General features: G+C 35.0%; 1 protein-coding gene and 1 long non-coding RNA gene across 2 annotated transcripts in view; both read right to left on the bottom strand.

Moving 5' to 3' along the window:
* Positions 1-5,684, bottom strand: part of LOC121749444 (protein FAR1-RELATED SEQUENCE 5-like) — an 8,237-nt gene extending 2,553 nt beyond the window's left edge. Inside the window, exons 1-2 of the mRNA XM_042144014.1 lie at positions 5,477-5,684; positions 4,178-4,909 (exon numbers count right to left, since the gene is read on the bottom strand). Coding sequence (XP_041999948.1) covers positions 4,178-4,909; positions 5,477-5,684 — 940 coding nt within the window. The remainder of the gene's footprint in view (positions 1-4,177; positions 4,910-5,476) is intronic.
* Positions 5,685-16,919: 11,235 nt separating this feature from the next.
* LOC121747548 lies at positions 16,920-28,761 on the bottom strand. The gene is made up of 3 exons (XR_006039220.1): positions 28,618-28,761; positions 20,857-20,995; positions 16,920-17,189 (listed from the first exon to the last, which is right to left on the bottom strand). It is a non-coding gene; the product is annotated as an uncharacterized LOC121747548 (long non-coding RNA).
* Positions 28,762-72,089: the final 43,328 nt, after the last annotated feature.

Here is a 72,089-nt window from a genome sequence, read left to right on the forward strand (position 1 = left end):
AGACCAAATTAGGGCCCTTAGATCTAGTTTTTAGTGGATGAGATGAGATGATGTAGTGAAAATTTCCGTAGTTCATTACATACACAAATTACTTCAACACGGGGGTATTTAAGTCATTTTATAAATAGGGTAAAATTTAGAATTCGTAGATCACAAAAAATTCACTAATTTCATACCCCGCCTCTTCTTCTCTCAAAACCTCTCTGAAAACCTCTCTGAAAAATCAAGGATTCTTCATCTTCATCGATCATCTCCGACCGATTCAACTGAAATCGGTGACAATCATCCCCGATTCAGCATCTCCATCGGTCGATTCAGCATATCCATCGATCATCTCCGTCGATTTCAACTGAAATCGACAACAATCATCCCCGATTCAACATCTCCATCAGCCGATTCAGAAATCTCCATCCGCCCGAGATCGACATCTCTTCAGCCTAACCTGAAATCGGCGTCAATTAGAAATGGTTGACACACGCAAATCGTCGACCGAAGATGAAGGACGCCTATTACATTCTGGTCGTACGTCTGGTTCAGGTAATACACATTTGATTTTTGGCTTTGATTTTTCTTTAGGAGAGATTACTTCAACATTTGATTGTTGCATAAATCGATTACTTTAGGATAGATTACTTCACATTACTTCTCTGATATTTAAGAGAAATATATCAAAAAGTGTGGCTACAGAAATCATCGATTTAGTTCATTTAATGAGGATATTACTTTATTTCATGAGGTTATTACATCATTTCATGAGGCTATTAATTTAATGTTTGATTTTTCATTTTTTTCTAATTTATGTGGTTAATGTGTGCTTCTAGCTCATTTCTGGACTCATTTGAATTATGTGGCATAAAATGATATGCATCTTCTAAATGTGATTTATTACTTTATAATTTGGAAACATTGCTTCATAATTCAGATTTCAAAGCACAATACTATAGCCGCTGATTTTAATGGTTGACACAAGAAAATCGTCGATGGAAGGTGAACGACGGTGATTGCGTTCTGGAAGAACGTCTGCCTCAAATAATACACTCTTTTGAAGCTTTATAGTTTTTGAAATTCTAATTTACTTCATCTGTTTGTAATTTGGTTTCTGATTTTCGTCCAATTATTTCATGAAGCAGAGCGGAGGAAGGTCAACGTAGGTGTCAAATATACTCGTAGGTCAGTAGCTAAATCACAACCGGTGGATAAATCAAAACACAAGAAAAGTTTGTTTGGTGTTCAGTATTGCAAGCCAAATAAATCCATATGCCAGAAGGTAAAAATAAATTTATGACCTAGTCATAATTCATGAGATGAAGTTAATTGTGTTGTATGAATTTTATTAACTGTGTTATATGCATATTTTGTGAAGAAATAACAGTTGAATGAACTAACTAACCTATTTGATGAAGTAATAACCTCATGAAATGAAGTAATATAAACTAACGTGTTTTGTATGCATATTTTGCTAGGAAATAAGATTGAATGAACTAACTAACTAATTTGATGAAGTAATAACCTAATGAAATAAAGTAATATAAACTGACTTGTTTTGTATGCATATTTTGCTTTATAATTACATTGAATGAACTAAATAACTTATTTGATGAAGTAATAACCACATGAAATGAAGTAATATAAACTGACATGTTTTGTATGTATATTTAGCTGGGAAGTATACTTGTAATGAATTAAAGAACCTAATGATAATGTTACAAACTATTTTAATGATGATATAAACTATGTTTCGAATGTTGAATTGTTGTTATGTGTTTCTTATATATAGGTGAAGATAACACAGGGGAAAATCCTCTAACTCACAACGGGGTGAAAAATCAAATCGGAGGAAAGGGATGAAGAGTTTCGGAAGATGTAGTTGAGGCATGGTGACATGGTGATAAGGACATTTGTGCAATCACTGGATGGGTCGTCCCCACGCCCTAACAAATGGGCGGTGCCCAGAATCACGGCTCAGCCCATTGAGATGAGTTGGTGTGTCAAATTTGGATGATTTCTTGTATTGGACAAGTTTGTATTTTTTTTTTCTTTTTTCAAATGGAGAGTTTGTATTTGGTTATGGGGTTTATACAGTGAGGATGGTGTGGTTTACCAACTTTCTCCTACAGTGGAAATAGTTGACTATTTTGGAGAAAATTCAAACGATTTTATTCACCATAGTAGTTTAATGAATAATAAACTACTACAATGATATAATGAACCTCCTGGGATGAACAATAAATACTAATAAATATTTGATTACTAAAACACTTTACACAATCTATTCAATTTAAAGTTTGCCAAAAATTTAAACAAATTCAAATTCAGAGTGTGATGAAGTAATAAAACACATGGAATGAAGTAAATAAATACAATAATGAAGTACGAAACCTTTTTACAAAATTTGAATTACTTCATTTCAATAGTTAATTACTTCATTCCAATAGATTATTACTTCATTCCATTTTGAATTTGAATTTGTTTAACCTTTTTACAAAATTTAAAGCGAATAGACTGTTTGAAGTGTTTTCAGTTTATTACTTCATCCAGTAGATTAATTACTTCATTCCAATAGATTATTACTTCATTCCACTTTGAATTTGAATTTGTTTAACTTTTTTACAAAATTTAAAGCAAATAGACTGTGTGAAGTGTTTTCAGTTTATTACTTCATCCAGTAGTTTAATTACTTCATTCTAATAGTTAATTACTTCAATTTAATAGTTAATTACTTCATTTTAATAGTTAATTACTTCATTTTAATAGTTAATTATGATAGTTAATTACTTCATTTCAATAGATTATTACTTCATTCCACTTTGAATTTGAATTTGTTTAACCTTTTTCAAAATTTAAAGCGAATAGACTGCGTGAAGTGTTTTCAGTTTATTATTTCATCCAGTAGATTAATTACTTCATTCCTATAGTTAATTACTTCATTCCAATAGATTATTACTTCATTCCACTTTGAATTTGAATTTGTTTAACTTTTTTACAAAATTTAAAGCGAATAGACTGTGTGAAGTGTTTTCAGTTTATTACTTCATCCAGTAGATTAATTACTTCATTCTAATAGTTAATTACTTCATTTTAATAGTTAATTACTTCATTTCAATAGTTAATTACTATAGTTAATTACTTCATTTCAATAGATTATTACTTCATTCCACTTTGAATTTGAATTTGTTTAACCTTTTTCAAAATTTAAAGCGAATAGACTGTGTGAAGTGTTTTCAGTTTATTATTTCATCCAATAGATTAATTACTTCATTCCTATAGTTGATTACTTCATTCCAATAGATTATTACTTCATTCCACTTTGAATTTGAATTTGTTTAACCTTTTTACAAAATTTAAAGCGAATAGACTGTGTGAAGTGTTTCAGTTTATTACTTCATCCAGTAGATTAATTACTTCATTCCAATAGATTATTACTTCATTCCACTTTGAATTTGAATTTGTTTAACCTTTTTAAAAAATTTAAAGCGAATAGACTGTGTGAAATGTTTTCAGTTTATTACTTCATTTAGTAGATTAATTACTTCATTCCAATAGTTAATTACTTCATTCAATAGATTATTACTTCATTCCACTTTGAATTTGAATTTGTTTAACCTTTTTACAAAATTTAAAGCGAATAGACTGTGTGAAGTGTTTTCAAAATGAAGTATTTATTCTTTATTATGATGTATGTCAATGTTGATGAAGTTATAACCTCATTTAATAAGGTTAATGGACTAAAGTAATAACTCAATTGAAGTTCAATGAAGTAAAATCCTATTGGGATGAATTGGCATAGTTGTTGAATGAAATAAATCAATATCATCACTTTTCACTTACTTTCAAGCAGTCGCTCAAATATTCTAAGTCAACAAATAAAATGATTGTCACTTTCGCTAATTTCTGAAAATAGAAAATCCATGGCCACTACCGGAACTGCAGCATTCGCCGTCGGTATCTGTCCGTTGACCACCCGCCGCGATGACCCTGAGAATCAGTCAAATCCTCAAATCCCAATAAGAATTCTGAATACTTCTGCACTCACATCATCCAAATGAACTATTAATTCATTATTGACTATTACTAGTACATTCTGTTGAGTTATTGCATTAATTCAGTAAATGTTTCATGCATATGCAAGTTGATAACATCAATAATCATTTCATTATAAACAACATACTGTTCATACCTATTAGTTGAATAGGTTGTGCCAACGATACTATATCACCGTAGAGATGGAAATTCTTCTTAGCAATGGGATCACACCAGAAAAGATGAGCGAGCCTATTCTTAGAGTTCACCTCAAAATCATAGGTGAATGCTGGACAATTCTCTTTCTTTCGGCTCATCCCATTAAGTACCATTTGTGCATCTGCCCCACTAGTATATGCTCTCAAGTCGCGCCTATAGTTTCTAACTTTTACAACCGTGCAACCAACATAATCCAGCCCAGCAAGAACTTCATTCAGCAACTTAAAAGTCAATGTAGGGCCTATGTTTGCACTTGCACAATCTAGTATAAATTTCTGATGCAATAGGTCAATGTTGCGATTCAGCCTCATGAATCGCTTATGGCGTAACTCCACCATATCATGATTATGTATTTCATCAAATTGATTGACAACATAACCAATTCCTTTACAAAACTTTAAAGCAATTTTAGCCTTGCAAAAATACTTCCTAGAAGAACGTCTACGCTTTGACTCATGCCCTTGCATTTTCATTTTCCTCTGACCTTCTCTACTGCACACAACATACAACCATGTGACATGATCCCCCTTCTTTTTTGATCCATGTTTACGAGTGACAAACCCAACATATCGTGCACACTTATTATAGAACTCAATAGCATCATCAAGTCTAAGAAAAATCTGTCCAATGTAAGGCTTCAGCTCGGATGGCCAATCAGCTAAGTGTGACACTATTATAAAACATTCAAACTTCTGTTAGTGGAAAATTTAAACAAAACAAAACAAAACATATTCATTCAACAAGCATATAAGTTCATTCGGTTGTATTACAACTTCATTATAACCTGAAATTAGTTCCTTATGTGTCGTATTGATCGCATATAAACTACTGCTAGTGGAAAATGAAAACTGAACAAAACATATTCATTCAACAAGCATATAACTTCATTCGGATGTATTACTACTTCATTAAAATCCCATATTAGTTCATTATGGTTCATATTGATAGCATACAAAACTAATGTCGCATACAACCTACTGTTAGTGGAAAATAAAAACAAAACAAAATATATTCATTCAATAAGAATATAAGTTCATTCATCTGTATTACTACTTCATTATATTTAAATATTAGTTCATTATGAGTTGTATTTATCTCATACAATATAAAGCATGTCAGCATATCATATTACGATAAAAATACTTCATTAGTGTATTTTTTACCGCATTAATTCGACCTTTTTACTTCATTATGAATCTGTTTACACTATAGAATGAAAAAATTAAAAATTACAAACCTTCAACTGAGTTACTTTCTTCTTCTAACTCTAAATCTGAATCTGTATCGAATAGAGTGCCTCCTTGATATTGTAGATCATCCAGAATTGATCCAATACTAGCTTCTTCATTATTGGTCGATGAAGATCCATCTTCAACCGCAGAATTTGTCGGTGTTTTCCCTACTCCATCGAGATGCTGGTGAATTTCACGTGTGGAATTCTCCATGGATGACAATTGAGGCAAATTGTGAATTGAAGGAATTGCGAAAACTGAGGCAGATCAATCTGGAATTTGATGCAGATCGCGATTGATCGACGATGCAGCAATTGCAAAATGATCGTGAATTGAGGAAGCAAAACCCGATGGAGTTGAAGCATTCGTATGCTGCATCGATCAGCAAGGTAGTGAATCAGCAAACGATCGTGAATTGAAGGATTGAGACAGATCGCGATTGACAACAATTGCAGCAATTGCAAAACGATCGTGAATTACGGATTGAGACAGGTCGCGGTTGAGGTAGATCGTGGAGATCGATGCAGATTGAAGAAGAATATACATCTAACGTAAATTGGGAGAAAATTGATGAAGATTGCGTAAAAATTGATGAAGATTGCGAGAAGATTGCGTGAAGATTGTATGAATTGAGAGAAGGAAAGAGATTCACGTTTTTTATGAAGATTAATAAACTGATTTCCGAAAATACCCCTCAGTATGTTTTAATTGAATAAATAATTAAATTAATTGTAAATTAATCATAACCACAAGATTAAAAAAATGGAGGGCCCTAATTTGGTCTCTAGTTCGGCCGTTAAGAATGGTTCGACATTGATCACATCCCTATATATATATATATATATATATATATATATATATATATATATATATATATATATAGGGTTGTGATCAATGTCGAACCCTTCTTAAAGATCGAACTAGAGACCAAATCTCATCCACTCATTAATCACATCTAATGGTTATTAATAATTACACATTATCTTTTATTTTTATTCAGTCAAATTGACAAAAGGGTAGATTTGGAATACCCAAAAATCCAAAAATGATGCAGTTACGGTAGAAACACACGGTTTTGCGGCTGATGATTTAAACCTAAGCCTGAAATCGTTGGCCCCATTGCAGAGCTCCTACAGATACTACAGCGTGAGGGCGGTGGTGCTGATGGTGCTACTCACGGTTTCACTACTTCTCCTGCCGCTGGTCCTACCGCCGCCACCACTGACGCTTCTCATCATCCCCGTCGCTATCATGACGGTGTTCGTCTTTAGCTGCTCAATGTCGCTTTTGAAAGATCGATACTATAGTTATTAGTTACCGTCCATACGTATGGGCGATTAGATTGGTTATATGAATATGTATATTTATATTAATGCTAATCATTTGATTAATAATCTTCACCAATTGGAGATTAATTATGTTTCCCAGATTAGGGAAGATTTTGGATTAATGTTTCTTTATTGATTTTGGATTAATTTTCTTGTTTGTCGTCCGCTTTGGAACAAGGTATGTTTTCCAGGTGCGTTGTTTATGTGTTTATGCGAGAGAGATAAAATTAAATGCCAGATTAATTGCATTCCTCTAGTGTCTAGATTTAGACACGTTTGGTGCTTTATGATGAAGTCTTTGTATGGTTATTCTGAACTTATTTATATATATAATGAACTATATTCACTAAATAATGAATCTAATGAACATATGTGATGAAGTAATTTCGATATTTTATTGAAATATAGTAACGATAAAAAAAATTAATTGTGTTAAACGTTAAGCGATAATAATGAACTATATTCATTAATAATGAACTAAATGAACATAGTAATGAAGTAATTTGATATTTTTATTGAAATGTGGTAATAATAATACGTTCACTGTGCTAAACACCAAGGGGTAATGATATGATCAACTGTATTTACTAAATAATGAACCAAATGAACGTTAGTAATGAAGTAAATATGGTCTTTTATTGAAACACAGTAATAATACAAGAAGTTAACTGCGTTAAACGTCAAGCGGTTGTAATGAACTTGTTACTTCATTCAAATAGGTTATTACTTCATTCATTCACTAGGTTATTACTTTAAGGGATTCTTGAGCATATGAGGAAGAGTGATCACTACTTCATTCATATGTGCATTTACTTCATTCGACAAGTATACCACTTCATCACAATAAAATTTTACTTTATTGAACTTCAATTGGGTTATTACTTTAGTCCATTACCTTATTAAATGAGGTTATAACTTCATCAACATTGACATGCATCATAAGAATTGAACCGTGTTGTATGCATAGTTTGCGAAAAATTATATTTGTAATGAACTAAATAACGTACTTGATGAAGTTATAACCACATTTAATGAAGTAATTAATCACTTAAATGAAGTATCAAATTATTCATTCTAGTATCGTACTTCATTCATGTTGTTATGTACTTCATTCCAGTTGTTTATTACTTCACTACACTTTGAATTTGAATCTATTTAAATTTTTGGTACACATTAAATCAAATAGACTATATGAAGTGTTTTATTAATGAAGTGTTTTATTAATGAAGTATTTATTCTTTATTATGATGTATTCGTATGCTAAGACTGAACCTGCCTATTAATCATCCTTGTATGTTCAATACTTCAATGTCGTAGTTTATTACTTAATTCCACTAGTTTATGACTTCATTCTAGTAATTTATCGTCATCCAGTTTGATTGAGAAGAATTTCTGGTGGAAATCGTCGTTGTAGATTGAAGGAATTTTGGGGAATAGAGAAGAACAGTTGGAGAACTGTGTTGTATGTATAGTTTGCAAAGAATTAATATTGTAATGAACTAAATAACGAACTTGATGAAGTTATAACCTCAAATAATGAAGTGATATGAACATAATGGTATTATATGCATAGTTTGTGAAGAATTATAATTTTAATGAACTAAATAACGCACTTGATGGAGTAATAACATCAAGTAATGAAGTAATATGAATTGAACCGTGTTGTATGCATAGTTTGCAAAAAATTATATTTGTAATGAACTAAATAACGTACTTGATGAAGTTATAACCACATGTAATGAAGTAATTAACCACTGAAATAAAGTATCAAAACTATTGGAATGAAGTAACAAATTACAAACAAATAAATGTATCATTATTTTGTCAGAAAACAAATAAATGAAGTAATAAATTACAAACTAATAGATGAAGTGATGGAACTATCTGAATTAAGTAATAACTTGGCTAAATGAAGTAATATATAATGAATGAATAATATTAGAAATGAAAAGAATCAAATGACTATTAATATTGACGTATGACATATTATACTAATAAATTAAAAAATACCAGAGCATAACTTATTTCCAGTAGGTATTACTTCATTTTAGTAGGTGTTTACTTCATTCCAATAGGTTTATTACTTCAATCCAGTACGTAATAAATTGAAGATGAATATATTTTTACTTCATTCTAGTACGTTTGTACTAAATTGAAGTAAGTGTATTACTTCATTCCATCCATTACGTAATAAATTGGAAATGAACATGTTTTTACTTTATTTTAGTAGGTTTATTACTTCATTCAAATGTGTCATTACTTAATTCAAATAGGATTTTAGTTCATTCCAATAGGTTTTCACATAATTCAACACATGTTTCTTTCAAATTCATTGAACAAGGTTTTTTATTTTATTCACTGTAAATAATAGTACAATTTATTCCAGTGGGTTTATTACTTCATTCTAAAAAGTTAATACTTCATTATACTAGGTTTTTACTTCATCCAGTAGGACTCCAAATTCTTCTACAAATACTTCGTTTCAAATGTCGTGAGAGCCGTGAGAGTGACGACAGCACATCCCTCTACCCTTGCACTTTCCGTGACAGCACCTCCTCCACCTCCGACGATTACACCTCCTTTGTTAAATCCTACGCTAGGCTACTCGACAAAGCACTAGACGCACACGCATTCATTTATACCAATGGAGACGATGCGGATAAATTGACGAGCACGATTGAAGTTATGCCTCAGGTTCAGAGTCTGATCGATCGCGCCATAGGCTGCTGACCGGTTGGTGCGGCTTTGAGAAGCTTCCTGGTGCGGTCGGCGATGAAGCACGTGATCCACGATAGTATCTGCTGGTACGCGGTGGAGATGGATAAGGTTTTGGAGAATCTGATCCGGATGCCCTACCGGAGTTGCGTCGAAGGGGCCGTGCAGGCAGAGGAGCTCTCAAGATTTCATGATTGGTTCAAGGGGATGGGATACTGTGGATCGTATGAGTATCCTTACATTGATCGGATTCCGGCATCCAGATCCGTCGTCAAGCGACGGCGAAGATGAAGAGATGGAGCCATTGATAAAGTGTGAGGATGATCAGGAGATTGGCGAAAGATTATACAAATTCACATGACGACGCTAAAGGGTGACAGCCGTGAGAGTGACGGCAACACATGCCGTCTCACGCCGGCGACGGCAGCGGTACCGCGAAGGAGGGCCAAATGCGTTGAGGACGACGACTTCTGGGGATTTCAATTTTGTTTAGAGAGAGAGATGGATGGAGGAGAGATTTAGACGGAGGAAATAAGAGAAGATGAGATGGGGTAGGAGATGAGCTCATATATGTTTTGGCCAAAATACCCCTGCATTGAAGTAAATTGTCTACCTAATGAAGGAGCGAAATTAATATAGCATTGTCTAATCTCATCCATTAAACCCTAGATCTAAGGGCCCTAATTTGGTCTCTAGTTCGGTCTTTAAGAGTGGATTTGTGAATAATGAGACTCTATATATATATCTATATATATATATATATATGGGTGCACTATGGTTAGTAAGTGATGTTCTGTCAAAAATCAAAGCAATTCTCAGCCCTTCGATCCTTAGATTGGATGGTTGTGATAATAATATCCGAGCTACATTATTACACTAAAAGTGTTACATTATTAGTCGAGCTACATTATTAGAATACACAATCTACATTATTTGACTAAGACACATTACATTATTAGCCGAACTACATTATTTAACTACACAATCTACATTATTAGATGACACATGACATTAATCTAACGGTTACATCACAAGATCCAATGGATGAGATTTGCTTTGATTTTTGACAGAATTTCACTTATAGATTTGATCACATCCCTATATAGGTTTGTGTTAAAATGACAACACCATTTAAGATGGCACTGTACCACCAAGGACAACTATTAGATTTAGGAGCAGATTCAATCCTAGCCTGCCACGTGGAAGACATGCTAGCCTATGTATCATAGATTGCTTGATTATCTTTGATTTCATATCGCAGATTGCTTGGAACCATATATCGTATTGCTTGCTTATGTATCGCAGAATGCTTGCCTATGTATCGCAATTGCCTGCCTAGATTGTCATTTCAACTATGGTATCACAATAGTGCTCTGATTTCGTATCTCATATTGCTTGGAACCCTATGCCGAATTGTTTGCCTATGTATCACTTATTGCTTGCATATGTAATGCAGATTACATGTTACTTGGTGTCACATTGTGACTTTAAGAGCGGTGTCACCCTAACGCACCCATATATATATATATATATAGGACTGTGATCAATACCAAACTACTCCTAAACCTTAAACGCCGAACAACATCATTATATGATAACCTGGAGGTCATTATAATGAACTAATAACAAACTTATAATGAACTTCAGATTTCTAAACTATGCATGATGATGTCATTTTTTTTAAATCTCAGAATTCCCTATAATGAACTACAAATAAAGTTATAATGAACTCTGCGTTATTATATAATGATGTGTTTGGCGTTTAGTGTTTTAAACTAGTTTGGTATATAATACAACCCTATATATATGTGTGTGTGTGTATATATAGGGAGATGTTAAAATGACAACGCTATTTTGGGTGACACTATGCCACCAATCTGATCCGTTAGATTTCAAACCAGATTCATTCTTATTTTGCCATGTGGCAGTCTTGATTTTAAATAAAAATAAATAAAAATAATGCATTAGGCTATAATTGGAAATCAAAATTCTAGCAGATTCTCTCCAAACGTAAATCACGGTATTACCTCCTCTCTTTCTTCAATTTCTTACTTCAATTTCTTTCTTCAATTTCAGCAGTTAATCTATCAAGTCTTAAGAAAAAAATGTCCTTCAATCTCTGTAATTCTCTCATTCGCTTGCACTACTTTTATTCCAAATCGCGTGCTGCTACTTTCAATCTCTTTTTTTCAATTTCGCGGATATGAAATCTCTGTTATTCTTGAAGATATTTAATCTCTGTAATTCTTCATTAAATATTCCATCTTCATTGAATTCAAGGATAATGATGTTCCTGCTATCGTTCAGTTTACTGATTTCGCAAACAGTAAATATTTACTTATATCGTGTGATTGTTAAATTGCTTATTACAGTTCATGGATTTTGATATGAGGTTGAATATCACGATTTTGATATGTAATTGAACTTATAGATTTGTATCTTCTCATGTAAATGAAATTTATGTATTTCGAATTGAATTGTGGGTTTATATTTCATAACTTACTGCAATTTAGTGATTGAATATTTATTTTACGCCTTACAAATTTCATATGTCAGATTGCTTGTCTGAATATGTGATATTGCTTGCTCATGTTTACTAAATTGTATGTCAGTGTCCGATGTCTGGGATTCCCAGATGATTTAATGATCAATTGAAGAAATTCTCTGATTTCATGAACTTGCAAATAAAATTTATGTATTTGTAATTAAATTTCATGGAGTTCAAAATTAATGATTGATTGTTTTTATATCGCCATACTGATTTTGTATGCCAAATTGCTTGTTTAAACATGTGACATTGCTTGCTTATGGATATTAAATTGCATGTCAGTTTTCAGCTTTAATGCTAGATTTTGGGAAAGAGTTGAGAGCAACTCTATGGCCTTGCCCGATACTGAAAAGAGTACAAGAGCGGAAGAAGATTTTTATTTGATTGGAAGACCGTGCGTAATAGAAGTTCAGACACCAAAAGAGTTGAGAGCAACTCCTCGGCCTTGCTTGTCTATGACAAGTTTTTCACATACTATCATAAAAAATCAATTAGTGCTTGCCCCAGAATCTGTAATTGCTTGGTTGCATGTGTTGGATTGCTTGCTGTGTAATCTAAAATAGCATATCTTGTCATTAAATCCATATTCTTCTTTGTAATTTAATTAGATCACATATTGCATTTCAATGTGTAATGTATTGCATGTCAATTTATAATTTAGTGCTTGGTAGTACAAAGGATTTAAACAAATTAGTGCTTGAAGTTGTTTATACTCAACTCAGAATTCGTATGGCAATTTGCTTGTCAATGTGTCAAAATTTGCTACAAGAGTTAGTCTTGCTTACCAATGTGTCAGAATTTGCTTACCATTGTAAATCATGTCTTATGCGTGTTATTCAATGTCTACATCAAACAAAATAGAAATCCAAAAACCATCAATGTATACACCAAAAGAAACCAACAATCATCGACTATCAAGAGTTAGTTTACTAAAAAATTTAAACAAAACATAGTGATGTTCATTCTCCTAAAATAATATCAACGGGTCCTTTCTTTTGCGCCTCTTCAAAGTGGCGTGTTATCGTATTCATTACATCACCCAAGAACTTATTTTGAGCTTCTACAGACTCATCTTCTGCAGGCTCTGCGGTTGCCTTCCTCTTTTTAACCATTGTTTAACTGTGTCCTGTGTTGCACGATGAAAACCATTACACTTATCATGTATTAAAATTGTCACGACCGCCCATACTAGGGTTACTACAAACGCGGCGATCGTGACCAACATGCATGGATAACGTTTTTAAAAGGAAACTTAATTAACTTAAAGGCAGGAAAAAAAACATTTTTGTTTAAAAAAGTTTAAGGTTAAAATTGTACTATTAATTAGAAATGACTCATGATAAAAACTTTTAAAAGAAGCAGCGGAGAAAATAAACTTTAAGAAACCCAATTAACTTCTAAAGTAAAATATTTAATTTAATTCATGGGAAACACCATTTTGAAAGACAACGTAATTACTTGGTTAAAACCTAACACAACCATACATATTCAAACACAATCCGGAAACGATTTAAAGTCTTGAGACATAGTTAATAATATAGCAGCGGAAAAAGGTTTAAAGAGAGTCAAGGATAACGCCTATGTATGAAGACACAACGCATCCTAGGTTCTTAGGCCAACTCAACATCCTCCGCAACATCCTGCTCAACCTGCACATAAGAAAAATAATATGCAGGGCTGAGTACTTGTTGTACTCAATGGGCTTATGCCGAAAACAATTTATATTAGTTATGTCATCCATACCAGTGATCTCGAGTTTTATATGTAAAGAAATATCGCGAGAGCACAAAAACATTTCAAGTCTGGCCAGACAATTTATCTCCCCACTTTTCACATCATTCCTTCAATCACAATCACCATATCACAGTGCGACGAATGTGTGGCCACACTATTCGCCCACGGGACCGGTCGACTAGCAAGGACGGCTCACGATCCCACCAGTGTGCACAGCCTGATAGGGTTTGCGGCCCTACTCATGCCCGAATTCGTTTCACAACACAGCCCTATAGCCTAACGGAGCAAGCTCAGACGAACTATGCATCAGGCAACAATCTCACAAACAAAAACAAGGCATGACATAACAGTTAAACCACCCTTATAACACCACGTAATATTTTCGGAAAATAAAGAGGTTTGAAAAGAAAGCCCACCTCGTTCGCTTAACAAATCAAATTCCAACTTATGGCAACTCTCGTTCCTGGAACTCACGTATACACAATCACCCTTGTCAACGACAACACAATCAGCCTTCCATAAGTTTATATTATCATGCATGTCCTATTGTTCCTTTTTATCCTTCTCTTACCCATCCCATCATTCACCAACACAAAGAGGATATGTCATAAACTTCTCAACACGTCACACATAATCACATCATAGGATACCTTCTCAAATCATACATGCACCAAGTAATTAATCAAAATTTAGCAATAAGTGATATTTTCACATATCAGCAAAGCTGGCAGAACTGTGTGGTTGGTTTGTAAAAATCACCAAAAATTCATCCGACCTCATATGAAGCTAAAATTTTGTCACAACACAGTAGACACATTCAAGTTCATTAAGGTAAATTTTCACACTAAAATCTTGTCATTTGATCAGTCAAAACATTAATACAACTCTCTGGTCGGAATATAAAAATTCTGGCAGCATTGCACAGTTCATTTGAAAAATTCATCATAAATTCATACGATGTCCAATAAGGCTGAAATTTTTACAAGACTCAGAAGACACTTCAAAATTTCACATAGTTCAATAATCACATCAATCAGATGTCATTTAGTCGGTCAAACAGATTTCGAAACTTTCTGGTCGAGAACACACGTTACTGACAGAATTACGCAGTCGACTTCAAACAATTTTCAAAAATTCAATTTTTTACAAAAAGGGCTGAAATTTATACGAGACACAGATAACACCTCAAAATTCACTCAGAAAAATTTTCATACCAAAATTCGATCGTTTGCTAGGTCAATCACATATCAGGAAATACTGTTCGAACGTCACAGATTTCAGACTCATAATTTCGAAATTAGGGTTTCTTTCCCAATCATCCAAACACAAATTCTCATGCTTATAACACACCATCATGCTTGATAAGATACTCTTAAACATGTTTGCACATAAACTTAGATCATTCACCAAAGATTCAAATCAAACTTCACACAATTCAATCAAAAATCGCATAACTATCAAAGTTCTCAAGCAAACTCACTTTCCCACCGATTAACATTGCGATCTATGATTCCTACACCCACTACATGCATGTAGGATTCAAGAACATGGTTCAAACGAAAAGAATGAGGGAAAGTGAAGCAAATATACCTTCTTTGACAAAAATGAATCGGTAGAAACAAGAAACGGTGTGATTCGTCAGAGACTCTTGAAAATAAACTTCAACGGATGCAAGAACAAGAATTGGATGGAGGATTTTTGGAGAGATTGTAGAGAGGGAGGGGGAAAAAATGTGTGGAGTGAGGGAGAATGGGGGCTAGGGTTTGTTTAGGTGGTATTTATAGTCTAGGGTTAAGTCCATAGGTGAAATAATTAATTAATTGTGGAGGAATAAAATATAGGCTAATAAATCAATATCCCACAATTAAAAGAAGCCAAATTTTCGAAAATTATGGTTGTAAATTCAACAAGGAATTATTTGATATTTACTTGGAGAGAAATAAATCCACAATTTAGGAAATAAAACAATGGATATTCTACAAACAAGGAAACAAAATAAATTGAATCTCCAAGTAGGAAAGAATGAAGTAAGGGTCGAAAATTTAAGGGGAATTGCACAAGGGAATTATTTAAATCCTCAATTAAATAGAATATGATTTAAATTTGGTAATTTTCTTTATGGGAAAAAGGCTCCCATAAAATAGGTACCAAATAATTATATTCCCACAAGGAAAAATACTAGTGTAGGGCGTGTGACATGAAGGATACAACATAAGGAAATGTTCACATCCCCAATTAATTTTGCATAGGTATTAGTATGGTATTTAATTGAATAAAAAGGGATCCCATAAAATAGGAAACAAATAAATTATCCTCCAAAAATTAGTGAAGGGGCCGAAAATTATTAGGCTTAAATAGCCAAGGAAATATTTCAACTCTCTATTTATTTTGGGTGAAGAAATAATAGGTGGCATGATTTAATTGGATTTAATTCAAAAGAAAGGAGTCAACAAAGCACCAATTAAATCAAAGAAAATAATTCATCCTCCTATTTTAAATAGGAGATTTTCGAAACTCCCAAGGATGATAGGCTAGAGTTCGAATTTCATGTAGTACCATTTATGGATCATTTGGTTTGGATTTAATTTGGATAAATATCCCAAAACAATGAATTAAATCCAAGAAATGAAATACTATTTCAATAATTAGGAAGGGCCGATAATTATTTCACACAATTCACTTAATCTCATAGAAACAAAAGTTTCATATTTGAAAATTCCAAATAAACATATAAAAAGAGTCACAAAAATTAGGGATGTTATAAAAATACACATTCCCAACCATTAGTAAACAAACTATATGCATGTCTTTTCACACATTTTCAATGCTTTATTAAAGTGAACATTAACAGAGCAATTAATAAGCTTGAACAAGCAATTCTGACAAACTGGACAAGTAATTCGATCATACTGAACAAAAATTCTAACACTCTGAACAAGCAACTCATTTATCAAGCAATTCTAACACTCTTAACAAGCAATTCTACCATGTTGAACAAGCAATATGTTTATCAAGCAATTCCAAAGGGCACACAGTTCGAAATAGCTAAATAATAATGTATTAACAAGCACATTCCCATCCATTAACACACTGAACAAGAAATGTCTTTTGACCCACATTTTTAATGCTTATCAGACAATTATAACACACAGAAAAAGCAATTATCAATCTACTTAATTGTATTGAACAATTATCAGCATTGAACAAGTGCTAAAGCAGCAATTTCATAACAAAAAGTAACCAACTATTAATACCTTTGTCTTTCTCAGAATTCTCCCCTGATCCACCCACATTTTCTGACCGACTTCCAGCTTCTGCAGATTATCTTTTGCATTCCTCTTCTACCTCAAGCTATTCGGTTGCCTTCCTCTCTCTCACCATTGTATAATTACACTACCAAATAATTACAAACAAACTAAGACTTCTCTTGAGCAAAAAAGCGTCAATCGTCTAAGCAGATAATAAGATATGAACAAGCAAATTTCCAGCTATTAATAAGCAAAAAAATTTCACTTTTGCTGAATATTTACAAAGTGTACATGTTTCAATTGCCAACCAAGCAAACAATATAATACAACCAAGAAATTACTAAGGCTCAATCAAGCGTCATGGTTTCTAGGAACAACACCCAACGACATCGCGTATTTTTTTAAAAAATGACATATATCAGATAACATACCACACCTGACCAGATTCGCAGCATAGGAATCCGACCCAATACTAATCAGTTTTAAATGTAGCAACCACAAGAAACAACAATTCCTATATCAAGCACTTTCAATGCCATAACAAAGCAAGCACAAAAGTAACACAAACGCAATCCACAAAGTCATTGATTATACATCAATTCTATATCCTAAATAGAGCAACTACAAAGAAACAAATACTAGCTAAAAAGAAATTAAAAATACATTATTATGCAAATCAACGCACAAATTTATTGGATTGGTCGATTCAGTTTTCTAGAGAGAGAGGTTGATTGGGGAGAGAGAATGGTCGATTCAGTTTTCTAGATAGTGGGAGAGAGTTATTGCAGAGTGGGAGAGAGATTTATGAATCAACGCCAAAATTTATCGAAATTTCCCAATCCAATCCAGTTTCAATTTAAGCAAAAAGACATAATTACCCTTATAAGCAATCAATTGTTAATAACCAAGCAATCCGTACTCTGTTTCTACAATTCAATCTCAGTCATCTATATAGGAGATCAGATGGCTATAAATGGTGTTACATTGTCACTTTAATTAAGGTGACACCATATATATATATATATATATATATATATATATATATATATATATATATATATGGTAGTGATAAAATGCAAACTCATATATTGTACAAACTCCAAACTTTTCAACACAGTATAAACACAGTGTAAAATTTCAAGATTTTGATGTCAACACAATGTCAACGCAATGCCAATATGGTATCAACCGTTGACATTGTGTTGATATTTTCTGTTGATGTTATTTTGTCATTTGTTGACATTTTCTAACGGTCCAGATCATAGTTTGGAGTTTTTACAATATTTAGAGTTTGCATTTGATTACATTCCTATATATATATATATATATGTGGATGTATTCATTTCCTTTTTGCATATTTCCTCTTTTTTCCTTCTTAATCTCAGCCCCACGATTTTGTCATCCGACGGTTAGATTGATGCCACATGTCATTTAATAATGCAGATTTTCAGTTGAATAATGCACACCGACTAATAATGCACCATTATAGCGTAATAATGCAGATTTTCAGTTGAATAATGCACACCGACTAATAATGCACCATTATAGTGTAATAATGCAGATCATCTGGACCGTTGATGAATGAGATCTAACGGCCCATATTAAGAAGAATAAAGGATCTAAGGGATGAATAGGAGAATAACGCTCCTCTCTCTCTATATATATATATATATAGGGGTGCATTATAATGATAACCCCAATTTCAGTAATAACCCTATAACTAAATCTGGACCACACATTTTTAAAATCACGTGGTCTAGATTCAAACTTAGATTTACTTCATAAAAAAAAGCGTGGGGGTAAATATGTCAATTCGCTCATGATAAAATTTACGTATCCAAATTTCGCTAATTTAATTTCTGAATTTCGTTCATTTTAACATTTTATCAGTCAGTCAAAAGTATCATTTTATCATGCTTGATAAGACACTCTTAAACATGTTTGCACATAAACTTAGATCATTCACCAAAGATTCAAATCAAACTTCACACAATTCAATCAAAAATCGCATAACTATCAAAGTTCTCAAGCAAACTCACTTTCCCACCGATTAACATTGCGATCTATGATTCCTACACCCACTACATGCATGTAGGATTCAAGAACATGGTTCAAACGAAAAGAATGAGGGAAAGTGAAGCAAATATACCTTCTTTGACAAAATGAATCGGTAGAAACAAGAAACGGTGTGATTCGTCAGAGACTCTTGAAAATAAACTTCAACGGATGTAAGAACAAGAATTGGATGGAGGATTTTTGGAGAGATTGTAGAGAGGGAGGGGGAAAAAACGTGTGGAGTGAGGGAGAATGGGGGCTAGGGTTTGTTTAGGTGGTATTTATAGTCTAGGGTTAAGTCCATAGGTGAAATAATTAATTAATTGTGGAGGAATAAAATATAGGCTAATAAATCAATATCCCACAATTAAAAGAAGCCAAATTTTCGAAAATTATGGTTGTAAATTCAACAAGGAATTATTTGATATTTACTTGGAGAGAAATAAATCCACAATTTAGGAAATAAAACAATGGATATTCTACAAACAAGGAAACAAAATAAATTGAATCTCCAAGTAGGAAAGAATGAAGTAAGGGTCGAAAATTTAAGGGGAATTGCACAAGGGAATTATTTAAATCCTCAATTAAATAGAATAGGATTTAAATTTGGTAATTTTCTTTATGGGAAAAAGGCTCCCATAAAATAGGTACCAAATAATTATATTCCCACAAGGAAAAATACTAGTGTAGGGTGTGTGACATGAAGGATACAACATAAGGAAATGTTCACATCCCCAATTAATTTTGCATAGGTATTAGTATGGTATTTAATTGAATAAAAAGGGATCCCATAAAATAGGAAACAAATAAATTATCCTCCAAAAATTAGTGAAGGGGCCGAAAATTATTAGGCTTAAATAGCCAAGGAAATATTTCAACTCTCTATTTATTTTGGGTGAAGAAATAATAGGTGGCATGATTTAATTGGATTTAATTCAAAAGAAAGGAGTCAACAAAGCACCAATTAAATCAAAGAAAATAATTCATCCTCCTATTTTAAATAGGAGATTTTCGAAACTCCCAAGGATGATAGGCTAGAGTTCGAATTTCATGTAGTACCATTTATGGATCATTTGGTTTGGATTTAATTTGGATAAATATCCCAAAACAATGAATTAAATCCAAGAAATGAAATACTATTTCAATAATTAGGAAGGGCCGATAATTATTTCACACAATTCACTTAATCTCATAGAAACAAAAGTTTCATATTTGAAAATTCCAAATAAACATATAAAAAGAGTCACAAAAATTAGGGATGTTATAAAAATACACATTCCCAACCATTAGTAAACAAACTATATGCATGTCTTTTCACACATTTTCAATGCTTTATTAAAGTGAACATTAACAGAGCAATTAATAAGCTTGAACAAGCAATTCTGACAAACTGGACAAGTAATTCGATCATACTGAACAAAAATTCTAACACTCTGAACAAGCAACTCATTTATCAAGCAATTCTAACACTCTTAACAAGCAATTCTACCATGTTGAACAAGCAATATGTTTATCAAGCAATTCCAAAGGGCACACAGTTCGAAATAGCTAAATAATAATGTATTAACAAGCACATTCCCATCCATTAACACACTGAACAAGAAATGTCTTTTGACCCACATTTTTAATGCTTATCAGACAATTATAACACACAGAAAAAGCAATTATCAATCTACTTAATTGTATTGAACAATTATCAGCATTGAACAAGTGCTAAAGCAGCAATTTCATAACAAAAAGTAACCAACTATTAATACCTTTGTCTTTCTCAGAATTCTCCCCTGATCCACCCACATTTTCTGACCGACTTCCAGCTTCTGCAGATTATCTTTTGCATTCCTCTTCTACCTCAAGCTATTCGGTTGCCTTCCTCTCTCTCACCATTGTATAATTACACTACCAAATAATTACAAACAAACTAAGACTTCTCTTGAGCAAAAAAGCGTCAATCGTCTAAGCAGATAATAAGATATGAACAAGCAAATTTCCAGCTATTAATAAGCAAAAAAATTTCACTTTTGCTGAATATTTACAAAGTGTACATGTTTCAATTGCCAACCAAGCAAACAATATAATACAACCAAGAAATTACTAAGGCTCAATCAAGCGTCATGGTTTCTAGGAACAACTCCCAACGACATCGCGTATTTTTTTTAAAAATGACATATATCAGATAACATACCACACCTGACCAGATTCGCAGCATAGGAATCCGACCCAATACTAATCAGTTTTAAATGTAGCAACCACATGAAACAACAATTCATATATCAAGCACTTTCAATGCCATAACAAAGCAAGCACAAAAGTAACACAAACGCAATCCACAAAGTCATTGATTATACATCAATTCTATATCCTAAATAGAGCAACTACAAAGAAACAAATACTAGCTAAAAAGAAATTAAAAATACATTATTATGCAAATCAACGCACAAATTTATTGGAATGGTCGATTCAGTTTTCTAGAGAGAGAGGTTGATTGGGGAGAGAGAATGGTCGATTCAGTTTTCTAGATAGTGGGTGAGAGTTATTGCAGAGTGGGAGAGAGATTTATGAATCAACGCCAAAATTATCGAAATTTCCCAATCCAATCCAGTTTCAATTTAAGCAAAAAGACATAATTACCCTTATAAGCAATCAATTGTTAATAACCAAGCAATCCGTACTCTGTTTCTACAATTCAATCTCAGTCATCTATATAGGAGATCAGATGGCTATAAATGGTGTTACATTGTCACTTTAATTAAGGTGACACCATATATATATATATATATATATATATATATATATATGGTAGTGATAAAATGCAAACTCATATATTGTACAAACTCCAAACTTTTCAACACAGTATAAACACAGTGTAAAATTTCAAGATTTTGATGTCAACACAATGTCAACGCAATGCCAATATGGTATCAACCGTGGACATTGTGTTGATATTTTCTGTTGATGTTATTTTGTCATTTGTTGACATTTTCTAACGGTCCAGATCATAGTTTGGAGTTTTTACAATATTTAGAGTTTGCATTTGATTACATTCCTATATATATATATATGTGGATGTATTCATTTCCTTTTTGCATATTTCCTCTTTTTTCCTTCTTAATCTCAGCCCCACGATTTTGTCATCCGACGGTTAGATTGATGCCACATGTCATTTAATAATGCAGATTTTCAGTTGAATAATGCACACCGACTAATAATGCACCATTATAGCGTAATAATGCAGATTTTCAGTTGAATAATGCACACCGACTAATAATGCACCATTATAGTGTAATAATGCAGATCATCTGGACCGTTGATGAATGAGATCTAACGGCCCATATTAAGAAGAATAAAGGATCTAAGGGATGAATAGGAGAATAACGCTCCTCTATATATGTATATATATATATAAATATATATATATATATATATGTATATATAGGGGTGCATTATAATGATAACCCCAATTTCAGTAATAACCCTATAACTAAATCTGGACCACACATTTTTAAAATCACGTGGTCTAGATTCAAACTTAGATTTACTTCATAAAAAAAAGCGTGGGGGTAAATATGTCAATTCGCTCATGATAAAATTTACGTATCCAAATTTCGCTAATTTAATTTCTGAATTTCGTTCATTTTAACATTTTATCACTCAGTCAAAAGTATCATTTTATCAACTCAGAGTATCATTCTATCCGGCAAAACTATCATTCTATGCAATAAACCTAACATATATCATTTTATCAGTCAGTCAAAAGTATCATTTTATCAACTCAGAGTATCATTCTATCCGGCAAAACTATCATTCTATGCAATAAACCTATCATTTTATCATTTTATCAGTCAGTCAAAAGTATCATTTTATCAACTCAGAGTATCATTCTATCCGACAAAACTATCATTCTATGCAATAAACCTAACATATATCATTTTATCAGTCAGTCAAAAGTATCATTTTATCAACTCAGAGTATCATTCTATCCGGCAAAACTATCATTCTATGCAATAAACCTAATATAATCGGCACAATACATAATATACAAACATACAAAGCAGTAAACGTATCATTTTATCAACTCAGAGTATCATTTTTATAAGGTTACTGTCATTTTATCCGCTTAGATTATCATTTTATCAGGTAAAAGTATCATTTTATTAAACAAAAATGTCATTTTATACACCACAAATACCTATCATTCTATCGGCTGAAAGTATCATTCTACCGGGTAAAACTATCATTCTATCGGCTGAAAGTATCATTCTATCCGGCAAAACTATCATTTTATGCAGTAAACCTAATATTTATAAGCTAAAAGTATCATTTTATCAACTCAGAGTATCATTCTATCCGGAAAAACTATCATTTTTATAAGGTTTCTGTAATTTTATCCGCTTAGATTATCATTTTATCAGGTAAAAGTATCATTTTATTAAACAAAAATGTCATTTTATACACCAAAAATACCTATCATTCTATCGGCTGAAAGTATCATTCTACCCCGACAAAACTATCATTCTATCGGCTGAAAGTATCATTCTATCCGGCAAAACTATCATTTTATGCAATAAACCTAACATTTATAAGCTAAAAGTATCATTTTATCAACTCAGAGTATCATTCTATCCGGCAAAACTATCATTCTATGCAATAAACCTATCATTTTATCATTTTATCATTTTATCAGTCAGTCAAAAGTATCATTTTATCAACTCAGAGTATCATTCTATCCGGCAAAACTATCATTCTATGCAATAAACCTATCATTTTACGTGATATTTGGCGAAATTCAGAAATTAAATGAGGGAAATGACAGTTTTACCCCCGCGCATTTTTTTATGAAGTAAATCTAAGTTTGAATCTCAAAACTATCATTCTATGCAATAAACGTATCATTTTATCATTTTAGGTGATATTTGGCAAAATTCAGAAATTAAATGAGAGAAATGACAGTTTTACCCCGCGCTTTTTTTTATGAAGTAAATCTATGTTTGAATCTCAACCGAATGATTAGAAATATGTGTGGTCCAGATTTGGTTATAGGGTTATTACGATATTTAGGGGTTATCATATGATCACGACTCTATATATATATATATATATATATATTTTAGTATAAAATGTGAGTAGAACGGATTAGCAGAATATGTGGTTCTGTCACGCCCGCCCTTTCTGTGGATAGAAAGAACGGTTGAACGCGACCAGTGGGGGATTAAAGAAGTGGGGAAGAAAGGGGGGAAAAGGTTTAATTCGACTTGACTCGAAATAATGGAAATAACTTGAATAAAATTAGAGTATCATCTCGATAAGTACATAAACTCAGATCAATAATATGTGATATCAATAGAAAAGAATTATTTTAGCGGAAGCGTTCAAGAGCGAATGACATCATGTATGGAGACATGATGCATCCAATCAGTACCGTCCATCATCATTAATGCACAATTTGCACATTTTTAAAACATATGCGTGACTGAGTACTTGATGTACTCAATGAACACATGCCAAATATACTTTCATAAAGTAGATTAAAACATTTGCCATAAAAATTGTTATGTCAAGTCATTTCTGAGTGAGCTCGGGGTTTAATCATAAAAAAGACCTTGTACACTAAAATCATTCCATTTTGTAAAATAGATCAATCGACTGATCTTTATGTTTTTCCAGAAAGTACCATATCATTTAATAAAAAACATGAAACTTCGGCTGATACTTGAGTTCTTTGAAAAACTGTCATATCTGTTCTTTCTGGTGCCGGGAAGGTGGCCACCACCCATGGTCACAATAACCAGCCAACCCGCTCGATGACTCACGGGCCATGGTGTACACTAGTCCAAGTAGGGACGTTCCCCACATTGGGACCCGAATTCGATTAACCATACGTGGCAACAACCACTCCAGATAGGCCCCATAGACCATATCGGAACTATACATGAACTTTGAATGTGGCCACATTTCGAGTCCACTAGAAAGGCAATTCGAAGGAAGGCTCCCGATCCACATGTTGTGTACACTAGCTTGGATAGTGACGCTCACCACACCCAGACCCGAATTCGATTATAACATAATTGGTATTAGTAGGGACGCACCTCTTACTAGACAAACAGATAGGTATTTCTCAAAACAAAACATGGCATCACATAAGATTTGTAGCCTCATTTAATCATAAAATATATCTGAAACATAACTCATGCTTATTGGTCAACGCCGAGCATCATATAACATCATATCGACAAAGTCATACTTATTAGCCAACTCATGCTTATTGGTCAACGCCGAGCTTCAAATTCGACCTCCTTTCTATAACAACTAAAGGAGATAGAAAAAGTAGGAATGTTACATGCTCATTATCAAAACTAGTAAAAATTAAGTATAACAATTATTAATGAACGGATAGATAAAAAAACACTAGTGAAAATTAATAGCGGATGGAGAGAGAAATAAGATACATCTCTTAAGCAATTAGCATCGTGTAATCTTTTATCTAAAAGAAATAAATATTTAAGACGGAACTATCTCCAGATCTGGTATCTTCGGCATATTAAGAGTAATTTTTTTGGTAAGATGTTACTTACACATAGTGTATATGGTTGACTGTAGGTATTTTAAAGTATAAATTTTATCTAGTCCCCACTTGTATTACCAAACATTTTTAAAAAGTTATTTTCAAATTATAAGTCCCAACTTAAAATTATAACCTATATATATGCAGTCCAGTTGTATTTTTAAATGTTAATTCAAGTTTGACTAATATATAATTTCTAAATTTAGTATCGAACTTAATTTACAACACACTCAAAGCATCTAAGGCTGTGGTTATGGAAATATATATTCACTTATATAAATCATGTTTTTTTTATTGTAACAAATAAGGTCAAGTATTCTTGTAATTTAAATTTGAATGAGCAACGGTTTGTGATTAATTTTAAAATGCTCCTCTAAGGAGATTTTAAAATGTTCCTCCGTGGAGATTTTAAAATGTTCCTCTGTGGATATTTTAAAAATGTGCCTCTATGAAGATTAAATTTCTAATGATTTTTCTTTTGAGACTTTCAATCTATATATTTACGGTTCAATTAACAGCGTGCTCTCATAAAAATAGTGATGTGTCTTCCTTAATACTCCCGTAAATCGGCTCCGCCTATAAACTAGTGTAACACTCGTACGATACACAAAAAAAATATATTAATATAAATCTTAAAAAATTAAGTAACATCTATAGGCCATAAAAATAATATTAATAGTACGGATGTAATTAAATGCAAATTCTATATATTGTACAAACTCCAAACTATGATCTGGACTGTTAGATTTCATGATTTGATTTAAAAATATGTTACTTTGTTGTTTTTGCTAGCCATTTAAATCTCCGTTTGAACGTTGGGCCTTTGCTCGCCATTTCTAGCTTTGAGCATTTCTAAATGCATAAAAAAGGATTCTAAAATTTATTATTCCCCACTGTATATGTCTGTATGGGTTTAGTTCAACTTCAATTGGGTCTCACATAAACAATGCTGACAAAGATGACGTAGAAGATGTGGAAGAGTTTGGAGGATCAAATTAAGTATGACATCCAGGAGACAATAAACTCTACAATCCACTTTTAACCCACATAAATAGTTGCAAATGTTAGGATTGGTATACTGAAAAGCATATTTCGAGCATGTTGCACGGATAGAATTGCTTGTATACAATAAACTCTACAATTCACTTTTAACCCAAGGTGAAAAGAAATAATTTTATCGTATTGATGTTTGCTTATGCATTTATAAGATATTTTTCAAACATTTAAATGTATAAAAAGTGAACAAGTCTAATTCTTATTCATAGTAGACTGGTCGTAAACGACGTTCACAGTAGGTGACTAAGTTGGTTCTCTGTAGAAGAGAGATAAAATTTCACAGCCTAGATAGGCTTTGGCTACCTATCGCGAAAGGTTGCAGTGTCAGTCCGCATGTATCCCTACCTTAGGAAGAAAAACCACTGGTGTGGTATAGCACTGAAGGATCTAACAATTGAGATAAGTCTTTCTTGCAATTTACTGAAAAACAATCTCTCGATGATTGTTATTTATTAGTCATTGTTGACATAACATTGAGCATACGATATTGTTTATGCATTACTTTGATTTATCAAATGGTGCGGATTTTTCGCAATCCAAGAATCTTGATGTCTTGGGTAGTGCTGATCAATGTCTAGTGGAGCTAGTATTGTTATTGCAATGAATCATGTGTTGGGTGAGTCTGTTTTCATAATACCCTCAAGAGGTGTTCGAAAAAGGTTTTACAATTCAGAAACCCGGCTGGTTGGAATTTATTCCAAAATAATAAATAGCAGACTTAAATTAATTAATGGATATTCATGTCTTAAACACAAGATATAATAAATTAAAGAGTCAAAGCCCGGATTACTCGTAATTTGGGATTGGATGGACAGTCAATCTTATTATGCTATAGTGGATAATAATAATAATAATAATAATAATAATAATAATATTCTATTTTGATTTAAATTAAATTGGGGCTCAATTTAATTAGTAAATGTCCATCAGGTTTCACCGAAATCCCACCTCCATGGATCCTTAATATTGTCCATTACAACTATATATAAAGGAGACTAAATAGAAGACTAACTTAATGGTTTTTAATCATTAAAATTCGTGCCCCTCTCATCCAGTGAGATGACGAAATTAACTAAAGTTCAATCTTCTATCTAGTTAAGTTCTTTTGGTTTTTACAAGTTTTACCCACCTAAAGGTCATTATCTGTCACGACCACATTTTACTAAGAATAGTAAAACTCGGATAACCGTGATTAGGTGTAGAAATTGAGAAGTGGTACATGGACAATTCATATGATTACGAAGCATCTCAAATAGAATACTTGATTAGGATACGCTCAATCATAAAGATTCGAGTTAGCTGTTAATATAATATTGTTTATTAATTGTCATAGTCATACTCGAAAGTAGGATTTAACTTGCTTAAATAGCACAACGGAAACAATTGAACGCGGTTCCATGTATGAAGACATGAACCTCCGAGAGTACTGTATAGACATAGGAGTAAGCCCTGCACACTTAGAAATACATGCAGGGTTGAGTACAATTCAGTGAACACATTGACAAACGATACAATTATACAATGGTTAGATCTTCCATTATTAAGCTTTTAAGTGGCTGCCGTTTCAACAGTAGCAACGTCGGTTTTGTACACAATCTGAGGTTAAAACATTGTCCGATCGTTCTGAAATTTTAAGGCAAGGTAAAAACTCATTCTACTTCATTTTGACCGAAGGAAATTACATTTGAACGGTTAGATTTACCGTTATTAATTTCCTAAGTCACTACTATTTCAAAATGCTTATTCCCAAATTGAAACATGATAGGAACTTTTTCTACTTTCTTGAGTTTGAAATAAAAACATAGCGTATTTGATAATAAAGAGAGCATGCTTGACTTTGGTCTATGTTTTATATGGTTTTTCTACATGCTAAAAGAATATAAAATTTTAATAGAGAACTTACCCAAGGAAGAAAAGAAAAGATTTTGGATTGAGCAATGAGGGCTTCAATTATCGGGTGCCTCCTTCCTTTGTGCTTATAACTTGGATAAAAATAGATTGGTAAGAAAATAAGTGTATGAAGTGTTTGAGGGGTGATTGGAGGTGAGAAACCATCTCCGCTTTATACTACTTCTTTTCAGACAAGGAAGTAAGTACTACCACTATAGCATACGTGCTCATTTGCATGAAATTTGGGAAAACTTATGATGATTTTGTAAACATCTAATTGCCGTGTTGCAGTGAACTTTGAAAATGAGGATATGCATAATGAAGGATTAAAAACATGTTTCTTATATGCATCAGAAAACTACGCAGCCACTATTTGATACGATTCATACTATTCATGACACTATGCATACTATTGACGACATTATTTGTCAGTACCTTTTTACCATGTATAAATTACTACATGTTGACAGGTCTTTTCATTCGCAGGAGCATGCTTTGAGAATTGGAGTTTTTCCAATAATAGAGCACCAACTGTGTGTAGCTCGTCTTTGTAATAATATAGATATAGAGAAATGACTCAATTTTGTAAATGGACATTTAATATCTATTTGAGCCATAATTGTACTTGGACAATTATTCACTAACTTGTATTTCCTTGCACGACAAACCCGTTGAGCATAATTACTCTTTCACGTTGGTACTTGGTTAATAAAACCCCAAAGGATTTATAGTAACAAAAGATGGTAGTTTAAAGTACCACTCACTTTAATATAAGCATTTACTTGATAAACGAACAGATTGACAAGCGTCTAACGTTATTAATAGAACGGGGTATTACATTCTATTCCTCTTAAAAGAAATTTCATCCTGAATTTTGCAAGATTCAAGGTGAACGAAATTTAGAAATTGCTCTTTCATTTTCTCGTCTAGCTCTCATGTTGCCTTTCTTGTCTTTGGTGTCTCCACAAGACTTTCAATGTGGTGAACAATTTATTCTCTAATCGTTGCATCTTTTCGATCCAAAACGAGTTTTGAGCCTTTCCTTGGACTTAAACTTGTATTTAGGTTTACTTCCTCATTTTGATTACGTGCTTTAGGTCAAACACGTACTTTCCAAGATATAGCATTTGGGAAACGTTTTCTAACGCGGTTTTAACTTACCTTAGATATCGCTTCGGAAGAAGATACTTTAAAAAAAAAGAAGACTTAGTCTCATACTACTATAAACCGTAATCCAATATGATGGAAATCTGCATAAAATTTTGTTGGGCCTCTTTGATCATTTTTTGATTTTTCACACGATATCGATCGTCTCACTAATAGTAACATTTTTCTTTCAACAATTTCGCCCCAAAACTTATTTTTCATGTCTTGGGACATTTTAGTATTCCCTGCGCGGTGTCGTGATTTCCACACATTATCTCATTTCTGAGTTCCTCATTATTTGGCACCAATCTTTATGTAAAAGTGAGGGCATTATTAGCCTCCTCACGGTAGTTTCCGTGGTCGCCTGTTCTAACCTTTATTTGCATATTCTCCAAGACTCTATAATGTCTCTGGGCATTCACGATTTGACTTCTCAAGTCAGGTTCCACTTCTATGGTGGTCATCTTCCCTTGCACTATTTCAGGTGCTTACATGGTTTCTAAACTTGGCGTGATTAATTATTGTAGTAGGTTCTTCCTCTTGGGTGAAAAAGACTCTAAGTATTGAGTCTTTTGGCTCAAAGTATCGGCTACGAAACTCTTCTTGCCACGGTAGTAGTTTATACCACAAGCGTAGTCTCTCACTAGTTTGAAACTTTTGTGATCGGAAAAAATTTCCACCAAACTCTATAGATGCGATACCTCCAAATTTTAGTGCACGCACTATGCCACTTAACTCTACATTTAGCTCGTATGGTCTACGATGTCGCGATGTATAGGCGATCTCCTTCACATTCTGCATTAGGACTAACCAAGTCCATTCCTTGATGCATCGGTGCAAGCACCTGAGCTTGTTCATGGCACATGGATCGTTTGTACTGGTATAATGGTCAACTTAGCCAGTAGTAATTGATTCATTTTCTCATGTCAGAAGTTCGCAATAATGTAATGCTCTTGTTAGAGCATTAACCTTGCGATTTAAAGAAAACTTCAATAAATCTTCAACTTTAAGAAACTTTGAATTTTGCTTGGGGTCATTGGAGACCTCCAATAGCTCATTCTTTGAAGGGGTAACTAGGATTCTTTCAGCGACCATGATGTGCCAAAATTCGCACCTGCGAAATTCAATGTAGATCTTTCTTTTTTTTGTCCTCAACGTTTCTAAGGTGGCGCGTTGACGTTCCTCTTGTTCTTTCCTATTACTCGAGTAGATGAGTTCATCATCCGTAAAGATCAAAATAAACTTGTCTCGATAAGAGTGAAATATATGCTTTCTAAGATCCATGAGCATTGTTGGTGCATTCGTTCATTCAAATGGCGTCACCACAATTTCATATGATCACATCAATTTTGAAAGGACATCTTGGGTATGTATATGATCAATCTTTAGTTCGTGACAGTCGGTTCCCAAGTCCGTCATTGAAATATGCTAGCTTCCTTGAGCTGATCGTCATCCCTGATAAAGGATACTTATTCTTAAGTATCAACTTATTTGAATCTATGTGCATTACTAGCATCTCATCTTACTTCTTCATGAAAAGTACAAATGATCCTAAGGGCGATATGATAGCTCTGACGAAACCTAGATTCAAGAGTTACCTTACACCTTGAGTTTCTCTAACTCCTTTGGTGTCAAGCGGTATAGAGTCTTTGGTTGGCAGTGGAATCACAAATAAATCAGAGAAATAGATCTATTTAGCAGATTAGTTAGACAAATTCTATTCGCGCAATTATCACATGTATCATGCTTATAACTTGAATAAAAACATGCTTTTGATTAATTGAAACCTAAAACATGCTTTTCTACAAAGTGGAATAATACCTTCTTGATTCTCCAAAGAATCGTAGATGGCTATACTTCTCCACGTAAAGATCTTCAATACTAGACCACAAATCTTCTAACTGGTTCCTGAACTGCATTCCGAAATCAGTGTGGGTTGATCTTATCAGAATGCTAGGACTTAAATAAAGAAAACAGAAGTTCGTCACGGAGTAGGAAATAAAGAAGATTTCATCCCCTTCTATGTATAGGACTGGACAAAAATTTCAACTGAAAATTAGGAGTCTTTTGTCTCTCCTTTATTCTTCTTTTTATATTAAGTTCTTATTTTGGCCTAGTCTAGGATCTATGGAGGTTTGGATGTGACCTCACCCTATTAGCTTTACTAATTAAATTGAACACACAATTTAATACAAACTTATATTACAATATTATTATCAGCCACTACAGTAACAATATTGCACTGTCCATCCAAATCCGAAATTACAAATAATCCGAGTTTCCATTTTGTTTAAATATTTATTTGCAGCTCTTAAGATAGAAATGTTCATTAATTAATTATTGTCTACTATAGACGTAATTAATTGACCTCTTATTAATTCCAAAAGTGAACTTAGCAAGAAACACTTATTTATTATTCATAGAATAATTAAATTCCAACTAGCTAGGTTCTGAATAATAAAACCTTGTTTCGAGCTCCTCTTGAGGACATTATCAAACGAGACTCACCTCACGCGCGCTCCAATATAATAGCAATCCTAGCACCGCTAGATATTAATCATCATTACCCAAGATGTCAGGATTATTGGGTTGCGAAAAACCCGCGCCATTTGACAAGTCAAAGTAGTGCATAATCAGTACCGTATGCTCAATGCTAAAATATGTTGATTAAAAAATACTCCCTCCGTCCCGTGCTACTCGCACGTTTGCTTTTCGGCTCGTCACAAAGTCCTTACACTATTTATAATTTAAGTTAGAATTAATGCATTTAATTAATATGTTAGTTTAAGTTAAGAGCTCTTTTATTAAGTGATGTCTCATTACACCTAAAATACTTTTTTAATTACACAAAAAAATCAATCCCAAATTTACGGCCTAAAATGAAAAGTGCGAGTAGCATGGGACGGAGGGATTAGTTATTTATCAAGACCTCGTCTTTCAGTAGATAGCATAAAGACATGTGTTGCTGTTAGATCCGTTCAGTGCTATACCATACCAATGTCATCTTATTTTAGTAAGGCTTACAAATATGCGGATTGACATTGCAACCTTTCATGATAGGTAGTCAAGGCCTATCTAGGTTGTGAAATTTTGTTTTTTTCTTTGTTCAGAACTGACCATGTTACCTTCAAGTGGACGTCGCGCACAACCGGTCTACTGAAACAAAGACTTTGACTTGTTACGTTTCTTATAACATTTAAATATGTAAAAACAACCATTAAATGTAAAACATAACATCATTATGAAAAAAATAATCTATTTTATTTCTTGAAAAATAAAATAAGAGTTATTAAAGTATTCAATCACTCGAAAGGTGATTTCTAGTATACAAAACTCAAACATATCCAAGGTTGAGTTTGCAATGCTCACTAGTGTGGTTGGTCTTATTCTTGCCACAGTTTCTTTTGTCCATATTGAGTCTGATTTCCTTCTCACTTCCTCTTGTCCTTAGAGGAGTTGGGTTTGTCTTGTGGTGGAGCGGTGTTGCCACCGACATTGTTTTTTTTTTTTCCGGGAATAGTTGTTATGGTGCCCAAAGCTCGACTGAGGGACTCGCGGTAAGATAGTCCCACATGCAAAAAATTTTATTTCTGTTCTTTATTCTGCGGATCGAGGGCATATCTTGGCATGTCACAAAACATACGGTTGTAGTCTGTTACTGATATTCGTCCCCGATTCAGACTGTATGATTCCATTTCTTTCTTGTTGAGATAAGTTTTAGGAATGTACTTGTTGTACATTCCTGCCATGAAATATGCTCAAGTCATGTCCGCTAGTTGCTCGGGGTCGTTGTCATTCTACGTGGTATCCACTAGAAGTTTGTGAATCCAAATGACTGGAAAGATATGGAAATTAGACGTTCCTGGTCTATGCAATGTAGAAGGTCACAAATACGTTGTAGCGCATGTATCTAGGTCTAGGCTTCAGTCGGTTCTTCCATTCCATTGACTCTAGTGGACTTTACCCTAGAACTACTTTCTTCTCAACCGGGTATGGAAAATGGTACAAGTGGTGAAGATGGAGGCGATGTTAGGATTATTTCGTGCATTCCTCTCGTTCACCTTGCTTTGTTCGTTGTCATCTTCCACGTCCTTGCTCACGTCTTTTGGGTCGTCAAACTCTTTTGAGCGGCATTTTGTTTCATTTGAAACGCAATTGACATCGTGTTTAAACATTAACTTGAAATCGTAAGAATACTAAAGCTCTTTGGGTACTACCATACGATTATACTCCCCATGTCCCATTAAAATGAAACGTTTTCCTTTTTCTATTGTCCCAATAAAAATGAAACGTTTTCTAAAATGGAAACAACACTATCTCTACTTTTTCTTCTCTCTTACTTTACTCTATTCATTAACTCACAAGACAACACTGCATAAAATCCTGTGCCGGAAATCAAATGTTGCATATTTATTGGGACGGAGGGAGTATGATTTTAGCTTACCAAAAGAAAGAAGTGAAAAGAAATTATAATAGCTTATATATATAGGGAGATGATCAAAATAAAAATGCATTTAAATCCAGAAATGCAGCCCAAATCTTTGCCCTAGGATTAGATGATCTAATGGTCAATAATTAACCAAAAACACGGGAGGTCATAATTAAGCAATTTTAGGTCATATTATAATATTTGGGTTTAATGTCATGCTAAGATCATTTTAGGTCATGCTTTATTAGCATGACCTAAAAATTAACTAATTATGCCCTAAAAGTGCCCTACGTATGATATTGTTCTACGTTTCTATATTTAAATCTAGTTTTGCATAGATCAAAACCACACATATATATATATATATATATATATATATATATATATATATATATATATATATATATATATATATAGGGTCATGATCTATGGCAAACACCTCTTAACCATATAACTAGAGAACAAATTATAGCCACAAGATCAAAAAAATCAAGGGTTAGTATTAATTTTCGAATTTAAGGAGAAATTAGTTCTCTCAATCACAAATTTACTCCACAATAACAAGACGGGGGTATAATGGTCATTGCATAGCCAAAATTAGGTTACGTCAGCTTGTGAGAGTCAAGGTCGCCGACTGTTTCAACCATTAAAAAAATGGGGTATGACTATGAAAACGTGGACATTCCATGAGTGAGGTCGAAGCCGCCGCAGAGGGCGGCGGCGGTGAACATCCAGGATCTGTTCCCGCTCAAGCTGAGGAAGACGACTAGGGTTTTGGTGGTGAAACCGACAGTGGGGAAAGCTGATGAGGTGCCGGTGCTGGAGAATATAGTGACGGATAATCGGAAGCTAATTAAGCTCGACGTGTTTGTGAACGATGAAGATGATAAGCCGGAGGAGGTGGATAGGGCGGAGTATACTGGGGGTTTCACGCAGGATACAAACGGCGGATACAAGCTCTAGGAGGTAGTTTATACTTGTGATTGTGTGAGGGATTGGGTTTCGTGGAGGTTATAGAAAAATAACAATCAAATTGTAAACGCAGAGAATCAATTTTGCATTTACGCATTACTATTTCATAATTCATTCGATTACAACCATATTGGTATTCATTATAAGGTATACATAAATGCTAAATCCCCAATTAAATTTGTTGATTGCCAGGTTTCTGTTAAATCATTTATTACTACGCCACTAGTTTGATTCCTAACCTTCTCCGCTCGCAATTCTCTCGTCAGATCCGCCCAGATTTAAAAACAAGATCAATCGAACCCCACACATACACTAAATTCATTTAAAATCATGCTAATAGTGATTTGTTTTGTTAACAAGAGTGAAGTAAAATCATGCTAATAGTGATGTGTTTTGTAAACAAGAGTGAAGTAAAATCATGCTAAGAGTGATGTGTTTTGTTAACAAGAGTGAAGTAAAATCAGAATAAGAGTGATGTGTTTTGTTAACAAGAGTGAAGTAAAATCACAATAAGAGTGATGTGTTTTGTTAACAAGAGTGAAGTAAAATCAGAATAAGAGTGATGCGTTTTGTTAACAAGAGTGAAGTAAAATCAGAATAAGAGTGATGTGTTTTGTTAACAAGAGTGAAGTAAAATCACAATAAGAGTGATGTGTTTTGTAATCAAGAGTGAAGTAAAATCACAATAAGAGTGATGTGTTTCTTTTTCAATTAAAAAACAATTGCACCTCCACAACTGACGAGGCTGTAGTTTCTTTTTCTCTCAACAAATACAAGATACAACTCAAGCACTTGCAACGGCTGCCTCTTCTTTATCATCTTCGTCTTCTTTATCATCTTTCCCTCGCTCTTCCTTAGCAAGGCAATGACATCGCCACGGCGTAACCTCCTGAGTTTCTGTTGGCGGTCGCCCCTCCGAACATCCTCTCCTTCCCTGGCGGAGCATCTCGAGCTTGATCCAGCCTCCGACTCATAAGTTTTGCAGCGAGTTTGCTGCGGCGAACGCGATTATTGACGCGCTCTGCGGCCACCTGACGCAGCTGGAGGACGGGGCGGCGTACGAATCGGCTTTCGCCGCGATTCACCACCGGAGGTTGAATTGGATTCCGATTCTTCAGATGCAAACGTACTTTTCCATCGCAGACGTGACGGCGGAGCTGAAGAAGGTGGTGGAGAAGAAGATATCGGAGAATGACACGGAGGTGAACAAGGGTGATTGTGCGGCGGCGATCGACGGGGAAGAGAAACATAAAGATAATAATCACCATAATTTCCAACTAGATTTGGAAATTGAAACTGCATAATTTCATATTTAAATCTCATAATATAATTTCCAAAAATACCCTTGGCCTATTTTGTATTATTGAAATAAATAATATTTGTTCCATTAAAATGTGTGGCTGAGATTTGTTCTCTAGTTATACACTTAAGATTAGTTATATCTTGATCACTACCCTATATATATATATATATATATATATATATATATATGAATGTATTTAGATTCATAAGTTAAATAGTGTTCAAAATCAAAACACTTGTAGTCCATTGGATTTTGTGATCTAAGGGTTAGATTAATGCCACGTGTCATCTAATAATGTAGATTATTAGTCTAATAAGGTAATTGTAACGCCTGCCTTTTTCCTTCCATTTTGGGGTATATATATTTTTTTTCAATATCTCCACTCCCTAAATTCTCTCCAACAAACCAAATCTCCACATAATTATTATATATCTCAACTACTCCATATCAGTTTCAAATCTACAATTTATATGGGAATATATATATATACCCAAATCGCACCACATATTTCACGTTCCACACATCCAAAGAAACCGAGAGGGAGTAGAGAGAGAGAGAGAATTACGGTGATAGTATCCGCGCGAGGGCGATTGAGACGCAGTGCTATGTGATTGCGGCGGCGCAGGCGGGAAACCACAACGATGAGAGAGAGAGACTCTGATTTCGTCCACCCAATTCTATACTGCAATTGCAAAATCTTTCTCCCTTCCAAAAAGGTATACTACCTCCCAATTCCAATTCCTATTGTGTACTTCATACTGGAGCATACCATACAGTTAGAACTCACACTCTGCTAGAACACATCATATAGGAATCGAACCAAATTGAAAGAAACCAACACTGAAACCAACATCAATCGAACTTTAATTCACGAAATCAAATTAAGAACTTAACTTGCGGAGTTGATCGCGGCGAATAGGAGCCGGCAGCGGCGGCACTGCGGGGAGATGCCGACGGCGGTTGGTGAAAGGAGCTGAGACTGCTGGAGCTCGGCGGTGACGGAGAGGCAGCAGCGCCGCAGCGGTAGCAGCAGCAGCGGCTGGATGACGACGGAGGGCTGCGTTGACTAGGCAGGCGTGGCGGCGGCCCGGCAAAACAGCAGCGCCTGTCCACCGGCGACGGCCGGATCTGCAGCAGCGGTGACCCCACTGGAGCCGACGGGATTTTTGTAGAGAGTGGAGTGAGGGGGAAGAAAGAGAGAGGAGAGAGGGAGAAACGAAATGGGAAGAGAGAGGCACCGCCAGAGGCAGAGGCGGACGGCTGCGACGGCACTGCGGCGTCGACGAGAGGGAAGAAAGAGAGAGAATGGCTAGTTTTTCTAATTTGGGGGATTTTCTAATTTGGGAAAAAAGGAGATAGACGATGGTGGAGAGGGGAGTATGTAGACCTATTTTTTCTTTAATTGTTGGGGTTGGGCTATACTTGGGCCATTCTAATTGAATAATCTTTGGGCAGATAGTAAGTTTAACTGTGGGGAATCATTTAATTAAATACCCAGACTAATTCGAAGGGCGAATAATATTATCCCAGGTACGAAATAAATTTATTTAAGGGAAATTGTTGCAATAATTTAACTATGCGTTTAAATAATTTTGCGAATATGTTTCGATATCATGATGGAAAATACGACGAGCCAAAAGATGAACTTTGGGCGACCGCCGAATAATCGAAAACCAAGAAACGAGATAAATAATTTTAATTAGGGTGCATACATCTTATTTATTTACCTGATTCGTTGTGTTGATTTATGTGTTATTTAAATGCTAAAGGTGATTCCTTGCAAGCGAGACGTGATATCAAGGGAAAGGAAATAATTTCAAATTAAGAACTTGAGGTGGGCTTTCAAACTAAAGCTTTATTGTGGGCTTTAAAACTAAAGTTTTATTGTGTGCTTTCTATCCTACATTATTGTGTAGGCTTACTTTTAAATTTATGCAATATTTTTCAAGTATGAGTTATGTGCTTAAATTCCAAATATGTTGTGTCATGCCATATTTTATTGTTGAGGATGTGCCTATCTGATCGCCTAGTGGGGAGTGAGTCCCTACTATAAGTTATGAGTTTAATCGAATTCGGGTTTGTCTAGAGAGTGAGTCCCTATTCAAGCTAGTGTACACAGAGGGGATCGTGCGCTATCTTTCGAGTTGGCCGGTCCAGTGATCGAGAATGTGGCCACGTTCTCGTTTCACATATGAGGTTCAGATATGGTACGATGAGAGAGAAAAATGGGCTGCACGGCCATACTTTTGAGAGAGAAAATTGTTTTGGTGACTTGGTCTTTTGTAAAACCCCGAGTTCACTTTTAAAAGCTGACACAATATTTTATGAAAATTATTTTGGCATGTGTTCAGTGGGTACATCAAGTACTCAGCCCTGCATTTCTTTTTTAAAAATGTGCAGGTTGAGCGTGACCGGTGCGATGGGTGTTGAGCAAGACCGTTGAAGAAATTTAAGTGTTTAGAATGTGTCATGTCTTCACACGTGGCATATTCCTTCTCTCAAATGCTTCCGTTGAGTAGTTGTCCTTCTTTTGAGTTCTTGTATCGCTGAGATAATATTCATTTTTGAGTTGTTAATTGTTGAGATACTTTGATTTTATTCGAGCTATTTCCATTTGTTTCGAGCTATGGTCGAGTTGTGTTGTTTTTCCCTTTCTTCCCCGCTTCTTTAACCCTCCCCTAGTCGCGATCAACCGTGTTTTCTATCCTTAGAAAATGCGGGCGTGACGGCAACTTAGCTAATAATGTACTATTTTAGTAAAATAATGTATCATTTTAGTCTAATAATGTAGCTAGGCTAATAATATACCATCTTAGGCTAATAATGTAGCTTATCACAACCATCCAATCCAAGGATCCAACCATCCAATCCAAGGATCCAAGGGCTAAGATTTGCTTTGATTTTTAACTGAATTTCACTTATTGACCAAGGGAATGTTATATTGCTAACTCAATACTTAATTGTTAACTACATTTAAATTATAGTCATTAGATATTCAAATAAAAGTCCAAGATCATCAGCCGCAGAATGTCAATACGATCAACAAAAAACGTCAATAAGAGTATTAAGGTCAATTTACAACAAATTAGTTATAACTAACTTTTGAAAAATATCCCATAACTTTAAAACGCATATAACTTTCTCGATTTAAATTATTTTTTCGCACAACATATATCAAATTAAAGATAATTTCATAAGGATTTTAACGAGATCTCATTTGCATATGTTTCGATGTCAAAATTTGAAAAAAAATTCAAAAGTTTTCAATTTTTTCGTACAACAACAAATATCAACATAGCATATAAAATATGTCTATATAATACATTTAGAATGTCATTCTTAAAGCAATGTGTTGAGATTCTCAAAGCATTGTGTTTATATTTTCAAAACACTATATTGACATTTTTATCCATAACCCTAATTTTGTAGTTTTTTTTATCTTTTTCGATTTAATTAATAAAAATAAAAATTACACTTGGCAAATTTTAGACCACTAGATTTCTAAAATCATATGGTCTTAAATTATTTGTAGTTAGCAACTAGAGAGTGAGTTAGCAATGAATCACAAGCCTCTCTATATATATATATATATATATATAGAGGTGTGATCAAATACAAACTCTCTATAATACAAACTATACAAACTGATGTCAACGGAGTGTACAAATTATGTCAACGGGGGCTGATGTCAACGGAGTGTACAAATTCTGTCAAACGAGGGCTGATGTCAACGGAGTGTACAAATTCTGTCAAGGGGGGGCTGATGTCAACATATTTGTAGGAAATGTTGACATTAGAAAAATCTCTTATATTAACTGTTGATTATATTAAGTGTGTAGGATTAAAGTTTGTATAGTTTGTATTATAGAGGGTTTGTAGTTTATCACACCCCTATATATATATATATATAGAGAGAGAGAGAGAGATGTGTGATCAAATACTAACTAATTTACAGTAATAACTAATAACTAGTATCAATTTTGTATGTTAAAAATATCACAAAGACATAAATTTATCAATCTTCTTATGTTGATAAACTTATGTCTTTGTGTTGATATTTAAATTTACATGTTGTATTGATATAATTATGTTTTTGTGTTGATAATTTACATACAATGAATTGAAAGTTATTAGTTATTACTGTAAATTAATTAGCACAATAACGCAACCCTATATATATATATAGAGTAGTGATCTAGGGCAAGAGAACCTTAAACCTATAACTAGAGAACAAATCACAACCACAAGATCAAGAAAATCAATGGCTATTATTAATACATGTAATTTTCGAATTTAACGAGAAATTAGTTCCCTCAATCACAAATTTACACCATAATAACAAGGCGGGGGTATAATGGTCATTGCATAGCCAAAAATAGGTTACGTCGGTAAATTGAATTCATCTCCTCTTCTTCTCCATCTTCATCACCGCCTTGTAACCGCCATCGTCGCAACGGCGGTAGGAGATTTAACCTCGTCACGCGATTCAACCTTCTCTTCTCTCTTCTGCAAAATTCGCGCGTTTCAACCTTCTCGTTGCCGTCGTCGTCACGTTCTGCAGGAATCGGACGCTGAATAAGAGTGATGTGTTTTGTAAACAAGAGTGAAGTAAAATCAGAATAAGAGTTATGTGTTTTGTAAACAAGAGTGAAATAAAATCAGAATAAGAGTGATGTGTTTTGTAAATAAGAGTGAAGTAAAATCAGAATAAGAGTAATGTGTTTTGTAGACAAGAGTGAAGTAAAATCACAATAAGAGTGATGTGTTTTGTATACAAGAGTGAAGTAAAATCACAATAAGAGTGATGTGTTTTGTAAACAAGAGTAAAGTAAAATCAGAATAAGAGTGATGTGTTTTGTAAACAAGAGTGCAGTAAAATCAGAATAAGAGTGATGTGTTTTGTAAACAAGAGTGAAGTAAAATCACAATAAGAGTGATGTCTTTTGTAAACAAGAGTGAAGTAAAATCACAATAAGAGTGATGTGTTTTGTAAACAAGAGTGAAGTAAAATCACAATAAGAGTGATGTGTTTTGTAAACAAGAGTGCAGTAAAATCAGAATAAGAGTGATGTGTTTTGTAAACAAGAGTGAAGTAAAATCACAATAAGAGTGATGTGTTTTTGATTCATCTATCTAGTGTTAAGATCCTCCTCCGGGTCTTCTTCCTCTTCCGGGTCCTCTTCCTCTTCTACGTGATACTCGTCAACCATGCGGAGGGCTTCTTCGATATCCATGCTATCTTCCACATAATCATCCTCAAAACCCGGAACCATGCTTTCTTGTGGTACGACTTCTCTTTCTGCCGTGGGTTTAACCTCGATCACGTCTTTGTCTTCCCATACCGTTTCATCTTTTCCTTCTTGTGTCGACGGTGGTCGCTCGAAACGTGAGTCAATCAAAGCACACGTTAAGGCCTTTAGAAAACCTTTCATGTCGCCAGCCATCATCTGGTTTCTTGGTTCGTACCACGTGAACCGACTGGCTGTTGTTTCCATCCAAGGCTCCCAATTGTCGGGCATCAACTCAATTAGTCTCCTTATGCCACCATAGGCCGTTACATGGTACCCGCAGACATCTCGCCATAGGGTCTCAAAACGGGCAACAACCTCTCTCAAGGCTTTGCCTTCCTCTCTCTCATAGTGGTCGTAATCGTATATCGCTTGTCGCATTCTGGCACTATACTGACTGCTCTTGAGCGCGGTTCGTTTCGTTCGCACCATCTATGTGAAGACAAAAGTTTCTTTTAAAACACCAAAAGTACTATTGTTTGTTCGAAAAAGTTCTTAAGTTTGTCGTGTAGTTTGAAAATTTGTCGTTGTCTTAACGTTTCATATCTTTGCATGCTATCGTGGTAGTATTTTCGCGCATTATACACATTTAGCAACATCACTAAGTTCATGCTCACATAATCATTCCATTACAACTCATACTTATGCATATCATTCATTCACATGCGTAACTTGTCAACGTCATATCATATCATCATACATTTTCATGCATCAATCTTCCATACTTTCAACAATTTAAACATACCTCACTTTCATCGGTTGAGCGTGATGTTTTGGATGTTGAGCCTTCGTGACACTTCTAGTCAAATAAGGGTTCACTAACTTAGACTTAATGTGAAAGAAGACTCTCGGACCAGAGCGAAAGAACAAAGCTCTGATACCACTCTGTCACGAACGCCCATACAAGGGTACCACAACACGGCGATCGTGACCGACATGCATGAATAACAATTTAAAAAGAACATGTTGATTAACTTAAAGGAAGAAAACAACTTAGTTTAAAGAGTTTAAAGTTAAATTTTTTTTTTTGAAAAGACATAAGGTAAAATACTTTTAAAAAGGACAACGGGAAAAATTAGACTTAAGAAATACATCAACTAACTAAAGTTGAACAAATACTTAACTTAAATCTCGAAGAATAAAATTTTAAAACGACAACGTAAACACTAGTTTAAAACTCATCACCACCATACATGTTCACACACAAAACATAAAGGAAAGATTAAGTCTTGAGTCATAGTTCAAGTTATAGCAGCGGAAAATACGGTTCAAGGAGAGTCAAGGACGACGCCTATGTATGACGACACAACGCATCCTAAGTACTTAAGCCAGCTCAACATCCACCGCAACATCCCGCTCAACCTGCACATAAGAAAAATAATATGCAGGGCTGAGTACTTGTTGTACTCAATGGGCTCATGCCGAAAATATTTTAATAATAGTTATGTCATCCATACCAGTGATCTCGAGTTTTATGTAGTAAGAAAATATCACGAGAAACACAAAAATATTCAAGTCTGGCCAGACAATTAATCTCCCCACTTTTCACATCAATCCATCAATCACATCACAGTGCGACGATAGTGTGGCCACACTATTCGCCCACGAGACCGGCCGACTTGCAAGGACGGCTCGCGATCCCACCAGTGTACACAACCCGATAGGGTTTACGGCCCTACTCGGACCCGAATTCGTTTCACAACACAGCCATATAGCCTAACGGAGTAAACTCATACGAACTAGGCATCAGGCACACAATCTCATAACAAAAACAACATGGCATGACATAACAGTTAAACCACCCTTATATCTCCACATAATATTTTTCGGAAAAGTAAAGAGGTTTGAAAAGAAAGCCCACCTCGTTCGCTTAGCAATTCACAACCCAACTTAGCAACTCTCGATCCTCGAGTTCACGAATACACAACACCCTTGTCAACGACAACATAAGTCAGCCTCACACTTCAACATATTACTATGCATGTCCTATCGTCTCTCTCTCATCGTCTTTCTCAATCCCCCAACCCAACATACGTCAAAAAGGTGTAAAGACACACGTATCGCATTACAACTTATCACAAGTGCTTACACCATTTAGACACGTTCCATGGACATACATGCATCATACAATACTTTTAAACTTGAAAATAAGAGTTATTTTAACAAGGCAGAAAACTGGCAGAACTGCGCGACCGTTTTGTAAAAATTACTATAAATTCACCCGACCTCAAAAGAAGCTAAATTTTGGTCACAATACAGAAGACACATTCAAGTTCATACATGAAAATTTTCACACCGAAATCACGTCATTTAGTCAGTCATATCACATATTAAACTCTCTGGTCGTAACATACAATTTCCGACAGTATTGCGCAGTTCATTTGAAAAATTCACCATAAATTCATCCGATGCCCAAAAAGGCTGAAGATTTAACACGACTCAGAAGACACTTCAAATATTCATATAGTTCAAGAATCACATCAATCGGAGGTCATTTGGTCAGTCAAACAGAAAACGAAACATTCATGGCGAGAACTCACGTTTCTGGCAGATTTGCGCAGTCAACTTCAAAAATTTATTAAAAATTCATTTTTCGATAAAACAGGCTGAAATTCAAACGAGACATAGAAAACACCTTGAAGTTTACTCTGCAAAATTTCATAGCAAAATTCGTTCGTTTGATGGGTCAAACACAGATCATAAGTCACTGGTCGTGCATCACAGATTTATGGTTCAAGTTCGAAAATAGGGTTTTTAAACTTCCACAACACAACCACCGATTTTTCATGCTCGAAAACACATAATCATGCTTACACATTCCTCATACACATATTTGCATACAAACTCATATTATTCACCCAATAAATCGATTCAACTCACATGATTTCAAACAACAACGCCAAAAACAACAAGTTCTTACGAAGCACACTTTCCCTCCCGTTAAAACTTGCGATATATCGAACCTACACCCTCTACATGCATGTAGGACTCAAGAACATGGTCAAAACGGATAGGATGATAAGAAGTGAGCAATATACCTTCTTTGACACAAAACGAATCGGTAGAAACGATGGATGAAGCGATTCGTCGGACACTCTCGAAAATAACTTCAACGGATTGCAAGAACACGAGTTGGATGGAAGATTTTTGGAGATGGGAGAGTGGGAGAAGAATGAAGCGTGTGAGAGAGGGAGAAGAGAGGGGGCGAAAATTGTAGGGAGAGTGGGGGCTAGGGTTTGTTTAATTGCTATTTATTTGCTAGGTTTAATACATGGGTAAATTAAATAAATAAATTGTGGGGAATTAAAATATAGGCTAACAAATAAAAATCCCACAATTAAAAGAATAAAATAGGCTTGTGGGAGGTGAGGAAATTTCGAAAATTCCATGTGCACAACAAGGAATTTATTTGGTATCTTTTTGGAGAATATATTCATAACTTAAGAAATAAATATAATGAATATAAGGGAACAAATAAATTAAATCTCCAAGTAGGAAATAATAGGGGTGGGGGCCGAAAATTCTTGGGTCATTGCACAAGGATATTATTTAAATCCCCAATTAAATAGAATGAGATTTAAATTTGGTAATTTCTTTATGGAAAAGGATCCCATAAAATAGGTAACAATTATTTAAATTCCCACAAGGAAAAATATAAGCATAGGGGCGTGTGATGTGGAGGAGAATAGAAGGAAAATATTCACACCCCCAATTAATTAGTGTAATTTAAGGTCCATTGGTTTAGATTTAATTTGGAATAATGTCCCAAAAACAAGTAATTAAATCCACAAAAAGAAGTACTATTTCAATAATTAGGGAGGGCCGAATTTTTCAATGAATTGACTTGAGAAAGAATAAATGCATGATCCTATTAATTATTTCCCCTCATTGGAAAAAAAATAAAAACTCAAGCTCATCATTCACATTAACCACGACAATTTATTTCACGCAACTCACTTAATCACATAGAAACAAAAGTCTCATAAATTCCAATAACGTATTAAAAGAGTCACAAAAGTTTGGGATGTTACAGATGTGTTTTGTAAACAAGAGTGAAGTAAAATCAGAATAAGAGTGATGTGTTTTGTAAACAAGAGTGCAGTAAAATCACAATAAGAGTGATGTGTTTTGTAAACAAGAGTGAAGTAAAATCACAATAAGAGTGATGTGTTTTGTAAACAAGAGTGAGATAAAATCGCAATAAGAGTGATGTGTTTTGTAAACAAGAGTGCAGTAAAATCACAATAAGAGTGATGTGTTTTGTAAACAAGAATGAAGTAAAATCACAATAAGAGTGATATGTTTTGTAAACAAGAGTGAAGTAAAATCACAATAAGAGTGATGTGTTTTGTAAACAAGAGTGCAGTAAAATCACAATAAGAGTGATGTGTTTTGTAAACAAGAGTGAAGTAAAATCACAATAAGAGTGATGTGTTTTGTAAACAAGAGTGATATAAAATCACAATAAGAGTGATATGTTTTGTAAACAAGAGTGCAGTAAAATCACAATAAGAGTGATGTGTTTTTTAACAAGAATGAAGTAAAATCAGAATACGAGTGATCTGTTTTGTAAACAAGAGTGCAGTAAAATCACAATTAGAGTGATGTGTTTTGTAAACAAGAGTGAAGTAAAATCAGAATAAGAGTGATGTGTTTTGTAAATAAGAGTGAAGTAAAATCACAATAAGAGTGATGTGTTTTGTAAACAAGAGTGATGTAAAATCAGAATAAAAGTGATGTGTTTTGTAAACAAGAGTACAATAAAATCAGAATAAGAGTGATGTGTTTTGTAGACAAGAGTGAAGTAAAATCAGAATAAGAGTGATGTGTTTTATAAACAAGAGTGAAGTAAAATCAGAATAAGAGTGATGTGTTTTGTAAACAAGAGAGAAGTAAAAACACATCAAGAGTGATGTGTTTTGTAAACAAGAGTACAGTAAAATCAGAATAAGAGTGATGTGTTTTGTAGACAAGAGTGAAGTAAAATCAGAATACGAGTGATGTGTTTTGTAAACAAGAGTGAAGTAAAATCATAATAAGAGTGATGTGTTTTGTAAACAAGAGTGAAGTAAAATCAGATTAAGAGTGATGTGTTTTGTAAACAAGAGTGAAGTAAAATCAGAATAAGATTGAAGTGTTTTGTAAACAAGAGTGAAGTAAAATCAGAATAAGAGTGATGTGTTTTGTAAACAAGAGTGAAGTAAAATCATAATAAGAGTGATGTGTTTTGTAGACAAGAGTGAAGTAAAATCAGAATAAGAGTGATGTGTTTTGTAGACCAGAGTGAAGTAAAATCATAATAAGAGTGATGTGTTTTGTAAACAAGAGTGAAGAAAAATCATAATAAGAGTAAAGAGATGTGTTTTATGAACAAGAGTACAGTAAAATCAGAATAATAGTGATGTGTTTTGTAGACAAGAGTGAAGTAAAATCACAATAAGAATGATGTGTTTTGTAAACAAAAGTGCAGTAAAATCAGAATTAGAATGATGTGTTTTGTAGACAAGAGTGAAGTAAAATCACAATAAGAGTGATGTGTTTTGTAAACAAGAGTGCAGTAAAATCACAATAAGAGTGATGTGTTTTGTAAACAAGAGTGAAGTAAAATCACAATAAGAGTGATGTGTTTTGTAAACAAGAGTGAGATAAAATCACAATAAGAGTGATATGTTTTGTAAACAAGAGTGCAGTAAAATCACAATAAGAGTGATGTGTTTTGTAAACAAGAATGAAGTAAAATCAGAATAAGAGTGATCTGTTTTGTAAACAAGAGTGCAGTAAAATCACAATAAGAGTGATGTGTTTTGTAAACAAGAGTGAAGTAAAATCAGAATAAAAATGATGTGTTTTGTAAATAAGAGTGAAGTAAAATCACAATAAGAGTGATGTGTTTTGTAAATAAGAGTGAAGTAAAATCAGAATAAGAGTGATGTGTTTTGTAAACAAGAGTACAGTAAAATCAGAATAAGAGTGATGTGTTTTGTAGACAAGAGTGAAGTAAAATCCGAATAAGAGTGATGTGTTTTATAAACAAGAGTGAAGTAAAATCAGAATAAGAGTGATGTGTTTTGTAAACAAGAGTGAAGTGAAATCAGAATAAGAGTGATGTGTTTTGTAAACAAGAGAGAAGTAAAAACACATCAAGAGTGATGTGTTTTGTAAACAAGAGTACAGTAAAATCAGAATAAGTGTGATGTGTTTTGTAGACAAGAGTGAAGTAAAATCAGAATAAGAGTGATGTGTTTTGTAAACAAGAGTGAAGTAAAATCAGAATAAGAGTGATGTGTTTTGTAAACAAGAGTGAAGTAAAATCAGAATAAGAGTGATGTGTTTTGTAAACAAGAGTGAAGTAAAATCAGAATAAGATTGAAGTGTTTTGTAAACAAGAGTGAAGTAAAATCAGAATAAGAGTGATGTGTTTTGTAAACAAGAGTGAAGTAAAATCAGAATAAGAGTGATGTGTTTTGTAGACAAGAGTGAAGTAAAATCAGAATAAGAGTGATGTGTTTTGTAGACCAGAGTGAAGTAAAATCAGAATAAGAGTGATGACTTTTGTAATCAAGAGTGAAGTAAAATCATAATAAGAGTGATGTGTTTTGTAAACAAGAGTGAAGAAAAATCATAATAAGAGTAGAGTGATGTGTTTTATGAACAAGAGTAGAGTAAAATCAGAATAAGAGTGATGTGTTTTGTAGACAAGAGTGAAGTAAAATCATAATAAGAGTGATGTGTTTTGTAAACAAGAGTGCAGTAAAATCAGAATAAGAATGATGTGTTTTGTAGACAAGAATGAAGTAAAATCACAATAAGAATGATGTGTTTTGTAAACAAGAGAGAAGTAAAAACACATCAAGAGTGATGTGTTTTGTAAACAAGAGTACAGTAAAATCAGAATAAGAGTGATGTGTTTTGTAGACAAGAGTGAAGTAAAATCAGAATAAGAGTGATATGTTTTGTAAACAAGAGGAAAGTAAAATCACAATAAGAGTGATGTGTTTTGTAAACAAGAGTGAAGTAAAATCAAAATAAGAGTGATGTGTTTTGTAAACAAGAGAGAAGTAAAAACACATCAAGAGTGATGTGTTTTGTAAACAAGAGTACAGTAAAATCAGAATAAGAGTGATGTGTTTTGTAGACAAGAGTGCAGTAAAATCAGAATAAGAATGATGTGTTTTGTAGACCAGAGTGAAGTAAAATCACAATAAGAGTGATGTGTTTTGTAAACAAGAGAGAAGTAAAAACAAATCAAGAGTGATGTGTTTTGTAAACAAGAGTACAGTAAAATCAGAATAAGAGTGATGTGTTTTGTAGACAAGAGTGAAGTAAAATCAGAATAAGAGTGATGTGTTTTGTAAACAAGAGTGAAGTAAAATCAGAATAAGAGTGATGTGGTTTGTAAACAAGAGTGAAGTAAAATCAGAATAAGAGTGATGTGTTTTGTAAACAAGAGTGAAGTAAAATCAGAATAAGAGTGATGTGTTTTGTAAACAAGAGTGAAGTAAAATCAGAATAAGAGTGATGTGTTTTATAAACAAGAGTGAAGTAAAATCACAATAAAAGTGATGTGTTTTGTAAACAAGAGTGAAGTAAAATCACAATAAGAGTGATGTGTTTTGTAAACAAGAGTGAAGTAAAATCACAATAAGAGTGATGTGTTTTGTAAACAAGAGTGAAGTAAAATCACAATAAGAGTGATGTGTTTTGTAAACAAGAGTGAAGTAAAATCACAATAAGAGTGATGTGTTTTGTAAACAAGAGTGAAGTAAAATCACAATAAGAGTGATATGTTTTGTAAACAAGAGTGAAGTAAAATCACAATAAGAGTGATGTGTTTTGTAAACAAGAGTGAAGTAAAATCGCAATAAGAGTGATGTGTTTTGTAAACAAGAGAGAAGTAAAAACACATCAAGAGTGATGTGTTTTGTAAACAAGAGTACAGTAAAATCAGAATAAGAGTGATGTGTTTTGTAAACAAGAGTGAAGTAAAATCAGAATAAGAGTGATGTGTTTTGTAAACAAGAGTGAAGTAAATTCAGAATAAGAGTGATGTGTTTTGTAAACAAGAGTGAAGTAAAATCAGAATAAGATTGAAGTGTTTTGTAAACAAGAGTGAAGTAAAATCAGAATAAGAGTGATGTGTTTTGTAAACAAGAGTGAAGTAAAATCAGAATAAGAGTGATGTGTTTTGTAAACAAGAGTGAAGTAAAATCAGAATAAGAGTGATGTGTTTTGTAAACAAGAGTGAAGTAAAATCAGAATAAGAGTGATGTGTTTTGTAAACTAGAGTGAAGTAAAATCACAATAACAGTAAACAAGAGTGAAGTAAAATCACAATAAGAGTGATGTGTTTTGTAAACTAGAGTGAAGTAAAATCACAATAAGAGTGATGTGTTTTGTAGACAAGAGTGAAGTAAAATCACAATAAGAGTGATGTGTTTTGTAAACAAGAGTGCAGTAAAATCACAATAAGAGTGATGTGTTTTGTAAACAAGAGTGAAGTAAAATCACAATAAGAGTGATGTGTTTTGTAAACAAGAGTGAGATAAAATCACAATAAGAGTGATATGTTTTGTAAACAAGAGTGCAGTAAAATCACAATAAGAGTGATATGTTTTGTAAACAAAATTGAAGTAAAATCAGAATAAGAGTGATCTGTTTTGTAAACAAGAGTGCAGTAAAATCACAATAAGAGTGATGTGTTTTGTAAACAAGAGTGAAGTAAAATCAGAATAAAAATGATGTGTTTTGTAAATAAGAGTGAAGTAAAATCACAATAAGAGTGATGTGTTTTGTAAACAAGAGTGAAGTAAAATCAGAATATGACTGATGTGTTTTGTAAACAAGAGTACAGTAAAATCAGAATAAGAGTGATGTGTTTTGTAGACAAGAGTGAAGTAAAATCAGAATAAGAGTGATGTGTTTTATAAACAAGAGTGAAGTAAAATCAGAATAAGAGTGATGTGTTTTGTAAACAAGAGTGAAGTGAAATCAGAATAAGAGTGATGTGTTTTGTAAACAAGAGAGAAGTAAAAACACATCAAGAGTGATGTGTTTTGTAAACAAGAGTACAGTAAAATCAGAATAAGTGTGATGTGTTTTGTAGACAAGAGTGAAGTAAAATCAGAATAAGAGTGATGTGTTTTGTAAACAAGAGTGAAGTAAAATCAGAATAAGAGTGATGTGTTTTGTAAACAAGAGTGAAGTAAAATCAGAATAAGAGTGATGTGTTTTGTAAACAAGAGTGAAGTAAAATCAGAATAAGATTGAAGTGTTTTGTAAACAAGAGTGAAGTAAAATCAGAATAAGAGTGATGTGTTTTGTAAACAAGAGTGAAGTAAAATCAGAATAAGAGTGATGTGTTTTGTAGACAAGAGTGAAGTAAAATCAGAATAAGAGTGATGTGTTTTGTAGACCAGAGTGAAGTAAAATCAGAATAAGAGTGATGACTTTTGTAATCAAGAGTGAAGTAAAATCATAATAAGAGTGATGTGTTTTGTAAACAAGAGTGAAGTGAAATCAGAATAAGAGTGATGTGTTTTGTAAACAAGAGAGAAGTAAAAACACATCAAGAGTGATGTGTTTTGTAAACAAGAGTACAGTAAAATCAGAATAAGTGTGATGTGTTTTGTAGACAAGAGTGAAGTAAAATCAGAATAAGAGTGATGTGTTTTGTAAACAAGAGTGAAGTAAAATCAGAATAAGAGTGATGTGTTTTGTAAACAAGAGTGAAGTAAAATCAGAATAAGAGTGATGTGTTTTGAAAACAAGAGTGAAGTAAAATCAGAATAAGATTGAAGTGTTTTGTAAACAAGAGTGAAGTAAAATCAGAATAAGAGTGATGTGTTTTGTAAACAAGAGTGAAGTAAAATCAGAATAAGAGTGATGTGTTTTGTAGACAAGAGTGAAGTAAAATCAGAATAAGAGTGATGTGTTTTGTAGACCAGAGTGAAGTAAAATCAGAATAAGAGTGATGACTTTTGTAATCAAGAGTGAAGTAAAATCATAATAAGAGTGATGTGTTTTGCAAACAAGAGTGAAGAAAAATCATAATAAGAGTAGAGTGATGTGTTTTATGAACAAGAGTAGACTAAAATCAGAATAAGAGTGATGTGTTTTGTAGACAAGAGTGAAGTAAAATCATAATAAGAGTGATGTGTTTTGTAAACAAGAGTGCAGTAAAATCAGAATAAGAATGATGTGTTTTGTAGACAAGAATGAAGTAAAATCACAATAAGAATGATGTGTTTTGTAAACAAGAGAGAAGTAAAAACACATCAAGAGTGATGTGTTTTGTAAACAAGAGTACAGTAAAATCAGAATAAGAGTGATGTGTTTTGTAGACAAGAGTGAAGTAAAATCAGAATAAGAGTGATATGTTTTGTAAACAAGAGGAAAGTAAAATCACAATAAGAGTGATGTGTTTTGTAAACAAGAGTGAAGTAAAATCAAAATAAGAGTGATGTGTTTTGTAAACAAGAGAGAAGTAAAAACACATCAAGAGTGATGTGTTTTGTAAACAAGAGTACAGTAAAATCAGAATAAGAGTGATGTGTTTTGTAGACAAGAGTGCAGTAAAATCAGAATAAGAATGATGTGTTTTGTAGACCAGAGTGAAGTAAAATCAGAATAAGAGTGATGTGTTTTGTAAACAAGAGTACAGTAAAATCAGAATAAGAGTGATGTGTTTTGTAGACAAGAGTGAAGTAAAATCAGAATAAGAGTGATGTGTTTTATAAACAAGAGTGAAGAAAAATCAGAATAAGAGTGATGTGTTTTGTAAACAAGAGTGAAGTGAAATCAGAATAAGAGTGATGTGTTTTGTAAACAAGAGAGAAGTAAAAACACATCAAGAGTGATGTGTTTTGTAAACAAGAGTACAGTAAAATCAGAATAAGTGTGATGTGTTTTGTAGACAAGAGTGAAGTAAAATCAGAATAAGAGTGATGTGTTTTGTAAACAAGAGTGAAGTAAAATCAGAATAAGAGTGATGTGTTTTGTAAACAAGAGTGAAGTAAAATCAGAATAACAGTGATGTGTTTTGTAAACAAGAGTGAAGTAAAATCAGAATAAGATTGAAGTGTTTTGTAAACAAGAGTGAAGTAAAATCAGAATAAGAGTGATGTGTTTTGTAAACAAGAGTGAAGTAAAATCAGAATAAGAGTGATGTGTTTTGTAGACAAGAGTGAAGTAAAATCAGAATAAGAGTGATGTGTTTTGTAGACCAGAGTGAAGTAAAATCAGAATAAGAGTGATGACTTTTGTAATCAAGAGTGAAGTAAAATCATAATAAGAGTGATGTGTTTTGTAAACAAGAGTGCAGTAAAATCAGAATAAGAATGATGTGTTTTGTAGACAAGAATGAAGTAAAATCACAATAAGAATGATGTGTTTTGTAAACAAGAGAGAAGTAAAAACACATCAAGAGTGATGTGTTTTGTAAACAAGAGTACAGTAAAATCAGAATAAGAGTGATGTGTTTTGTAGACAAGAGTGAAGTAAAATCAGAATAAGAGTGATATGTTTTGTAAACAAGAGGAAAGTATAATCACAATAAGAGTGATGTGTTTTGTAAACAAGAGTGAAGTAAAATCAAAATAAGAGTGATGTGTTTTGTAAACAAGAGAGAAGTAAAAACACATCAAGAGTGATGTGTTTTGTAAACAAGAGTACAGTAAAATCAGAATAAGAGTGATGTGTTTTGTAGACAAGAGTGCAGTAAAATCAGAATAAGAATGATGTGTTTTGTAGACCAGAGTGAAGTAAAATCACAATAAGAGTGATGTGTTTTGTAAACAAGAGAGAAGTAAAAACAAATCAAGAGTGATGTGTTTTGTAAACAAGAGTACAATAAAATCAGAATAAGAGTGATGTATTTTGTAGACAAGAGTGAAGTAAAATCAGAATAAGAGTGATGTGTTTTGTAAACAAGAGTGAAGTAAAATCAGAATAAGAGTGATGTGTTTTGTAAACAAGAGTGAAGTAAAATCAGAATAAGAGTGATGTGTTTTGTAAACAAGAGTGAAGTAAAATCAGAATAAGAGTGATGTGTTTTGTAAACAAGAGTGAAGTAAAATCAGAATAAGAGTGATGTGTTTTATAAACAAGAGTGAAGTAAAATCACAATAAAAGTGATGTGTTTTGTAAACAAGAGTGAAGTAAAATCACAATAAGAGTGATGTGTTTTGTAAACAAGAGTGAAGTAAAATCACAATAAGAGTGATGTGTTTTGTAAACAAGAGTGAAGTAAAATCACAATAAGAGTGATGTGTTTTGTAAACAAGAGTGAAGTAAAATCACAATAAGAGTGATATGTTTTGTAAACAAGAGTGAAGTAAAATCACAATAAGAGTGATGTGTTTTGTAAACAAGAGTGAAGTAAAATCGCAATAAGATGGATGAGTTTTGTAAACAAGAGAGAAGTAAAAACACATCAAGAGTGATGTGTTTTGTAAACAAGAGTACAGTAAAATCAGAATAAGAGTGATGTGTTTTGTAGACAAGTGTGAAGTAAAATCAGAATAAGAGTGATGTGTTTTGTAAACAAGAGTGAAGTAAAATCAGAATAAGAGTGATGTGTTTTGTAAACAAGAGTGAAGTAAATTCAGAATAAGAGTGATGTGTTTTGTAAACAAGAGTGAAGTAAAATCAGAATAAGATTGAAGTGTTTTGTAAACAAGAGTGAAGTAAAATCAGAATAAGAGTGATGTGTTTTGTAAACAAGAGTGAAGTAAAATCAGAATAAGAGTGATGTGTTTTGTAAACAAGAGTGAAGTAAAATCAGAATAAGAGTGATGTGTTTTGTAAACAAGAGTGAAGTAAAATCAGAATAAGAGTGATGTGTTTTATAAACAAGAGTGAAGTAAAATCACAATAAAAGTGATGTGTTTTGTAAACAAGAGTGAAGTAAAATCACAATAAGAGTGATGTGTTTTGTAAACAAGAGTGAAGTAAAATCAAAATAAGAGTGATGTGTTTTGTAAACAAGAGAGAAGTAAAAACACATCAAGAGTGATGTGTTTTGTAAACAAGAGTACAGTAAAATCAGAATAAGAGTGATGTGTTTTGTAGACAAGAGTGCAGTAAAATCAGAATAAGAATGATGTGTTTTGTAGACCAGAGTGAAGTAAAATCAGAATAAGAGTGATGTGTTTTGTAAACAAGAGTACAGTAAAATCAGAATAAGAGTGATGTGTTTTGTAGACAAGAGTGAAGTAAAATCAGAATAAGAGTGATGTGTTTTATAAACAAGAGTGAAGAAAAATCAGAATAAGAGTGATGTGTTTTGTAAACAAGAGTGAAGTGAAATCAGAATAAGAGTGATGTGTTTTGTAAACAAGAGAGAAGTAAAAACACATCAAGAGTGATGTGTTTTGTAAACAAGAGTACAGTAAAATCAGAATAAGTGTGATGTGTTTTGTAGACAAGAGTGAAGTAAAATCAGAATAAGAGTGATGTGTTTTGTAAACAAGAGTGAAGTAAAATCAGAATAAGAGTGATGTGTTTTGTAAACAAGAGTGAAGTAAAATCAGAATAACAGTGATGTGTTTTGTAAACAAGAGTGAAGTAAAATCAGAATAAGATTGAAGTGTTTTGTAAACAAGAGTGAAGTAAAATCAGAATAAGAGTGATGTGTTTTGTAAACAAGAGTGAAGTAAAATCAGAATAAGAGTGATGTGTTTTGTAGACAAGAGTGAAGTAAAATCAGAATAAGAGTGATGTATTTTGTAGACCAGAGTGAAGTAAAATCAGAATAAGAGTGATGACTTTTGTAATCAAGAGTGAAGTAAAATCATAATAAGAGTGATGTGTTTTGTAAACAAGAGTGCAGTAAAATCAGAATAAGAATGATGTGTTTTGTAGACAAGAATGAAGTAAAATCACAATAAGAATGATGTGTTTTGTAAACAAGAGAGAAGTAAAAACACATCAAGAGTGATGTGTTTTGTAAACAAGAGTACAGTAAAATCAGAATAAGAGTGATGTGTTTTGTAGACAAGAGTGAAGTAAAATCAGAATAAGAGTGATATGTTTTGTAAACAAGAGGAAAGTAAAATCACAATAAGAGTGATGTGTTTTGTAAACAAGAGTGAAGTAAAATCAAAATAAGAGTGATGTGTTTTGTAAACAAGAGAGAAGTAAAAACACATCAAGAGTGATGTGTTTTGTAAACAAGAGTACAGTAAAATCAGAATAAGAGTGATGTGTTTTGTAGACAAGAGTGCAGTAAAATCAGAATAAGAATGATGTGTTTTGTAGACCAGAGTAAAGTAAAATCACAATAAGAGTGATGTGTTTTGTAAACAAGAGAGAAGTAAAAACAAATCAAGAGTGATGTGTTTTGTAAACAAGAGTACAATAAAATCAGAATAAGAGTGATGTGTTTTGTAGACAAGAGTGAAGTAAAATCAGAATAAGAGTGATGTGTTTTGTAAACAAGAGTGAAGTAAAATCAGAATAAGAGTGATGTGTTTTGTAAACAAGAGTGAAGTAAAATCAGAATAAGAGTGATGTGTTTTGTAAACAAGAGTGAAGTAAAATCAGAATAAGAGTGATGTGTTTTGTAAACAAGAGTGAAGTAAAATCAGAATAAGAGTGATGTGTTTTATAAACAAGAGTGAAGTAAAATCACAATAAAAGTGATGTGTTTTGTAAACAAGAGTGAAGTAAAATCACAATAAGAGTGATGTGTTTTGTAAACAAGAGTGAAGTAAAATCACAATAAGAGTGATGTGTTTTGTAAACAAGAGTGAAGTAAAATCACAATAAGAGTGATGTGTTTTGTAAACAAGAGTGAAGTAAAATCACAATAAGAGTGATATGTTTTGTAAACAAGAGTGAAGTAAAATCACAATAAGAGTGATGTGTTTTGTAAACAAGAGTGAAGTAAAATCGCAATAAGATGGATGAGTTTTGTAAACAAGAGAGAAGTAAAAACACATCAAGAGTGATGTGTTTTGTAAACAAGAGTACAGTAAAATCAGAATAAGAGTGATGTGTTTTGTAGACAAGTGTGAAGTAAAATCAGAATAAGAGTGATGTGTTTTGTAAACAAGAGTGAAGTAAAATCAGAATAAGAGTGATGTGTTTTGTAAACAAGAGTGAAGTAAATTCAGAATAAGAGTGATGTGTTTTGTAAACAAGAGTGAAGTAAAATCAGAATAAGATTGAAGTGTTTTGTAAACAAGAGTGAAGTAAAATCAGAATAAGAGTGATGTGTTTTGTAAACAAGAGTGAAGTAAAATCAGAATAAGAGTGATGTGTTTTGTAAACAAGAGTGAAGTAAAATCAGAATAAGAGTGATGTGTTTTATAAACAAGAGTGAAGTAAAATCACAATAAAAGTGATGTGTTTTGTAAACAAGAGTGAAGTAAAATCACAATAAGAGTGATGTGTTTTGTAAACAAGAGTGAAGTAAAATCACAATAAGAGTGATGTGTTTTGTAAACAAGAGTGAAGTAAAATCACAATAAGAGTGATGTGTTTTGTAAACAAGAGTGAAGTAAAATCACAATAAGAGTGATATGTTTTGTAAACAAGAGTGAAGTAAAATCACAATAAGAGTGATGTGTTTTGTAAACAAGAGTGAAGTAAAATCGCAATAAGAGTGATGTGTTTTGTAAACAAGAGAGAAGTAAAAACACATCAAGAGTGATGTGTTTTGTAAACAAGAGTACAGTAAAATCAGAATAAGAGTGATGTGTTTTGTAGACAAGTGTGAAGTAAAATCAGAATAAGAGTGATGTGTTTTGTAAACAAGAGTGAAGTAAAATCAGAATACGAGTGATGTGTTTTGTAAACAAGAGTGAAGGAAAATCACAATAACAGTGATGTGTTTTGTAAACAAGATTGGAGTAAAATCACAATAAGAGTGATGTGTTTTGTAGACAAGAGTGGAGTAAAATCACAATAAGAGTGATGTGTTTTGTAGACAAGAGTGAAGTAAAATCAGAATAAGAGTGATGTGTTACAAATCACAAATTACGTGTTGTGAACATGCGATGTGTTATGCTAGGTCGAGATACCATGTCCTATAAATCCACTAGATCACTTGGTCTAGGAACCCAATGGAATACAGAATACACTGTCGTTGTACACACAAAACTCCCCTTCAAAGATCCCTCTACCCGAATACTATAGATTAGTATAGAGAAGCAGGGGTCGATCCCACGAAGACGGACACGTAAGAAAGCGTTTAGAGACTCTTGACAAAGGCGGCTGCTGCCACGCAAACTGGGTTGAGGTATAACTACTACTAGACCTAGACAAGAAATTTAAACACTAGACCTAGGAAACTGTAAACATGCTGAGATCAAACATCATATAGACTACGGGATATTAAATTATCTTCCTAGACCGTGCAACGGCTACCTAATAGAACCAGACAGGAGGCATATAACAGTGGGGACCATAATTCCAGAATTAGCAAGTACGACAGAAAGGCTGCAAATAACAAACTGAAACTCTAACTAACAACGACGTGTATTTTTTTTTACTGAATCACAAACGAAATTGAAGAAAACAGAGCACATACCTAGATTCGAACAGAATATAAAAGTTGGGTCGTCGGAAACCTGCAACAAACCGGAAATAACAATGATCTACATATACTAGACGGAATGAAATGAAAACACGAAGGCTAGGCATAAATTTAAACCAACTCTGCTCGGATTCACGTCGGATGCTTAATCCACTCCGGATCCAAGCGATCCGAACCAAACAACAACCTCAATCAACTCCATAACTTCCGATCTAACAGATCTAAACCGATCAACTCCGAATTTAAATGATTCCACTCAACTCAGCTACAACACCAAATTCAAATTCAGCCATTACTCCGCACAGATTCAGTGAAAAATTGCGAAACGCATCCAACACAAGTAAACTAACTCAAACTCCAGATAATCACAGAAATGAAATCAGAAATCAACATCAACGACATGACAGAAAATTAAACTTGGATTAAACACATAAATATTCAGTAAAAATAGAGGGCCGAGCTCCGAACAATGAAGCTCGGTGAAATCCAAAAAATACGAGAAAATAAAATGGAACTTGTTTCTTCGCCCTCGACAGGACGATGTTACAACCCAACTGAAATACGAGAAAGCGAAAAGTGAAAGCAAACCCCCAGAATTTCCCTCTAAAGAACCCAAGTGTGTAAAAGAAAAAATGAGCTTCGAGCCACAGACTGTTAATGAGGCCTCCACCAAGAAGGTCCCTCCAGAATGCATGCTTCCTTCTTTATATAGATGCGGAGTTAATCTTCTAGAACCTTCGTAGAAATCTCCATTCTACCCTTCAGCTCCGAGATTTCCTCCGTCTTGCAATTTTCTTCCATAATGCTCACTTCTTCACCAGTTTCCTCGGACATGTGATTGTCCTCTTCTTTTCCTGGGCCTGGCGAAATTCTTCTACACACCTGGCTTAAAACGTGTGTTAGACCCAGTAAATCCTCGAATTTATCCCCTAGACCTATGCATGAAATTAGCCTTATCAAACTGCTCACACTTAAACCATGCTTGTCGTCAAGCATAAAAGACAAGAAAAGGAAATAAGGCAAATTTCAATGCACGGTTCCCAAGAACGACTCCATAAACAAAACATAAACAGGGCACCGACTCCTAGACTTAGACAACTACAGACTCACAAAAGAAAACAACACATAAAGAAAAACAAAACACAACAGATAAGCATGAACTAGTTTCAACTTTTAGGCGACCGTCCCCACAAGCTTTAGTTCTATCCGATCGTCTACAGTCTTCAAATCCTCCCCCTTCCTTCTTTTACCTAAACGGTCTGTCAGTTCATCAAGATAGCCTATTGATTCCCCAGCATTTAGGTTCGCTCGATCACTCATTCCTCACCAGGGATGTTAGGATCGAAACGCTCCAAAGTTAAAGTTACACCACTGATGCGTCGGGTTATGAGAGTTTCTCCTTCCTACTACTCCTCCTTATTGATTTTTGGGCCAGGTTGCGATTGCTTCCTGCCCTTATTTTTTATATGTTATTTTTTTTCTATATATATATATTTTTCTTTTTCTATATATATCCCTTTTTCCCCTGGACTTCGTCCAGCTTATGCCTCCTTTTCCTATTCTATTTTTCCCTCTGGACTTCGTCCAGCTTATACCTCCTCTTCCTGGACTTCGTCCAGCTTATACCACCAGTTCCTGGACTTTGTCCAACTTATACCTCCATAACCCATTTTTTCTCCTTTATACTCTACTCCCTAAGCTTCAAGTGGCAGCCCATTTTTACATGTTAGCTCAAAGTGTATAGGCTTATAACTCACATTTATATAGTGGGGCTTCACAACTAGGTCAGCTAAGGCGTCCTCTATCGTCCTTACTTCATTTAGACCGCTTTTAGTTCAATAAGGAAAAAGACATCAAAGTTGACATGTATCCTATCTTCAATCGCCCTCACTAAGGGAATATTGCCTTATTATCTTACTAGCTTATGCAACACACAAAAACGCTAGATCTAGAGACTCTAAGACTCCTATTTACAAAAACTAATACTGCACTTACTCCCTCCCCCTCCCACTACACTCAAGCTTGTCCCCAAGCTGTCCTAGTGAAGTGGGGAAATAAGGAAGTATGAACAACACAAAACAGACGCGCATAAAATAAAACAAACTTCTCACACTTAGATCGTACAACGGGCTAAGTGGGAGAAGGCGCAACAAACAAAACAAAGCATGCAAAAACAAAACAACCCCTTCTCACACTTAGACCAATGATTGGGCTAAGTGTGTGAAGGTGCAACACATATATACAAAATAGAGCATTCTGGTCACAGACAAACATAAACAGAAAAGGAAGAAGAAAAGAAAAACAACAGAAATTGAAAAGTTACTTGGTTTAGGGGGAATCAATTCGGGGTCTGGCCCCCGCGGGAGTCAGACTTGGGCGGGGCGGATGGTTGGGTCGCTCTAGCTTTCTTCTTCGCCGGTGAGTCCGGCACCTCTTTCTCTGTCTCACTCGGTCTGAGGATTGTTTTCTTCACAGCCAAGGGTTTAGTCGCGGACGGGGCAGTCAGAGGCTTCGTCGGCTGGGAAGGCTTCTGGAGAGATAGACTTCCTTGCTCTGGCAATTTAGAAGCACTGCCAGGGCCAGGAAGCAACTTCGGTGCCTCGGGAAACCTCTCTTTAAACCACTTCACCATCATCAGCATCAGCGAGACGCCCTCTGCTATCCTCTCAGTGTTCTTAGACGACGTTGCCACAAGATCAGTAATACGTCCCTTGAGGGGTCACGATCTCCTCTCTGACTTTCCCAACTTCCATTCTTACCTCGGTTACCTCCTTCCTCACTCCTGCGACTCGCTTCTTTATTCCTGCAACATCTTTCTGTACATCCTCAACATCGACACTATCCTTTTCATTACCCCGTAGGGCCACAATCTCTTCTCTAACCATCTTGATTTCTGATCTCATCCAACCCACCTCCTTTCTCATCTCTTCAACTTCAACCTTGGCTCCTGCCTCCACACTTTCTGGGTCCTGCTTCACCTGGACTTCCGACCTGCCGACCTTATAAAAACAAACCTCCTTCCCATGCATATATAAAAGCCCCTTGTTAAAAAAGTAATCGACATTAAAAACTTCCGGGGGCAAGCACATCTCCACATCACGGCAAGATTTGGCTATCTTTAGTATCACGTTGCGTTGCAGATAGGCCCCTAGGAGATGACATGTATACATATGTCTGGAAGGGTTGGCGACCATCTGATGGCAAGCCTGGGCTAGCCAGTAGCCCAGGTGTACACGGACTCCCTTGGCCATACACCAAGTGAAGTAGAGATCAACCGTGGTTAGAGCAGCGTTTGCAGTACCCATCAGATTATAACTTATGAAGGTCTGAGCGAATCACAGGATCCGGTTCTCTATGTGCGAGGCTTTCGAACAACTCGTTTTAAACTGACCTACCTTGGGGTGGGTTATAAACTCCCAAGCGCTTTGTGGTTTGAAACCCGAGGTAAACTTAGGCGGACCCACCATCCTGTCATTCCACAAGCCCTCATCATCCTGTGTGCGCGATAACAACCCCATGCAGAGCGACCACTCTCGGATGCTCATTTCTTGATCCTCGTTGAAAAGGCGCAAGGTAATAGAGTCGGCATCCAGATCAGTTGTAGACTTCAAACGAAAAGTCGAGAAGAACTCACGCGCTAATGCTGTTGGGACTTCAAAAGAGTTGTGTTTCAGCAACCAGTCGAAACCGATCGCGTCGATGTACTCCCGGAATTCAACGTCGGAAGCAATCTCCTTCAGCTCTGGTGGATCATATCTCTTTCCGGACTTCACATACTTGCCCCGGGCACTCTTCTCTTTAAACGTTGCTGCACGCTTATGATCAGTGAACTTCCTCATTGCATCCAGTAAATCCTTGGTCAACCAGACTTCTATAGGCTCGAAGTTGAGCTCTTCTTCAAGTTCGTCTTTGGAGTCGCTAGATCCAGCAGGGCTATCAGATTCGGCAGCATATGGGACCTTGGCGGGTGGAGGAAAAGCGGTTTCAACAGATTTTCCTTTTGATCTCTTGGTCAAGCTGCTGTTAATAATCATAGGGAAAGTTTCATTCTCTTATAGATACGCATACTTGAGACCTGGTGGAAGTATTTTCAGTTCTCTCTTGGGGACATCTTTTTCCTAGGGTAAGGGATTTTTCTCTGTCGACTCAGTTGTTATTCCCTTCGTAGTCTTAGTAGAACTTTCCATGCTCGCCACATAAGGTGTCTTTCTTGATCTAGTTAGCTCCGGGTTCGTTCTGAATTCCAGGATTGCTTCGGCTAGCTCCTCTTCTGATAACTCACTCGTGTTCATAGCTTGACACCACCCGGCTACTTCTCTATCAATAGCATGACTCATCTCAGAATTCGCAATCTGCTCCTGCGTTAATTCGATCTCAAGATATTCCTGGACCAAGGGGTTAATAACATCTATAGCATGCAAATTTTCAACGTCAAGAGGTTTCTTCATTGCCTCATCTATGCTGAATGTATATTTCTCCCCATTGTAATCAAGGAATATTGTGCCATAAAAAACATCAATGATAGTCTTAGCGGTACATAGGAAAGGTCTCCCTAAAAGTACTCCGCCAGACTCTACAGACTCATTATCGCTCATCTTTATCACATGAAAATCAGTTGGGTATAAGAAATCATGTACTCTGACTATCACATTCTCAAGCACTCCTTCAGGGCAGATACACGACCTATCCGCTAGCTGGATCACTACTTTCGTATCTACCATACTTACTCCTACCAGTTTCTTGTAAATGGAAAGCGGTAAAACATTTATCGAAGCCCCTAAATCACACATAGCATGCTCAATTGTTACATCACCAATAGAGATGGGCAAAGTAAACATACCTGGATCATTGCATTTCGAAGGCATCCTCCGCTTCTGAATTACCGCGGAAACATTCTCGCCTATCAGAATTTTTCCACTGGGACTCGCCTTACCAGCTATAAATTCCTTGATGAACTTGCTAAACACTGGCAATTTCAGATCTTGTAAAAATTGTAGATTGATTTCCAACTTCCCAAAAATATCCATGAAATCTACCGGCTCTTCCTTTTTTTTCTTGGTCTCCCTCCGGCTTGGGAAGGGTTTCAGTCGCTTCCCTGCTCCTATGGAACTTTCAGCTGAGAACTCTCCGACTTCTTTCTTCTCCTCATCCCTTACCTCTGGTCCTGGATCGAGGAAAAATGGTTCAGTTTCTCTAGGCAATGGTTTCTCCAAATCTCCTGCCCTGAGTTCATCTCTAATCAGGGATTGTTTGCAGCCAAGTTCCTTGGTCTAGAGGTTATACCCCCTGTCTCCTTGCCCTCGGTGGGATCTTTGACTTCCTTCGGTCTCATTGCTGGGCCTTCGTACCCCTTCCTAGACCTCAAGGTAATTTGGCTAATATTGGCCCTGTCAGGCGGTTTTACTGAGGCAGGAATTTTACCCTCATTACCTCGCATGTCACTCAAGGAAGTAGCAATCTGTGACAGCTGTCTTGCTAACATATCCATTGCCGCCTTTTGTTCTTGCTGAGCATCCTGAAGCTTGTGGACTACGTCATTGTTTGACTGTAAGTTGTTCTGCATGTGCTGCTAAGAACTGATGAGTTAGTGCACCATTTCATCAAGATTCCTTGGTGGCTTAGAACTCGGCTGACTGGGGCCGGGTCCTGAATTTTGGTTTGCTCCACTTCCTTGGGTCGGGCGAATATTTCCTTGACCTGGGTAGGTGGTTTGGAAATTCCTTTGGTGCGGTGGCACATAAGAGTTTCCCTGATGGTTTTGATTCCTGTTTCCCCAGTTCGAGTGATCTCCCTGGTTCCGATTGTTCCAGTTGCCCTGCCCTTCTTGGTTTCTTCCTAACCAATTACCTTGTCTCTCGGGCTGAGGTGCAAACTGCAAATTCTATTGTGGTGCTGGCTTGTTCTGTTCATTGTCAGTCCATCTGAAATTGGGATGGTTCCTCCAGGGTGCATCTCTCTGTCTCCCTGGGTTCCAGCTCCCATCGGGATTCCTACTTCCCATTGCATTGACTTGGGCCTGATAATCTCCTTCCTGGGTCCCGTAATATTGCTGAACTTGATTATCTCCTGGACCAAGAGATTTCTCCTTTCCTTGTGAAGCTAGTGGATTTGTCTTTTCAATAGCGTTCAAAAGAGCTTTCTCGAGCCTGTCGATCCTTGCTTCTACTTTATCATCTTCTTGCTCTCTCATAGCATTTACCGATCCTCTCCTTACTTCGTTTCTGGGGTTATCATATGCCTTCTTAGCGTCGATCAACTTCCCCAGAATCTCTCTTGCTTCACTTCCTTTTTTCCTAGTGAAATTCCCCCCACTCGAGGAATTCATGAAGTCTTTAGACTCAGGGGTCGCCCCTACGTAAGAGTAGGTCTCTGCCTCTATCATTCGGTGATTCGGGCATGCATCCAACAGTCCCTTGAATCTCGACCAATATTGACTCAAAGATTCGTCGTAATCCTGCTTACACTCTAATATTTCTTTTTTCAGCGCATTCGTCTTGTTGGATGGGAAGAAATAATCTAAGAATTCCAACTTGAAGTCCCTCCATGTGCGGATAGAATCCGGGGGCAACCTCAATAACCATGTGTTGGCTTCCCCCTTCAAGGCAAATGGAATCGTACGCAGGCGATAATCCTCCTCAGTCGCCTCATTCGGCCTTTTCTGTATGCCACACAATTTACTGAATTCATTCAAAAACTCATACGGACGCTCATTCCTTCGCCCAGAGAATGTGGGTAGGATGCCGAGCACGTTTGTATTTATCTCAATGGACCTCTGTCGCGGATTCAGCACTATAGCTTGAGCTGGCTCTCCATCTAGATGAGCAGTAAGCGAGCCGATCTCTGGATCTGGATCGATTATGTTCACCATGTCCCCTGTTTCTTCCTTCTCTGTACTTGTTTCCGAAGATGATTTAGGATCCTCCCTTCCTGACGAGTTCCAATCCTCTTCACTTTCTGAATCAAATGGAAATGGATCTCTCGTAGATAATCCCGATCTGGTGGTGACCGTAGATGCTGTGTTCTTGACTTGCCCAATAAACTGATCGTTTCTCCACTCAGATGAGTTACCACAGTATCCCAGCCGTGAGCCACTGCTCATAAACTAGAAATAAAAGAAAAAGAAAAATCTAAGAACTATGTACGCCAAAATCCTCTAAACACAATCACAAATTACGCCATCCATCCCCGGCAACGACGCCATTTGAAGGTAGGATTGTTTAATAATTTGGGTGTTCGTGTTGTGAAGATGCGATGTGTTATGCTAGGTCGAGATACCAGGTCCTATGAATCCACTAGATCACTTGGTCTAGGAACTCAATGGAACACGGAATAATCTGTCGTTGTACACACAAAACTCCCCTTCAAAGATACCTCAACCCGAATACTATAGATTAGTATAGAGAAGCAGGGGTCGATCCCACGAAGATGGACACGTAAGAAAGCGTTTAGAGACTCTTTACAAAGGCGGCTGCTGCCACGCAAACTGGGTTGAGGTATAACTACTACTAGACATAGACAAGAAATGTAAACACTAGACCTAGGAAACTGTAAACATGCTGAGATCAAACATCATATAGACTACGGGATATTAAATTCCTTTCCTAGACCGTGCAACGGCTACCTAATAGAACCAGACAGAAGGCATATAACAGTGGGGACCATAATTCCAGAATTAGCAAGTACGGCAGAAAGGCTGCAAATAACAAACTGAAACTCTAACTAACAACGAAGTGCATTTTTTTTAACTGAATCACAAACGAAAATGAATAAAACAGAGCACGTACCTAGATTCGAACAGAATATAAAAATTGGGTCGTCGGAAACTTGCAACAAGCCGGAAATAACAATGATCTACATATACTAGACGGAATGAAATGAAAACACGAAGGCTAGGCATAAATTTAAACCAACTCTGCTCGGATTCACGTCGGATGCTTAATCCACTCCGGATCCAAGCGATCCGAACCAAACAACAACCTCAATCAACTCCATAACTTCCGATCTAACAGATCTAAATCGATCAACTCCGAATTTAAACGATTCCACTCAACTCAGCTACAACACCAAATTCAAACCTTCGATTCAACCAGCAACAAACTCTGATCAACCCGATCCAGCCATTACTCCGCACAGATTCAGTGAACAATTGCGAAACGCATCCAACACAAGTAAACTAACTCAAACTCCAGATAATCACAGAAATGAAATCAGAAATCAACATCAACGACTTGACAGAAAATTAAACTTGCATTAAACACAGAAATATTCAGTAAAAATAGAGGGCCGAGCTCCGAACAACGAAGCTCAGTGAAATCCACAAAATACGAGAAAATAAAATGGAACTTGTTTCTTCGTCCTCGACAGGACGGTGTTACAACCCAACTGCAATGCGAGAAAGCGAAAAGTGAAAGCAAACCCCCAGAATTTCCCTCTAAAGAACCCAAGTGTGTAAAAGAAAAGATGAGCTTCGAGCCACAGACTGTTAATGAGGCCTCCACCAAGAAGGTCCCTCCAGAATGCATGCTTTCTTCTTTATATAGGTGCGGACTTAATCTTCTAGAACCTTCGTAGAAATCTCCATTCTACCCTTCGGCTCCGAGATTTCCCCCGCCTTGCAATTTTCCTCCATAATGCTTACTTCTTCGCCAGTTTCCTCGGACATGTGATTGTCCTCTTCTTTTCCTGGGCCTGGCGAAATTCTTCTACACACCTGGTTTAAAACGTGTGTTAGACCCAGTAAATCCTCGAATTTATCCCCTAGAGCTATGCATGAAATTAGCCTTATCAGTTTGCGGCCTTACTTGAACCCGAATTCGATTATAACATATTTGGCATAACCAAGGCAGATAGGCATAAATCATTTATGACGGGACAATAATATTGACGAGCATAAATTTAGATTTTCAACATAACTTATCTCGAAATTACTTTGCAATTTTTATCCACATTTATATGTAGGATGGAAAGCTCACACTATTTACTTTCTAACTATTAGGAAAAGATCCTTCGTTTTTGTTTCACTTCAAAACCCGACGTATGTTTTAGTGTAGGTGTGAATTTTATGAAGTGGTGTAATCTCTTTTTTTTAAAAACATCAAAGAGGTGTAACAGAAGATCATATATATATAAGTGTTCATTGGTAACTTTATGTACAATTCATGACACATACTATTTACTAACCAAGCCTACTTTCTTAGCTTTGATTAGTCAACAAAATGACTAATATAACCTACTCTTGACTCATCAAAGCTATACTTGGAATAAATTAATATTCTTTTATTAATTAGTTTATTTATATTTATTATATATTTTTAAAAAAGTTGGGAAAAAGAAAGACATATACATATTTAGCCATCACTTCTTACATTTATAATATCAAAAGTTCGGGTTTTCACATCCTCTCCTCCTTCAAAAAAAATTTCGTCCCGAAATTTGTTGTTTCTTACATAAACATTTCTGGGTATTGTTCTCTCATTTTCTCCTCTAACTCCCGTGTTGCCTCTTCTTGTCCATGGTGATTCCACAAAACTTTCACTGTTGATATTGACTTATTCCGTAACTGTTGTATCTTTTGATCAAGGATAGCTATAGGTTTCTCTTCATAGTTTAAATCTGGTGTTAGACTAACCTCTTCATAGTGGATTATGTGCTTCGGGTCATAAACATATTTCCGGAGTTGAGATACATGAAACACGTTGTGTACATTCCCAAGGCTTGGTGGTAATGCCAAACGATATGCCACCGGACCTACTTCGTCAAGAATCTCATAAGGCCCGATGAAACGTGGCTTCAATTTTCCTTTGATTCCAAACCTAGTCATCCCTTTAGAAGGAGATACCTTCAAAAACACCTTATCTCTGATGTTAAACTTCAACTCCGTCCGACGTGCATCGACATAAGACTTTTGCCGATCTTGTGCCTCCTTGATTCTCAATCGGATTTGTTTCATGATCTCAATCATGTCATTTATCAAATCTGGACCTAGCATCTTTCTTTCACCAACTTCATCCCAGTAAAGTGGTGATCTGCACTTCCTTCCATATAATGCCTCGTATGGTGCCATTTCAATGGTCGCCTAGTAGCTATTGTTGTATGCAAATTCTATCAAGGGCAAAACAGATTCCCAACTACCTCCCTTGTCCACTATGACTGCTCGTAACATATCTTCTAGGGTCTGAATCGTTCTTTCTGACTGTCCATCCGTTTGTGGATGAAATGCTGTGCTAAAATTTAGTATTGATCCCAGTTCCTTCTGCAAGTTTTTCCAAACCTTTGAGGTGAGTTTCAGATCTCGATCTGATGTGATTGTGATCGGGATTCCATGCAGGCGTATGATCTCTTGGACATACAACTGAGCTAACTTCTCTGACCCATAAGTGATGTGAATGGGAATGAAATGAGCACACTTGGTAAGGCGGTCAACGATAACCCAGATAGCGGTATGTCCTCGTTTGGTTTTAGGCAGACCTATTACAAAGTCCATTGTTATATGATCCCATTTCCACTCATGGATTTCTAAAGGTTGCAATTTCCCATAAGGTCGTTGGTGCAATGCCTTAACTTGCTGGCATGCTAGGCATCTTTCCACGAATATGGTAACGCTTCTTTTCATACCATCCCACCAAAATTTCTTTTTCAAGTCTTGATACATCTTGGTGCTCCCTGGATGGGCAGTATACGGTGTGTCATGAGCTTCACTCAAAATCTTATTTCTGAGCTCGTCATTATTTGGCACACAGATTCTCCCATTGAAGGTGAGAGCATCGTCTGTTTCTTCTTTAAAAAATTTTCATCACCAGATCGTACTTTTGCTCGAATCTTTTCCATGATGTCATCTTGTCTTTGTGCGTTTATAATTTGAGTTCTCAAATCTGGTTCCATCATTAAGGTGGAAATCCTTGCTTCCACTGTTTCAGGTGGTTGTACAACTTCCAGCCCCATTTTGTCGAATTCTCGCCATAATTCTTCTTCTTGAGTGATCACCACTGCCAATTGCTGAGATTTTCGACTAAGAGCATCGGCTACCACATTAGCCTTGCCTGGGTGGTAGTTTATGCCACAATCGTAATCTTTCACTAATTCAAGCCATCTTCTCTGTCGCATATTCAATTCCTTTTGTTCAAAGAAGTATTTGAGACTCTTATGATCAGTGAAAATCTCACATCGAACTCCATAAAGGTGGTGCCTCCATATTTTCAAAGCATGTACTACCGCGACTAATTCCAAATCATGCGTTGGGTAATTCATCTCTTGGGGCCTTAGTTGCCGTGACGCATAAGCAATTACTTTCCCATTTTGCATCAACACACAACCCAACCCATTCTTTGAGGCATCAGTGTAAACTACATAGTTTGTTCCTGATTCAGGGACTGCTAACACCGGAGCTGTTGTTAGTTTTTCTTTCAGTAGTCGGAAACTGTGTTCGCATTCTGATGTCCACAATAACTTGATGCCCGTTTTAAGTTGTTGCGTCATTGGCCTAGCAATCTTGGAGAAACCTTCACTGAACCTTCTGTAGTAGTCGGCCAACCCGAGGAAGCTTCGAATTTCATTAGGGGTGGTTGGTGATTTCCAGTTTTGTATAGCCTCCACTTTTTCCAAATCTACTCGAATGCCTTCCGCAGTTACCAAGTGTCCAAGGAAGTTCACCTCATTTAGCCAAAATTCACATTTGTTAAATTTTGCATAGAACTTTTCAGTCCTCAAGGTTTCTAATGCAACTCTGAGATGTTCTTCATGTTCCTTTACACCCTTCGAGTAGATGAGTATATCGTCTATGAAGACCAAGACGAACTTATCCAGATAGGGATGAAATACGCGATTCATGAGATCCATAAATACAGCAGAGGCATTAGTCAATCCAAAAGGCATTACTAAAAATTCATAGTGACCATATCAGGTTCATTAGTCAATCTAAAAGGCATTACTAACAATTCATAGTGACCATATCAGGTGTGAAAAGCCGTTTTGGGTACATCTTCTGGCCAAATCTTTAACTGATGATAGCCAGATCTTAAATCCATTTTGGAGAATACACTAGCACCTCTGAGCTGATCGAACAAATCGTCTATCCTCGGCAATGGGTATTTATTCTTAAGTGTTAGCTTGTTCAGTTCCCGATAGTCAATACACATTCTTAGCGATCCATCTTTCTTTTTGACAAAGAGTACAGGAGCTCCCCATGGTGAAGTTGTCACGACCGCCCTCACTAAGGATAGTAAAGACGGGGAAATCGTGACTAGGGAAGGGACTAAGGAGCGGGGAAGAAAAGAGGGACGCAATGAAAGACAACAATAAAGGACGAGATTGAATATGAAAACCCAATTAACTTCAAAAAGAAATATTTTGGTCTATCGAATAGTTAAACAACGGATTAATGTCTCAAGATAAATAATGTCATAACGTAGTGTGGGGAAAAAATGAAAGACTTTATCAAGAACGATTCGAAACAAGGCAGCGGAAAAACAAGTATCAAAGGAGAGTCATAGGATGACGCCCATGTATGAAGACACGACGCATCCGGGAATTCCTAAAGCTCACTCAACATCCATCGCAACATCCCGCTCAACCTGCAAAATTTTAAAAAGAAATGCAGGGCTGAGTACTTGTTGTACTCAATGGGCTCATGCCGAAAACATTTTATAACAGTTATGTCATCCATACCAGTGAACTCGAGTTTTACATGTAGTTAAGAAATATCATCGAGAACACAAAAACATTTTCATAGACTGGCCAGACAAAACAATCTCCCCACTTTCTCATCAATCAATCAATCATTCACATCCTCTTACCATAGTGCGACGAAAGTGTGGCCACACTATTCGCCCACGAGACCGGCCGACTTGTAAGGACGATTCCCGATCCCACCTGTGTACACAGCCTGATAGGGTTTGCGGCCCTACTCAGACCCGAATTCGTTTAACATAGCCTTATAGCCTAATGGAGCGAACTCACAAACTAGGTATCAAGCACAATCTCAACATAGCTCTATAGCCTAACGGAGCAAGCTCAAACGAACTAGGCATCAAGCACAATCTCAACATAGCCCTATAACCTAACGGAGCAAGCTCAAACAAACTAGGCATCAGGAAACAATCTCAACATTAAAAAAATTATGGCATGACATAACACTTTAAACCACCCTTATAGCTCCACAATCATATTTTTCAAACATAAAAGAGTTTAGTAAAAGAAAGCCCACCTCGATTGCTTACAAACACGATTCGTAACTTTATTGAAATCCTTTTCGTACCCACGTACGCACAACAACCCTTATCAACATCATAACCGCATAATACAACACAATCATTTTTCTATCAACACATTACTCATGCATGCCCTATCGTTCCTTTCATCGTTTTCTTATATTGCCCATCCCAACGTTCACCATCATAAACGAAACGAACCCTTTGGCATACATCAACGTGCAACACATAATCACGTCATAGGATACTTTCCCAAATCATACATGCATCATATAGTTCATCAAACTTAGCAACAAGTGATATTTTCACATAACAACAAAACTGGCAGAACTGCGCGGTTGGTTTGTAAAAATCACCAAAAATTCATACGACCTCATATGAAGTTAAATTTAGTCACAACACAGTAGACACATTCAAGTTCATTCAGGTAAAGTTTCACACTCAAATAATGTCATTGGTCAGTCAAACATTAATACCACTCTCTGGTCGGAATATAAAAATTCTGGCAGCATTGCGCAGTTCATTTGAAAAATTCACCATAAATTCATCCGATGTCCAATGAGGCTGAAATTTTTACACGACTCAGAAGACACTTCAAATTTTTA

Source organism: Salvia splendens, chromosome 9 (assembly GCF_004379255.2).
Source record: "Salvia splendens isolate huo1 chromosome 9, SspV2, whole genome shotgun sequence".
In the NCBI taxonomy this organism is placed as follows: domain Eukaryota; kingdom Viridiplantae; phylum Streptophyta; class Magnoliopsida; order Lamiales; family Lamiaceae; genus Salvia; species Salvia splendens.